Genomic DNA, 71,443 nt, shown 5'->3' with positions numbered 1-71,443 from the left:
TAAATCTTACCCCATGGCCTCTCCCCACCCATCCAGCCTGTCAAGGTCCCTCTGCAGGGCCCTCCTACCCTGTAACAGATCAACACCTGCCCCAGCGTGGTGTCATCTGCAAACTTACTGACTCAATCCCCTCATCCAGATCATCAATAAAGATATTGAACAGGATGGGGCCCAGCACTAATCCCTGGGGGACACCACTGGTGCCTGGCTGCCAACTGGATGTGGCACCATTGACCACCACTCTCTGGGCTCAGCCCTCCAGCCAGTTCTTGACCCATTTCAGAGTGAATCTGTCCAAGTTCTTTATTAACTTTCTTGATGCTCTAGCAATTATTCCAAATAATAATCCTTATTTAAGTGGCAGGAGTGTAATTTAATTTACCTGAGACCAAAGTTCAGCTTTCACTTTTTCAATGGATTCTTGCACGTCTGCTGCCTCCTTTTCCTTTTGTTTTTGTTGAATGTCTGCTCCAATCTCTGCACAATCAACATGAGCAGATCACACACAGAAAACAACCAGAGTGCACAAACCTCTGCCTTTCTCCTGATTCTTGCTTGATTCTGCAGCTGAATTCAAAATCAAAAGGCTAAAACCCCACACGCTCTCATTTCACATATAGGAAACCACAATTATTACTGCTTGTGCATTTCTGGAATTCTGTTGCTGCTAGGACTACATTAGCACCCTGAAACAGGGGTGAGATAAGCCTCAATCAAAGGTCAGCAGTCAGAATCAGGTAGGATTCAGGATAAAACATCCGAAATGAGAGGGTGGCCCTTGCAAATACTCAGTCAAGCATAGTTCTTCCCAAACTACTTGAGTCTCAGAAAACATTTGCTAACGGTCTTACAGCTAATTCTCTTTCACACTTCATTATGTCCAAATCTGAATGCCTTCATGCACCACAGGATGGCACACCTCTTCTCTGCCCTGGTGAGGCTGCATCTGGAATATTGTGTCCAGTTCTGGGCCACACAGTTTAAGGACCTCAGGGAACTGCTTGGAAGAGTCCAGAGCCACAAAAATGATGAAGGGTGTGGAACATCTTCCTGATGAGGAGAGACTGAGGGAGCTGGGGCTCTGTAGTTTGGAGGAGACCAAGGGGTGACCTCATTAATGTTTATAATGATATAAAGGGCAAGTGCCAAGAGGATGGAGTCAGGCTCTTCTGGGTAATGCCCAATGACAGGGCATAGAAGTTGAGGCATAGGAAGTTCAATGGAAACATGAAGAAGAATTATTTCCCTGTGAAGGTGACAGAACACTGGAACAGACTGCCCAGGGGGATTGTGGAGTCTCCCTCTCTGGAGATATCCAAAACCCACTTGGATGTGTTCCTGTGTGATCTGGTGTAGGTGATCCTGCTCTGGCAGGGGGGTTGGTTTGGATGATCTTTCAAGGTCCCTTCCAGCCCCCAACATTCTGTGATTCTGTGATGGCTGACCCTGCCCCACTCCCATTACACTGGATTTATTAATATTCAGCAGGTAGTTCTTTCTCACCAAGATGCAAATGCCTTTGTGACTGTCAAGAACAGAGATTGCAAGGTAAGGATTTCAGAGATTTGACTTACCCAGTATATCACGGTGAGTGTAATAGCGCGTTCTGAAAGGCTTATACTCCCGAATCCGATCAAAAGTAGCCTTGGAAGGTGGTGGTGGTATTATTTTTGAACATACAGCACAACAAACAAAGGAGTCCAGATCAGGACTCCTAATCATTATGGTATTTTAGTATTTTTCTGTCATACAGTTACTAAAACGTCAGAACTCTGTTCCTGACAAATCTCTTGCTTGCACATAAAATGCTTATTGTTGCTACAGAAAACACGCAGAGAGAAAAATCATTGACCACTGCTTTTTACCAAGTTAGATCAAGCTTTTGCCTTTGGATTAGGATTCACACATGCTGACAACTCAGTAATGGGATGCTATAAGTGGATGATGAGGGCAGGTTGTGTGAAGTGACCTTTCCCAGCCTTACCACAGCTCCCTGTATAGCAACGGTTACTGGGCAGGGCTGGCTTTGCTCACAAAGAACTTTCCCTGCTAAGGCTTTAAGCACTGCCACAGTAGGCTTTGGCTTTTTAATGGTTTGGCTTGGGTTTGCTGTTGAATGTCAACAATTCCTCTTCAAATTATGTAGTCTAAGGAGATTTTAGGAGCATTACAATAGCTACTGTTTCAGACATCTGAATCATAGCATTTTGTTGCTGTTCTTGGTAAAGAGGTGAAAGCCAGCACAGACAAGTGAAAAACTGGCAAAAACCTGAAAAGAAGCTGGGAAATCACTTTGACTCAGTTTCTGTCAAGCCAGCTATCGTCCATTGCAGATGGTTATTACTGTACTGAAGATGAAATTGAGAGAAGTGGAACAAAAGAAATTGTATTGGCGCCGTTTGTTCACCTTCTAGGTGCAGAAGGGGAGCCATGCTTGCAGAGTTGAACCAACAAGTTCTGTTACCAATTGAAGTTTTGTTAGAGTGGTTGTTTTGTTCCCAGTTTGCTCAAGGTGCAGGCTGGCAGAGAACATCCTCATGTGCTACGGAAATGCTGCAATGCCCATCCCTCCTCAAGACACAGTCAGAGTGGCACCAATCAGCATGCTGCTGAGGGTCACCTCCAACCCACATGCAAGGCTGTTTGGCAAGACTGGGCTTGTCCATGGGCATATGTTCTTTTCTCTCTGCAAGAACCAGATGATTCTAGACATTCCATTCCTTGAGTTCATTAACCTACAATGATTTTATATAATATACTTTGCAATATAGAGAAATTTAATTTTTGATTGCAGTTTGAATAAAATAGTCCTGCTGTCCAGTCAAGACCACCCTACAAGCTCTGTCTAACCTGGAGTTAAACACCTTGATTGGCAAGTTGATACCAGTGTGTCCACTATCTGATGCCAAACAGGAAAGGTAAGAGCTGAGTTCTTCCTGCTTTTTTTGGCAGAAGCACTCACTTCACTTCTGTTCTCTTCTATCAAGTTACTGATCTATTTTTTTTAATTTATTTCTAAGGGTGTATGAGTACCCAAAGATGATTTTGGCCAGTTATTTCAGATTCTTTATTAAACAGAACCCTTCAATGACTGCTTTATCAGAACTTTCTTGCCTTAAAATTATTTTACCTGCACCACTGTCAATTATGAAGTTTCCATGGATTAAGGCACCACCCTTTTATTTTCACACACAATACATTATGCCTTCTGTTCAAAAAATAAAAGAGAAACCTCTTTCATCACTTACTCAAAGAGAGAAGCAAGCTGAACAATGCAAATTTCTAAGGCACAGCCTTGACTGCACATCTGAGGTAATTTCATGTCTTCTGGCACACTGTGGAGATTGCAGACAATTCTTAAAATCACTTTTATGTTTGTATGTATTTTAATTGTAGTTTATTCATACAGGACAATCATTCTGTAAAGGAACTTAAATTGCATTAAACAGCAAAAAGAGACATTTACCCATTACTTCAATGGATGGTGAAAAAATTAGTAGTTGCCCTGAAAAGTTCTGTCACTGATTTGCTGATCTCTTTATGTTCTCAGTCCCACTTGGAAGTTTTCCGTCTCATGTACCTGGACCCCTCACCGTCGACTGCTTCATAGAGGTCTTTTTTATTCTCTGCTGTTGCATGCAGATAACCAAGGTAGGCCACACAGAGGCTAATTGCTATGAGTCCAAATGCCATCACAGGTTTGTTCTGACAATAAAAAAGACAAATTAGTATGTGTTTCCAGTCACGACATTTTTCATTCAGCACAAACATTACGTTCTTCTATCTTAGCTTAGAAAGTTAAAATGGCAAACTAATGTGATGTCTGCAAAAACCACCACTGCTTTATGCAGACTGATCCACGTGACTTTGACAAGCAGCAAGAGAGGAGACTTGATTTTCTGATAACAAAAGAAATTCCCTTTGAAAAAGAAGACTCTTTCTGGAAACAGAACACCACATTGCCCAGGGCTCTACCACTGGTTGCAAATGCTGCTTGAGTATGAACAAACAGGCCAAACCCAATCAATAAAGGCAAGTACTACAAACTTCTAACAGAATCAGTCTGGATATACTACTGGGACACTGCACTTTGCTCCTGCCAAGCAACCCTGATTATATTCCTCTAAACCAGATCATGTATTACAAACACAAATTCTACTATGCACAACATTTCATCCAGTCTTCCTGGGTTCTGCAAGTGTAAATAAAACCCAAGTATAATCAACTTCATTATCAAAGTAAGAAAAAACCAAAATGCTGAAAAGCTATCAAAAATCTTACATTTTATGATTTACTTATAAATATTAAAGAGGCCTCCTATGACTTAACCTGTCAAATTACATGGGTAATATGTCTATAAAGAGTCTTTCTGAAAGCAATGTGGTTAGGTACAAAAGAATCAGACAATATAACAGTGAAATAAAAGCTGGAATAAACAATGTAATGTTTTGGGCTCTTAACAGAGTAGAAAGAAATAAAAATATTTTTAGTTACATTACTGAGTAGCTTGCATAACAAGAGATGGTTACATAATGCACACAGAATTGTAATGACTATTTTAAAGCAATTGTGTCTCTCCAGGCATATTTAGTTTCTCTCAGAATGAGCCTCTTACAGGTTTAATGAAAAGCTCTGGGTTCACAGCTCGGAAGAGCATGGTTGTTTGAACACTCTTCAGTCCTGGTGTTCTATCTCTGGGTGTTTCATTTTCATTTGGAGCTTTGGTGGAAGACATTTTAATTAACGGTGAATATTTCCTAAAAACAAAATGAAAAATGTCGTATGAATAAAATTACAAGCTGAAAGAATTACAATCACTGAGTTCACAATCAGCTTGTCTTTACAGCATTAATATTTCTGTATATGTTGTATATATTAACAATTCCCTTTGGTGTTCAACTGGGTTTTGCTTAAGAAAACTGATTTTCGATCACATTAATTTTGTGCATCCTAAAATTAAGTTCTGGAGATGCACATCTTTAGAGAGCAAATGTAGATCTTTTTATAATGGGCCTGAAGTTTTTCACTTGCCTTTGGCTAATGCTTTAGCTACCTGTGTGCTGAGTAGCAGTTTTCAGACCACTGGTTAAAAAGACTACGTCAAGGAACGTTTTCACCTTTCTTTTAAACCCCAGTGCCGTGGTCACCCTATCCACCCACCCCAGCAGCCCCAGGTCTCACCTTCACACAGAGGGGCTGAGCACCTTCAAGATGCTACCTGAGCACAGGTGGACAAAGTACGTCCTTGGTTAACGCTGATTACTGAAGGGCAGAGGCAGTGCTAGAGATCCCTCGTGCCCCATAGCTCACCCGAGCGGGGCACAACCAGGGATCCATGGGCAAGATTCACAAACTCAACCCAGCAATCGCCCCGAAGCCTTCTCCAGCAAGGCCCCAGGCACAGCAAGGAGGTCAGGACAGCTTGGAGGTCAGCCAAAGGGGATGGGCACAGAGTGACACTGCGAGAGCCAACCGCCCAGGAGCTCAACTTGACTGCCCCGCACCGGCGCCCGAGCGGCATAAACCGCGAGGGCAGCGACGGAAAGGACGGAAACCCCCATCCCGGACGGCGAGCGGTCTCCTGACGCCGCTACCAGCTTTAAACCGGGGACGAAGCAGGCAGTTTCCAACAAGAAAAGCCCGGCGGGGCTGTCGGGGATACAACGAGCACGGCCGCGCTCTAGCAACGCCTCAGGAGACGGAGCGCGACGGAGCGCGGCAATGCGCGCCGTCCCGCTACTCACCCCTCAGAGCCAGCACCGCCTCCCTTCGAGAGGGTCGCGGCAGGGCAGGGCGGGCCTGAGCTCAGGCTCGCCTGAGCCTGCGCGGGCCGCGGCCTGCACGCGTGCGCACCCTGCTGGGCGGAGGTCGCCGGCAAGGGCCCAGGCTCCGCCCCAGTCCGCCCTCCCCTCAGGCGGTTGACAGGCGGCGGAGGCGGAGTAGTGGTGTGTTTGCTTTGGGTCGGGGCTGTGGACTTTATCCTGATGCTCCGCATGGTAAGCGGGAGGTATGGGAAGACGCTGGCCCCGGAGCAGGCGTTGGCCAGCGGCTGTTTGCCCCCGGTACCGGCCAGGCGCTGGTAGTCAGCCGTAAACACCCCGAGAGCTGTACATGATACGTCCAGTCGGTGCGAACCTTGGTAGTCAGGCTAGCAGCAATTGCGTGTTAAATGAGGGAAATGGCAACAAGCAGTTGATGTGTTGATCCCAAGTGGCACTGTTATCCCAAAAGCAGAGTCATTTACCCGGTCTCTGATTTATGCAGAGCCAGGAGCTAGTCAGGTCAAGGGAGGTGATTCTCCCTTCTACACCGCTCTGGTGAGACCCCACCTGGAGTACTCCATCCAGTTCTGGAGCCCCTGTTACAAGAAAGATCTGGACGTGCTGGAAGGTGTCCAGAGAAGGGCCATGAGCATGATCAGAGGGCTGGAGCAACTCTCCTGTGAGTACAGGCTGAGAGAGTTGGGGCTGTTCAGTCTGGAGAAGCCTTCCAGGAGACCTTACTGTGGCCTTCAAGTATCTGTAGGGAGCCTACAAGAAAGCTGGGGAGGGACTACCTGGTGTCAGGTAGTGATAGGACTAGGGGGGGTGGGATGGATCCAAGCTAGAGAAGGGGAAATTCAGATTAGACATTAGAAAGAAGTTCTTCACTGTAAGGGTGGTGAAACACTGGAACAGGTTGCCCAGGGAGGTGGTGGAAGCCTCATCCCTGGAGGTGTTTAAGGCCAGGCTGGATGTGGCTCTGGGCAACCTGATCTAGTGTGAGGTGTCCCTGCCCATGGCAGGGGGGGGTTGGACCTAGATGATCCTTGAGGTCCCTTCCAACCCTGACAATTCTATGATTCTGTGTTCCACAAACTAGCTCAACCTAATTACAAAATTTTGTGTACAAGTCTGGTTAACACACCTCTTCTACCTATGCTTCTTCACCTTCAGTTAACAATATCTACAAAATCGACAGCACATGCTCTAAGAGGGGTGGTCTTGTAGGCAAGGAGCTTCTCAGCTCAGGGGGTGTGTGGTTTGGTATTGTAATGATACGTTAATGAGTAAAGTTCACTCATTAGGAACATAAATTGCGACAGCTTTACATCTTCAGGGTTTGCTGATAAAGGTTTCTTCTGTTGACAAGTTTCTGTTTCTTAGATCTTGATGTCCTTGGTGTCTTCTTAATAGCCTTTTGCTTTACTGCAATGGGAATTTCCAGCACAAGCATCATCAATCTTTCAGCTCCTCTTCAGGGATGTAGTCCCCAGCAAGGCATACATTGTTTATTCAAAGTAACCAGCTTTATACTGTAAAGCTCCCCAGTCCTCCTTAGAATATCAGTGCAGTATAGCTAACCCTAAGTTGAACAGTGTCAGTATAACCTAGGCATTTATTCAAACAGCTTCACCTGGATAACACCAGATTGGGAAGGGGTATTTTACCTGGAGATGCATCTCTGGACGTGCAGCCATTTGAGCACAACAATACAATGCAATTGAGGCATCTGATTTCTGGTATTTAGATCAGAACTTCATGTTTCAGGTGTCTGGAAACTCCTGGTTATATAAATGCTGCTTTGCAGTGGTATTGTGTCTTCTATTACTTGTAAACCATAAAATTAATAAAATTACCCAGTCCAGAGGAAACAAAACCCATGTAATCACGTCTGCCTGCTAATCCTTCCCTTACCACTCCTACTGCCTTTGATGCCACTGGGCAGTTTCAGCCATGCTAGAAAGAAGGGTTGAAATGTAAGTTTTTTGAAAAAAACAATACCTGGAGGTTAGGCAGAGATCCAAATTGGTGCTCCCCTGGGTAACAAGTGGGCAGAACTGAGATGGGGTGGTGAATATTACAGAGATTTCGCTATAGCCACCTGGTGGATTAGTACCTACATGGCTCTGTGGTGCCCAGAGCAGGACAAGAGATATGGGACACAAATTTGAACATAGGAAGTTCCATCTAAACATGAGGAGGAACTTCTTTATGTTGAGGGTGTTGGAGCACTGGAACAGGTTGCCCAAAGAGGTCTCTATCTCTGCAGTTGTTCAAAGCCAGCTTGGATGCTGTCCTGTGCAACCTGCTCTAGGTGAGCTTGCTCTGGCAGGGGAATTGGACTAGATGGTTTTCAGAGGTCCCTCCCATCCACTATCATTCTGTGATTCTGGATTCACACTTCTCAATGTCTAGAGGACATGTTAGAGCATCTGATTAGTGTGGCCATGGAGGAAGAGGGGGAGAAGCATAAATGTGGAGGCACCCAGACTCTCGGAGCCCCTTCCTCCTTGTTTTCCTTTGCGGTAATCAAACTGCGTTTATTCATTTTTTGACAGATGGCAGAGTAATAGGATATTGCAGGTTAACTCATTCCTTCTAAATCCAGATGGAGTACCTAAAGATTTTTATTATTATTATTTTTTCCTGTGTGTAAATATCATGGGGAAAATAGCAGGGAAATAAGTTTGGGTGTCAAGAGAGAACCAAGTGGTATGTCTGTGTTTTGTGTCAACATTTAACTGACAACATACCATCTGCTAATCTGGTAGGTATTGTTTTGGAAGCATATGACACACAGCTGATTTTGTTTGGAAACCGTTGAGTAGAAGTCATGTCAGAGTGAAGGTTGCTGCTCTCGTTTGTTTTTCTGTTTCTGTAATTGAAAGAAGCTGATAGAAGGTTTTTGCCTGAGCCTTGGTTTGAGGGAAGGGGGGAGGGGGAGTTTACAGTACTGTAGGAGATGTTCTGTCTACAGCTCCCAAGTACCTGACACTACTGTACATGGGAATGGAAAACATTTACATCACCACACTGAGAAGCTCAGTCACTTATCAGCAAGTGCACTGCTTCCCAGCAGTTATTGTCATTAACTAACCCCATCCTCGAAGATAAAACTTATGACTCAAAGCCAGCCAGGGTCATAATGATATTTTTCGAGGTCATGGCAGGAGGAGGTTTTGCCAGAACACATTTGCCTGATAACAGTGACAAGTATTGTTAGACTGCTGCTAGTTCTTTAGCACTTTTCATCTTTCCTATAAAGGATAACTAAGTCCCAGGCATCATCAACAGAGGAAGAAATCATACATAGTGCAAAGAACACCATCAGCTGGAGAGAAAATAATTCTCCATCTGAAAAGTTGTGGGATAAGGCTTTATGCATAGAAAGAGAAGAAGCAGAGAGAGATGCAGAAGTGGGGCTGGGTTTTGATGTGAGTGGTGGTAGTCAGTGTACGTTGAGCAGGTGCCAAGTATCCAGATTAACTCTGCAGTGAAAAAAAAAAAGCTTGGACTGCTTACTGTTCCTAATTTTGCTTTATAGCTGTGGGAAAGCTTCTTGTTTTATCTTTAATATGAACCTTATGTTGCTATCATCTGACCCAACAGGATGCTGAAATGCTCCAACCATCAAGGCTTGCGAAGTTGTCTGGCATCTTTTTATAGAAGAGACTCTATAAAGCGTAGAACTGTAAACATCTGTGGTATTTCTGAGTCACCCATCCTCTTCAACATCTTGAGTATCTCCCCTGAAAAGTAACCACACAAACCCCCTTTCCTTTTCCAATCCAAAGGCTGTTGCTGAGATTTATATTCCTTTTAAGTAGATTCCTTTGGGATTTTGCATTCAGCATTGTGCTTTATGCTGAGGTCATTCAGAATTTAATAGCAGTTTCTGCTTTTCTTGAGACTTGCATGCCCTTATCGTTTCAGCTGCAACAGAGCCTCTGTGGGGAGCAGAGCAAATCTGGTGCAGTGTCCCACATGATGGCCAAGCCTAGTGCAGGCTGGGGAGTAGCAGCCTGTCTCTGTGTCTTTGCTGATTCCCCTCACAGCTCCTGCTAATTTTGAGTACCTACACAAGAACAGAGCTTCACATTGTCTTCAAAATAAAGATAGAATGTCTCAAGCTACTGATAAGCTTATCCCTACTCAGAGACACAGTTACACAACTGCTGTGGACAGAATTGTTTTTTTTTTTTTTTGCATCAGTATAGGGGCTTCAGCACTGGTACAATTTGTAGTGAGAGGGGCAACTTGCATCAGGTTTTTGTTAGGGTGTGTAGTGTATCTTACATTCTTCTTTTGCCTAATTTTTACAATATTTTATACACTGTGAGTTTCCTGAAATTTTAATTAGAGCTCACAATTGGGAGGGTTGGGTTTTTGTTTTGTTTTGTTTTGTTATTTTGTTCTGAACAAGTCTGGGGGAGAAGGGAAAGCAAAAATTAGGAACTACAAGTAATTCCTTCACCTTACTGACAGCTAGTCATGAAGGGAACAATTGCTGCACTGAGGCATGTGAAACAGCATTGCCATATTGAGGGCATAAATGCAGAAAAAGAAACAAACAGCTCTGCAGCTAGACAGAGGCAGCACTGAGGGCTGCTTTCTGTGTAGCTGTTGCTCAGCTCATGTCAGTCTCAAGAGTCCTTATGTTGCTTCTCAGCCACTATCACTCGTTTGTATCACTCCCACTGAAAGAAAGCAGAGTTTTCAGGCAGCAGCAGGCAGTGGTTGGGACCCTACCACTGACAATCCAAAACCGTTTTAAGGCAATATGCATTTTAAAGCCAACGATCTGTGGGAGTAAACCTTCTGTGTTTCATAATATTATGCCTTCCATAACACTTGTTAGGCAGCTGTGTCTCTGAGAGACAAACAAATCACCCAGCCATGGGCTCAAGCAAAGATTAAAGTGATTGTTGCTCTTGAAATACTGACCAAGCTCAATGTGGAAGGAGAAAGGCACTTTGTTTGGTTCTGCTTTCATTAATGAGTGAGCAAATTATTACTGACTGGGAGCAGAATAATACCAAACCCAAAATGTCCTCTCTGGAAAGAAAAAGCTGGTTTATACTAAAAAGAAAGAGCAGAGAAACATGTGCAGCGCTGAATTTGCTCACTGCAACATACACAGCCAGGTGCATCCTAGAGTGGGGTTTAAAGACAAACCTGAGCTAATCTAAGATTGCACCTCCAAAAAGGAGGGGGCAAGGGGAGACTTGTTTTCACTTGTGGTTGCTGTAGCTTTCCTTGCACAAGGATTCAGAATTACTCAGCCTTGGAATACATCAATATTGCTCCCTGGTCCAGTTGAAAGCTAACATTGCTAGAAAAGGAAAAAAAGAACAAAGTTTATTTTCCAATTGGATAGGTGAGACAGTCCGAAGTAAGCAGGGGAATGCAGTTGGAATGGCATCTGAACTGGGGGCACAGACCAGCCTCTACCTGCAACATCAGTGTTCCCCAATCAGCTTAAGCTGTGGTAAGTTAAAATCCTGCAGGTAGTGCCCTCACTGATCTGGGCACCCTTCAGATCTCAGGCAGTGAACATAGCTCCTAGGAATACTCTGGAGGGTAGACCTCTCACAGGTTCAACAAAGTGAGCTCTGTAGTAAGGGGCATGAACACCCTGAAATGTGGAGCTCTTCAGATTCTCTGCACCTTTCAGTTGTCTTTCAATATCTAAATAACACCACATGCTGAAACACAGTACACTGGCAGTGTCTAATGTTTACATACTAGGTTAGATAGGGATATAACTGTGGGTGTCATAAAGATCCCTAAACAGCTTTGACATTTAAGTGATAGGATTGTAACCAGGCAGTTCCAATTAATGAAAAACGAGCTGTTGGGGCTTGTCTCTGTAGGATAAGTACAGCTGCTCAGATGCCTTTAATGCTATAATAAAGTTTAGACTTAAAATTAAATTTTGGCTTTCTCAGTACCAGAGGTAATCACAAAATTCCTACAGTCATTCTGGCCTTGAATTGCTGATGTGAAATGAATTTTATTCAGCCAGCTGTGGCTTTTGCCAGGCATTCAGCAGTAGTATTGGGAGGAAGGCCCTCACTTGGAGGAATCTCCCTCCAGCAGGTGGCTGGGAGGCTACCTGCTGTCCAGCTCCAAGCTCTGGCACCCTCAGTCATCCTTCAGAGGCATCAGCTTCTCTGGGGTCAGTATCAAGGTCCTGATTGAGGCACATGTCTTAGGCTATGGGACACCTTCTTCTCTGTAAAACTGCTGAACATTCACATATAATTCCCAGATAAAAGCCATAGTAAATTTCAGCTGAATAAGCTATACTGTGAAGAATTAATTCCAGAGGCAAGGAGTTCAGTCTTGTGGGCTATAAATCAGTGGTATAGCCACATCCCAGGTAAAAAGGACCACTAAAGCAATGATGGTTGACAAAGATGCATAAGGCAGGATATAAATACTTATTCCATTGCTTAGTTATTGAAAATAAAGATGTGGGCTTTCTGGTGGGCAGTGGCTCAGCTGCTTTGTCCAATGTAGGAACTGATTAGCATATACAATAACCAAACTACGGTTTAATAGCAAAAAAAAAAAAGCCTTCAGTTACTTGGGAAAACCATTCTAATTTAAAATTCTATCTGAAAGATCTACCTGAATGTTTCTGTAATGTATTGTCAGGAGCAATGTGTGTCTAAAAGAATATTGGTCCTCAGTGGACAATTGACTTGCCCAGGGGAGCCCAAAATACAAATCTGATGTAAAACGTCAAAGAGCAAACAAGGTGAGAGTTAAAGCTCTTAGGTGAGTTTCAGATGGTTACCATAATTCCATATACTGTTCAAATTTATGATATGAACAAAGTAATAATTTAAAAAAAAATTGTAGAAGCCATACTATGAAGGGCTACTAAAAGTCAATAAGTATTTCTTGCAGGTCCTTCGTGCTGTTTAGATATTGCAGTAAAGTTAACATCAAAGAGAGCATAAATTGGATGAGATTAAGGTTAGTAATGAAGCAGCATCTGAATGGGAGAGCTAGCCAGATGATAGAGTCACAGAATGGTCCAGGCTGGAAGGGACCTCCAAAGGTCATCTAGTCCAACCACCTTCCCCCCACTCTCACAGTCAGCAGGGACATCCTCAACTAGATCAGGCTGCCCTGAGCCCTGTCAAGCCTCACCTTGAATATCTCCAGGGATAGGGCCTTAACCACCTTCCTGGACAACCTGTTCCAGTGTTCCACCACCCTCATAGTAAAGAATTTGTTCCTAATATCCAATCGAAATCTGCTCTTCTCCAGTTTGAAGACATTTGCCCTCATCCTGTCACTGCAGGCCTTTGTAAACAGTCTCTCTGCCTCCTTCTTGTATGCCCCCTTCAGGTACTGGGAGACTGCTATTAGGTCTCCCCAGAGCCTCCTCTTCTCCAGGCTGAACACCCCCAGCTCCCTCAGCCTGTCCTCATAGCAGAGGTGCTCCAACCCCATGATCATTTTCATGGCTCTCCTCTGGACCCTCTCCATCAGGTCCATGTCCTTCCTATATTGAGGGCTCCAGACCTGCACACAGTACTCCAGGTGAGGTCTCAGCAGAGCAAAGTGGCAGAATCACCTCTCTGGATCTGCTGGCAATGCATCTTTTGATGCAGCCCAGGATGTGATTTGCCTTCTGGGCTGGAAGCTCACACTGCCTGCCTGTGTCTCCAGATCATTCTTGTAGGAATGACATATCTTTGTGGGGAGTCTTGCATGTGTTTCTGCAAGACTGAAATGCTCAAGTGACTTCTTGGCTTGCAAGTGCACAGGCTACACCTCTCCCACAGAAGGTCAGATCATTTTCTGCTGCTTTGGACACTCCAGCATGCATGTCTTCAGGGTCTGCCATCACTACTGTAAAAGCACAAAGTGCACAGATTAGAGCAGATGTGTGCTCAAAAGATGCAGATAAAACCTGTGAGTTTAAACAAATGCTGCAATTTCCTCATATCTTTCTGATGATACAAGACACATTATGGTTCAGGTTTGAACAGTGTGCCAGGAGAGATGATCAGGTTTCACTCATTCAGTTTATATTCCCTAGGAGACCAGCAGTTTCCATTTTCAAGGCTTAAAGCAGGGAGATGGATCACTGATTGTTAATGCCACTAGAAAGCTGGGGTCCAGCGGTAATCATTTACTGTGACAGGTAAGTTAGAGTTTCTTGTTATAAAATACAGTTGTACAGAATGAGAACTTGTTTTGCTAATCTCAGACAGGCTTGAAATAACCTCATGAATATGTCCCATCAGTCAGCATAAAGCAGATAAAATAATCTTTTCATTGCACTATTGTCATACTTTCTAACTACTAAGGAGTTACAAACTGTGACATGGCCACTGGTGATGACTTTGTAAATATCTGAGGGCTGGGTGTCAGGAATGAAGGGATGGCCTCTGCTCACTTGAGCCCTGTGATAGGACAAGGGGCAATGGATGGAAACTACAGCACAGGAGGTTCCACCTCAACATGAGGAGGAACTTTACTGTAAGGGTCAGGGAGCACTGGAACAGGCTCCCCAGAGAGGTTGTGGAGTCTCCCTCTCTGGAGCCTTTCAAGATCTGTCTATATGTGTTCCTGTGTGACCTGCACTAGATTCCATGCTCCTGCTCTGGCAGGGGGGTTGGACTTAATGATCTCCAGAGCTCCCTTCCAATCCCTAACATCCTGTGATCCTGTTCAAGTGGTAATCTTTTGACTTTTATTTTTTTTTTTAATGAATTAATTCTAAAGTTAAACAGTAGCCTGAACAGAGCAGAAATATTTATTAATGATGAAGATTATTGCTGCAGAGGGAGTTTTTTTACATCAGGAGAGCATAGGATAGAGGGGTTACCTGTTTGGTCACCTCTTTGGCACAAGGCTGATGAGAAATGCAGCAGTTGTGCAGGTGAAATATAAGCACCATGACTTAGGGAAAAAAAAATGCAGTCATTTTGGCTGCTTCTGAGTTTATTTTTTTTTAATCAGTTTACCAAAGGAACAAAGAAAGCAGTGAACTGTGTCTGCCCTCTCTCAAAACCCATTCATTGCTCTGGAGGAGAGACCACAGCAATTAGCAGCTGGCAAAGCATCGCGCTCAGCAGCTGCTGGGTTATTAAGTGGTGTTTGTGGTTTCCCCAAATACAAAACAAGGCAGGATTTTTCCACCACAGGCTCTAGAAAATAATGCCAAGTGTGCTTAAGGCTACAAAGCTTACTAAAGATGCAGCTCTGTAGTGAGATTTTCAGAGAAGTGAGTGTTTGGCAGCTAAGATCCTGAAGACTAGAAAGGAAGATTTGTCTCAAGCCGCTGCAGAAGCTTATGCGAAAGTCATAGAATGGTCTGGGCTGGAAGGGACCTCCAAAGGTCACATAGTCCAACCCCCCCTGCAGTATGCAGGGATGTCCTCAACTAGATTAGGTTGCCCAGAGCTCTGTTGCACCTCACCTTGAAATTTCCAAGGATGGAGCCCCAGCCACCTCCCTGGGCAACCTGTTCCAGTGTTCCACCACCCTTATGGTAAAGAAGTTGTTCCTAACATCCAATCTAAATCTGCTCTTCTCTAGTTTGAAGCCATTACCCTTCCTTCTATCACTGCAGGCCTTTGTAAACAGTCTCTCTCCATCCTTCTTGTAGGCCCCCTTCAGGTACTGGAAGGTCACTATTTGGTCTTGACGAAGCCTTCTCCAGACTGAACAACCCCAGCTCCCTCAGCCTGTCTTCATAGGAAAGATATTCCTGCCCCCCATCATTTTTGTCAGGTGTGAAAGCCAAACCAACCAGCTCCAGACTAGTGCTAAGTGACCAGCTGAGCCCTGTTCTGTCTAGTTTTTTCCTTCACAGAATCACAGAATTAACCAGGTTGGAAAAGACCTTGGAGATCATCAAGTCCAACCAATCACCCAACACCATCTAATCAACTAAACCATGGCACTAAGTGCCTCATCCACTCTTATTTTAAACACTTCCAGGGACAGTGACTCCACCACCTCCCTGGGCAGCCCATCCCAATGGCCAATCTCTCTTTCTGTGAAGAATTTCTTCCTAATATCCAGCCCAAACCTCCCCTGCACAGCTTGAGACTATGTCCTCTCCTTCTGTCCTGTAGTCAGTTGGCAAATAAATGCCTAGACTGAAGTTTTTTACACATCATATGTGTGGTGTGAGTACTATGTGTTTGTGGAATTCTACTTTTAATAGCTGCCTAAATTTAGCCCTTATGTGGTGCTAAATTGTAGAGCAGGAGCTCTGTCACCCAATGACTCCTCCCCAGCAGAGAAGAGGAATTGGGAAAAGGAGAGGAGACCTACAGGTTGACATGAAAACAGATTTAATGAAATAGCCATGGTATGGGATACACCTGTGAGCCAGCTCCAGTCAGCTGTCCTGGCTGACTCAGAACTGATGACGGCCTGCAGCCCATGGCTGGACCTGGGATTCTGTCCAAGCAAAACCAGCACAATAGCACAGTACCCAAAGTTCATCTCCCACTGCACCAAAGGGATTATTTCTTGCTTTGAGGGGTTAAAAATGGACATGAAACAGTGAGAGGTTAGAATCAGTAAGTTAAGGAAGATGAGAGCAAGAGACAGGACTATGAGAGACTTTTTAATTAGCTTTGCCTCTGACATGCTGAGGGATACTGGATAAACCCATACCACCTCTCTGGTGGACATATCCTCCACAAAGAATGTGCTTTCTCTGTCTATATTGTTGATGTTTTGAGGAGAGGACTCTATTTCTTACTACATGATAATGAAGGGATTGTACTAATGAAGTTCAATATAAAGTGTCTATAGATAACTTCTTGCTGATCTGTGAGAGGAGAGCAAGCCTGTTACTGGTCTGGTTACATCTGCCATTCAGGGGGCTCTCCTTCCACTGGAAGCATCTGAAGGATGAAAAAGGTGGGAAACCTTTGGCACACACTAGCCTGAGGGCCATGGACTTCTGCTGCACTGCTAATAGCAGCAGTCTTGGCAGAAGTGGCCAGCATGCAGACCAGGAGGGCTATGTTTGCTCGGTTGCCAGTCCTTTTCTGGCTGGGTTCTGAAGAGCCTTCAAAAGCAACGAGTATCAAAACTGTGTTACTGTTACAGCTTTACTTATTTTATGCTACTTTTTTATGCTAAGAGATGAGCTGTCTTAACAAGATAAGGTTAATCTTTTATGACCTCTCCTTTTTCTCTTTTTGGCTTTTTCATAAGGACCTGGAAATCACCTTACACTGGCACTCTCAGCACTGAACAAGAAACAAAGGCATTGCAAGGTTAGTAGCAGTAGCTAGTAACTAACTACTTGTAGCAGTAGTTTTTCAGCTGCTGTCACAGATGTACAACACTTTGGTGCATGTACAGAGTGGTGGGATGACTTCCAATGGAGCTAGACTGTACCTTGGTGTTTCCAGGTTTCCTGCTCCATCTTCTTGTGTGCTGGAGCACTGGAACAGATGCACCATGCTGGGGCTAGTGGAACTTCCATCAATTTAAGAGCAGACTGGACTGTCAGGAACACTATATGCACAATAAAACCTTCTTAGGGCCAAAGAATGAAGCAAGTCAGTGCTTCTCAGCCTGTGGACCTTACAACTCTGGCAGTCAGTAAGGAAGCAGTGAGTAGTCAGTGAAACAAGCACAAAAACTCAGCAACCATAAAACAAGGATGCACACTTCCTTATATCAGCAAACAAAGAAAACAAGGGGAAAATGCAGGTACTAAATGAACATCTGAAGCTTCATTATTTGTTTGGTTGTTTATGGAAACCCTTGTGCCAATGTTGTTTCTCCCCCCCCCCCCCTTTCTTCATCACAGAGATGATCCTTCATGGTTAAAAAAAACACTGCAATGACATTTTAATTAAATGGTACAAAAAGGGAAGGGAAGGGAAGGGAAGGGAAGGGAAGGGAAGGGAAGGGAGGAAGGGAAGGGAAGGGAAGGGAAGGGAAGGGAAGGGAAGGGAAGGGAAGGGGAAGGGAAGGGAAGGGAGGAAGGGAAGGGAAGGGAAGGGAAGGGAAGGGAAGGGAAGGGAAGGGAAGGGAAGGGAAAGGAAGGGAAGGAAAGGGAAGAGAAAAAGGTAAATTGCAGGTGCAGCAAAATGCTCTCGTAAGTAATGTTTATATTAGAAAAACAAAGCGTTTTTCCATCTCTCAGCCTGTGAGGATAGTTCAGCTTGCTGAATACAGAATTCATAGATCTGCTGTTCCCAGGTTCATGTTTTTTCTGTACTTCTTACTGTTCCTTCTCCATTTCCCATAATACTGTGCTGCTGCCTTGTAATTTGCCTGCTCACTGAGCTCCAAGTACCCTGCCCTCTTTACCCCCCTAACACTTTGGATGCTTTCCCCACTTCATCTCTACTTAGTCTGTTCTTACTTTTTCTCCCATTTGCCTCTGCATAAAGATACCTTTTCTTCTTTTAAATAATTAAGTTGGCAGAGCTGATCCAAATCCAGATGAACTAATTCTCTGAGCACTCTGCTTTTGAATGGGTGCATTACTGAATGCACATTAGCCAACCTTCTGTAGACCTTACTGAACAACAGAAATGATTATTTGATGAATATATTCAACAACAATAACATTATTCAAACACTCTACTTAATAAATGACATTCAGCACACTCAGAAGTTAATGGTGCATTCAGGTTGCTCTTTGCTCAGCATAGAACAGGTGCAGCCTTTAAGAGGGGAAACCAAGTCACTGATATGCCTGAGGGAAATGAGGTGTGGAAGTTCTTCTGGTCATTTGCGTCTCTAGTGAGCAGGACAAAGTGTATGTTGGTGGTGGCAACTGTACACAATGATGTACACAAGAAGCAAGAGAGATGACCTGCTCCATTTCCTTCCCTGGCTCGTAGCAGAAGCAGCCCAGACACTTGTTTTCATGCTTATCCCTGTTACTTCAGCCAGCAATGAGTACAACAAATCAACGTATCTCCAACCTTCAGCTTTTGTCCAAGTTGAGAGGTGTATGCCTCTGTGTGTGTATGGAGCAGGGGGGGTTAAAGTAAATCCCTGCTCTTCACTTCTTGCTCCATTCAACTTCGTCTTGAGCACTTGGAACAAATAAGTCTTTCTTTTAGTGCCTAAGGCTCTCTAGTGCCTCCTTTGTAATTTCCAATAAAGGCTAAATCTTTTTGTGATCTTTATGTCCACAGTGACAAATAGATCCCCTTTTGACCCTTTTGTTGCTTTTTTAAACCTTTGAGTCATTTCATTGTTAGTCTGAACAGCTGGGCATTACCTTGATGCAAATTGACACAATCTAAGTTCTCCACAATCAATTTCTTTAGCTGTGCCTGTGCTGTCCCATAAAGTCAATTTTCTCCTGTTTGTCTGTTGAGAAACTCCTTATCTTTGAAGTCCATTTTATTTTTTTCTATTCTATATGTCCTTTGAATTGCTCCAATGAATTAATTATATTTTCAAAGGATGCAAAAACATCAGTTAACATCCACAAGCTACAGCAAAAGTGGTGCATAAAGGAAACATAACCTTTTAAGGCCACATTTGCAGCCCTTTTGTACAGAGGAGCTGTGCTGATTACAACCCAGCTAACACCATGAAACAGGCTCTGTAGCCCTTTAGGCCTGCAGCTGAAGGTTGTCCTATACAACCATTTCTCAGCATCAAATGAAGGCTTCAAGCAGAAAAATATCACCAAAGCTCTGCAATACTTCTGGCTGCAGAAGCACTGCTGGCCACAAGACCTGTCCTGCAGGTCTTTAATAAACTCCAGATTCTCATCAACAGAGCACACAGACCAGGGACCAACATACAAAAATTTTAAAGTGAAATCTGATTTGATTGTGCTCAATATTTTCCTAACTGACAGAGCTAAATTGAGTGTACCTCGGTGGTAGAGTGCTAGCCTGAACTGACCAGAGTCTGCCTGATGCTCAGGAGAACAATAGGCACATTCACTTGCAGACCTAATTGACCAAATCTATTTTAACAGCAAATAATTTTTGAGTGATATCTTCAGAAGGTACAAATTATCAGAACTAAGAGCAGGTTGTTGTTGTTTCCCTTTTTTAAGTTCTTAATAGTTTTAAATGGGTTCAGTTACTGCTTATAGTTCACCTGGAATGACCATCTTGTTTTTCTTCACCCAAGAGAAAGGATCTATCTGATCTTGTGTTTCTTCAATACAGCATTTCCTTCTTTCCTTGAGGAGAAAAATGAGCTGGGGATTCCTACGTGATCTGCTGAGTGGAGTGAATAAATATTCAACAGGTATTGGAAGAATCTGGGTAGCAGTTGTGTTCATATTCCGACTACTGGTTTACATTGTGGCTGCAGAAAACATCTGGAAATATGAACATGATGAATTTGAATGCAATGTCAAGCAGCCTGGGTGTGAAAATGTCTGCTTTGACCATTTCTTCCCCATCTCCCACATCAGACTTTGGGCTTTGCAATTGATCATGGTCTCCACCCCTTCACTCTTGGTTATTTTTCATGTTGCTTACCGAGAGAACAGAGAGAAACACCACAACCAGAAATTTTATAAAAGCCCAGGAAAGATAGATGGAGGATTGCTCTGCACTTACCTTATCAGCCTTACTTTAAAAACAGGATTTGAAGTGGTTTTTCTTGTTCTGTTTTATAAACTGTACAATGGATTCAAAGTGCCACCTCTTGTGAAATGTGACGTAAGACCATGTCCCAACACCGTAGACTGCTACATTTCCAAACCCACAGAGAAGATGATTTTCCTCTGTTTTCTGGTGGCAACTTCATGCCTGTGCATTGTATTGAATCTAAGTGAATTGAGTTACCTCATTTTCAAATACTCCATACAATGTTATCTGAAAAGGTACATCCAGAAACACGAAGGCTCAAAAAGTGATTGCCACAACAGAGCAGCAGCTGCAGGACAGCCCCACAACAGCTCCCTGTCCTTGCCTCTGAATATAGAAGGCAGATGTGAAAGAAGTTCTCCACTGACTTGAAAGAAGATGAGAGACCATTTTGCTCTTACACAAGCTGCAGTTGATGCATTGCTTTTCCAATCAGTACCTTACAGAACTGCAAGGATAGTTATATAGGAAATCCTTTTTCTCTATTAGTCCTCCCTTGCCTGAGTGGATAAATTCAGTCACATTATGTAAGTCACACAGAGAATCATCCAAATATTTTCATGTTGAAGCAAGACAAGTGTGAAAATTCCAGTAAGTTTTTTAATATAAACACAGATACTCATGATAAATCATGCTGAAACAATTGCTCAAACGCAATTGCTTTGGTACAAGCAAAAAGAGGCTTTTTATATGCAGAGTTGGCAAAACCTGGGATTAAGACACTGAACAGTAGAAGGATGTACAGCATTTGTCAGGTAGGTAGAGAGCTGATAACTGTTGAAACAGCCAGTAAAGCACTGGCACACAGTGGCTCCTGGTGTCTTGAAGTGAACTGGATGGCCACAATCCCATTCCACTAGACTACAAAAAAACAAACCAAACCACAGAAACAAGCAACCCAACCAAAACAAAAAACCAAAAAACACTCCAACCCCCCCAACACCCTCACAACAAACCAAAAAACCCAAACCAAAGCACAAAAAACCCCAAACCCCACAAAAACCAAACAACCCAACCCAACAACCCAAAACCACCCAAAACCCCCACCCCCCCAACATAATAAAAAAACAAACCACAAAAAATCAAACCAACCAATCCCACAAAACCAAACAACCCAACCAAAATAAACCAAAACCACCCCAAACCCCTACAACATCCCCCAACATAACAAACCAAACCAAACCAACCCCACTAAAACAAACAACCCAACCAAAACAAAACAAACCCACCCAAAACCCCCACACCTCCCCTCAACAAAACAAAACCCCCAAACCAAACCACAATAAACCCCACAAACCAACCAACCCAACAAACCACTCACAAACAAACAAACACCCCACCCAACCCCCCCTCCCCCCCCCCAAGCAAACAAACACACAAGCAAAAAGGAACAGACAGACACATATAATTCAGCCCATGGTGATAAAGACAGACCTGGGTTTTTTGGCTATTTGTGTAGCACCTCCTTTTGGAGATACTTAAGCCCTTTACATTTTTCAGCTATTTATCATCAGAAAGCATCCTGTAAGCAAAGGTATACCTGCTCAAACTTGTGCAGGCAGCATAGAACAGAGTTAACTCCTGGTCACTGTCACCAAGCAGCTCCCAAGTCATTAGACTGCTTCTGCTCTGTGGCTGAGGCATTTGAAGGAAAAGATTATTACTGATTTCCTAGGATCTGAGTAGAGAAATGCAGACTGCATGAGGAGCCCTAGTTTTCAGTGGCATGGAATCTGATCCATCTACAGCAAGACTGAAAATACTGCTGATCCTTCACTAGATTTCTCTGACACAGAAGAACATATGAAATCCAAAAGTACAAATAGCCTCCAGCTATGAAGTCACCTATTCTCTCCCCTCCAATTCCAGTATCTATATTAAACACCACACAGCTCTGCTCTTTGCATGTTGCTGGGGCTAACAGGAAAGGGACACAAATTAGCTAAGAGGTCTTCTGTTGAACCTAGACATCTGAGAAAACAGAAAGTAGTGCCTCAAAACAAATGCCAGAGTAGTGTTCTCTTTCCATTGCTGGGATAAAAGACCTTTGGACATCCAGAGGTACTGAGCCTGATCACAGAACCACAGAATCACAGAATCAACAAAGTTGGAAAAGACCTCAAGGATCATCAAAGTCCAACCTGTCACCCAAGACCTCATGACTATTAAACCATGGCACCAAGTGCCACATCCAATCCCCTCCTGAACACCTCCTACACCTTTGAAAGAAAAACATTACCTGCAATAAGTGGAGGTGCCTGGATGCTGAAACAATTTCATTGTTCACACTGGGATGAAGGGGGGGAAATGGCAGCAAAAGCATGTAAGAAGTGTGTCACTCTAAAAAACCTCACCTTTGGTTACAAAGCATTACTTTTATGAGAGCTGGGAGAGTGGCTACAGAATTAACTTTAAGAACTAATGAATAAAATGTGTGGGTTTGCCTGTGATTTGTTGAGTTTCTGTTCGTTGGTTTGGTTTTGTTCTCCTATAAGTAACCTGCTTTTATAAAATGAGAAAATACATTTACTGCTGCTGAACTTGCCGAGGACAGCAGTCCCTCAGATACTGTGGTAAAGGCTGCATATGCCCAGAATTATGTCCCAAAGATTGTCAAAACACATCCTTACATGTTTTGCTCAAACTCCCCCTTCCCCTTTGTAGTAGTTTTAGGCTGTGCCTAGGAAAATTCTCCACAGATCTTGAACAGAAAGTAGTAGAATGTAAATAAATTACCACTGGATGTAAAAGGAAAAATAATCATGGAATCACAGAATTAACCGGGTTGGAAATGACTTTTGAGATCATCACGTGCAACCACCAACCCAGCACCATCTCATCAACTGAACCATGCCATTAAGTGCCTCAGCCAGTCTTATTTTAAACACTTCCAGGAATGGTTACTCCACCATCTCTGGGCAGGTCCCTGGGCAGCCCATTCCAATGGCCAATCTCTCTGTGAAGAACTTCTAAGATCAAGCCCAAACTTCCCCTTACACAGGGGACTGTGTCCTCTTGTTCTGTTGCTGGTTGCCTGGGAGAAGAGACCAACCCCCATATGGCTACAACCTCCCTTCAGGTAGTTGCAGAGAGCAACAAGGTCTCCACTGAGCCTCCTCTTCTCCAGGCTAAACACCCCCAGCTCCCTCAGCCTCTCCTCACAGGGCTGTGCTCCAGACCCCTTCCCAGCTTTGTTGCCCTTCTTTGGACATGTCTGAGCAACTCAACCTAATGATAAGGTCTAAATAATCCGATCGGGCAGATAACTAACTAGTTTTGTAAACTAATTTTCTCTCTTTTCACTTTCTTCACTCTGGCAGATACTAACTGGTGCTTCTGCTAGTTTGCTCACCTTGACTGCATTCTTTCTTGTCGATAAGTACTAATAAGCTCTCTCTCTGCTTATCTCCTTTCTTCTCTTGTCCCATGTACAGGGGGGAAGGGGAAGGGAGAGAAGAGGTGGAAGCTGTTGGAAACCCCCTGGTTTTGTCCAGGGGGGTTCTTGTGCTGTTTATAAATTGTAAATATATGTAACTACTGTATATTTTGTACATATTCATTGCATTTCATATTTTTAGATTGTAGTTTTGCTTGTAAATACAGCTTCATTTGTTTTCAACTGAGCTGAGCTAAGGTGGTCTGGCAATTTTATGTTGGGGGTAATTTCAACCCACCACACCCCTCTCTTCTGGAGTGGGTACTTAGCCCAGAGCTGAGAAAACAAAGGGCCAGGCATCAACCAGCCTGGGTAAACAAGCCAACCTGCCTCGTTGGGGGGAACGAGAGGAAGTGCCCACCTTCTGGGATACTTGTGCTGTACTTGTGCTTCCTCCCAGTATGGGCATATGCTGACCATGTGCTTTGCCATTGGCTAATGATGTGTTGACCAAGTTGGACTATTGGCTAAATCCAAGCCTCGAGCAAATCATAACTATTACCCAAATGGTGAACAACTTGCTCTTTTGCTATTGTGCTTGCTCCTTGCCCAGGCTCTGCCCTCATGCACGTGTCCTGCCTTTGTCTGCAGTCCGGAGAGAAGCCTTGGTACCCGGGAAGTGCCCTCGAGCCTCAGTTTGCCCAGAAACCAGCAGAGAGTCCTGCGCATAAACTGCACTAATACTACAGCCAGCTTAGCGTCGTGTCTGCAGGTAGGAAGAACTTGCCTAACTGTGCACTGCAGTGACAGAGCCCCGTTGGCAAAGCCTTGCCAGCTGAGGAGAACTTGCCTGAATGCCTAACTGTGCACTGAAGGGACAGAGCCCCATTGGCAAAGCCTTGCCAGCCGGGAAGAACACGCCTGAATCCCTTTTGGCAGTTCTAACTGTCTGCTGCAAGCACGAAGCTGCAGACCTGCTAGCCAAAACCGCCCTTTGTGCACCTGCTCGCAGAGCAAGAACCATGCCCAGCCGTTCCCGTGCTGGCTGCTAAGTCACGGGAGAAGGAGCAGCCCCTTCCTCCACGCCCGAGAGCCCAAGTGCCAGGGCAACCCAGCTGCCACAGCCCCGAGAAACGGGAAAAGCAGCCGCCGAGAGGAATGGGCGACGCTCGCTCATTTCCGAGCTGAGCCGGGGGAAAGCCGCCCCGAACCGCCGCCCCTGACACGCACTCCAGCCGCTTCGGGAGGGGAACTGCTCCCCCACAGCATGCTGCAGACTCTGCAGCACTGCTAGCACTGGGATTTGCCCGTGAGCCTGTTCCAGGTGAACCAGCCTCCGGCACACCCCCGCACAGCCCATGCTGCACTCCCGCTGCTGCGGAGGGGACTGCCCCTGGGAGCCAGCCACGGCCCCGCCGACCCCCCTGGGCCTTGGCAGCAACCAGCATAGAGAACAGCTTAGCAATGCGCCTTCACCAGCGAAACTATCTTTTTCAGTGTTCACATGTTTAATACCAGTTTTGGTTCTGTTTAAAATCCCCACGCTTTAGCCCACATGGTATTGTAACCTGTGGATTGTTGAGCAGCATCTCAGAATGCCCGGAGTTATAATTCACGAGTGAAAATTGGTTTAAGTCTCTTAGAAAGGTTCCTTTAATTGTATGTGCTCTGACACATAGCCTCAGTGGTGTATTCAGCAGCCACGTGCCTGCCGAGTTGTCCCCAGGTGGACAAACAGAAAATTGCACCTTGGTTCTTAGGCAATGAGTGTTTTGTATTTTTCTAATTTGGTTCAAAATTGTTAAAACTCTACAGTTTATGGAGAATATATCCAAGACTGTACACTAGAAACTACATATCTATATCTAGATCTATAGATAGAAATATACACACTGTTATTAATAATTCTTATATTAATAATATTAATATTTCATAATTCATATTAATAACCAGGACAGATACTAGCTTGACAGCTTGTGGCCAGTTAAAAGTTCAGGGCCTTCACGGAGACAATGTGCTTTGCACAATTCAGGATGATTTCTGTTACCTCTCCACACACACACAGAGCGCAGCTCATGACAGAAATGCAGTTAGAACCTCTTCTGCAGCTACTGGACAAACCCCACCAAGGAATGCATGAAGCAAAACCTTTGCCCACCAGCCCTGTGTCACAGTTTCACAGAATCACAGAACGTTAAAGGCTGGAAGTGACCTTGAAAGATCATCCAGTCCAACCCCCCTGCCAGAGCAGGATCACCTATACCAGGTCACACAGGAACACATCCAGGTGGGTTTTGAATATCTCCAGAGAGGGAGACTCCACCACCCACCTGGGCAGCCTGTTCCAGTGTTCTGTCACCCTCATGGGGAAAAAATTTTTCCTCATGCCTCAACTTTCACTCAATGCCTCTTGTCTGTCATTGGACAGTTCAGTACCTGAGAATGAACTCCAAAATTATCCTGGCTCTTCTGCACCCTAATGCATCATCAACAACATTGAAATTAAAAAATGCTTCCAGCTTCAGTCTTTTCATTATTGAGGACAGATTTTAATGAAAATTAATGAAAAGGTATTTTTTTTAAAAGCACGGTTTATTAGAGAGAATATGAAAAGAAACAAACATAGTTTAGCCAATACAGATTTCTGATTAAATTTGTGCATTAGCTGCCCTCTAATTAAAAAAAAATATTTTAAAGTCAGGGCTTGAAGGATTTTAGAGCATCCTCTAAAGCTCTGTGGCTTGTCTTGAGCTTCCTGCTCAGACCAAAAGTTTTCCTGTGAAACAAGAACTTTAATTCTTTGGAATGTGTACTCAAGGTTTTATTTCTATCTTCAGCAGCCATGAAATGATAAATAAAATTCTAAAATCAGCAGGTTTCAAGCTTTGGAGAATAATTCAGTTTTGACACAGCCACTGCCTCACTCTGAAAAACTATTATGGACCAACTCTGTGTAACCCACAAGCTGCCAAGTGGCTTTTGCATCACATGTTGCAAACTTAAAGTGTGTGACAAAGCCACCAAGGAAAAGGAAATGAGCATCACACCAGGCAGCTCTGTCACATTTTACTCAACCTGAGAGAACAGGAAAACTCATGCACTTCCTAAACCCTTGCTCTCAGCCAGCATTAACAGGAAAACTCATGCACTTCCTAAACCCTTGCTATCAGCCAGCATTAACAGGAAAACTCATGCACTTCCTAAACCCTTGCTCTCACTCAGCATTTGGTTTGTCACTGACTCTCCTTCCACAGCCCTTTCCCTACCTTTATAATCCTTTGTGCTCCATTTGGAGTTTCACTCATCCATCCGTTCCTGAAGTAATTTGCTCTTACATTTTTGGTTCCAATGAGTTTATAAGCTCAGTTCCTGAACTAAAGGCTTAAAGGCTTTTCTTGTGTATTCAACTTCCAAGTCACTCAAACAGCCAAACTTTACAAATTCCAGTGCAGGTGCTACATTTTTTACCTTTTGAAATGGTAAAAAGCAGAGTCTCCTCAAGCACCAGTAATTGGTACAAAACTGACCTGAGCCCAGGCTGTAATGGAGAAATAACATGATCACTCCATGCAAGCTCATACAAAAATATTTACCTCAGCCATATTTCAAAACATCTCTGCCAACACGAAAAGTTCCAAGTCCTACTCAGATCCTCATTTGCTTTCAAAGCCAAATAACCTCCTTGCCTCGTGATGGACAACGTTTGAAAAACAAAAGTCAAAGAAAAAAGCAGGGCACAGGCAGAAGCTGTTGACCCAGCTCCTCTTTCAGTGAGCTCCTCTAGGCCTGCTGGCCTAATCCTCGAGGTAACATGCCCATGCAGGTGGGAGCCTCAGCCTGTTCTTTGGCACTGAAAATAATGACAAGAATACAGCCAATACCTTTCCTCCCCTGAGCCAATGACTGTTTTCAGTGTTTCTTTTACAAGCATTGCTCTCTCACTATGCAACAGCCATAGACAGGACATGCCAGAACACTCTAGGACCAACAGTCTTCCCATCTGCTGAGAACCACACTAAAACATATGAACATACTACTTTTTTACACTGAATTAGTGCTCAGACAATATAAGATTTCTTTATAAACAGTTGACTACCAGAGAAGCTGACTGCTAGTTTTAAAGATGTCTTTCACTCACAAACCAGTCTGTACTCTGCTTTGACTCCTTGTTTGGTTGCTTCCCATCAGCAATTGCTGGTTTAGTCAGCACATTCCTGATGGTGACAAGGGTTTTTTTTTAGCGTGCCTTTGATCAAATGCACTGCAGTTCATGGGTGACATGCCTGGAAGTCAGAGTAGGAGGCAGAAAAAGGGAGAAGACAAAGAGGGACTAGGTGGTGGGGTGGGAGCTGGCAGCATTGGCCTGCAGGTGTCAAGGCACCCTGCAAGCTGAGGCAGTGCTGGCAGAGCTGACATCTGGCAGAGCCCATAACCCTCCTGGCAGCCCCCAGGGCAGGAGTACAGCTCCAGGTTACGGAGGAAAACTGCTGCAGCTACAGCAGGAGGTTTTACACATCACATTCAAGGTAAAATATCTAAATGAAAATACCAATTTTTATTTCCTTATGAGCTTTTGTAGGAGACTTTACCAAAGCACAGTGCCTTCTGCAGTCCATGATATCTTAAATTTGACTCTACTTTTGGTCCCACACTTTAAACCAGACTTTTTTTTTTTTTTTTTAAAGATTACAAAATAACATACTAGCTTACCTGTTGGACAGGCTGCCAGTACCTACCTAAGAGGGAGGATGCCACAGAGGGCAATGACTACACCTACTTTAATTAACTGCGATAAGACGACATTAAAAATTTAATTCTTAAAAATTCAGACCTTATATTCAGATGCAAACCAGAAATTACTTCCTGGGTATTTATGGCACTGACTGTTGTGGTTTTTTTTTCCCCCTCTTTAAATAGCATCCTGTGTAGCTAAAGAGTCGTATGCTATTCTCAGTCTAAAAACTGCAGATGATGCAGTAGCTATCATTGGGAATGTCAATGATGAAACTATTTAACTTGCACAACACAAAATTCTTCTACAAATAGACAGTTGTGAGGTCTGATGACAGTGACTGCAATGCCTAGGTACATTGGAAAAGAAGAGATTTGAGATGAGCTTTGTGGATAAGGATCAACATAGGTTCTCCACCCTCTTCTCTGCAGAAGATCCTCTCTGCAATCACTGCAGCTGGCATCCAACAGTAACTCCATCCAGGGAGAATGCAGCCTCTGGTAAGTAGAATGCAGTATCCTGTGCTTTATGATGATTACAATGCTGTCTCCTAGTTCAAATGCAGGGATTTGGTTTGGCTTTACCATTCAGACTGCACCTCTGACTTGCTACCTTGGCCGAAGTACCAGTTTAGTCACTTGGGAGGAATCAACAGCAAGAGGAGCAAATAGGCTCTGTTGAAATGGTTGCATGGGCACCCTGGTAAGGTATGCAGTTAGCACCAGACAGCAAACCAAGGGCTATGCCCAAGCTGAAATGCTGCTGCCTTATCCACTTTTCCATACATAATCCTCACTCTCACAAGTCATTTCATTTCGCTGTAGGAATTGTGCCCTCTGCATGGATATTCAAGTAAACTGTCACAGAATCCAGATAAATAGCTTAAGAACAATCAAGTGTAGCATTTAATGCAAAGTTTTACATGGCAAGACAAGTTTATAGAAAAGAAAAAAATAATCAAGCCAATCTCTCCTACGATGAAACCTATTTTATAGTACTGAAAGTAGCTCACATCCAGTAATTAGAATAATCCAAGAAAAATTTTTGGTACCACACATTTCAGCTGGTTTGTCCCATCTGAGTCAAGTACATAAGCACACATGAAACCCAACACTGATGATTCCTGGATACTGCCAGCTCCCACCAACGCATTCACACTTTTGGTTACTCAAGCAAACCAGACACCTGTCGGTTCAGTTAGCAGCATACAGAGAATTGCTCCAATCCTGGGCACTACAGCTGGCACTGCTTCTGAGGCTTGTTCCAGTGTGGAAAAGAGAGGTGGTGAGAGTGCTGCCAGGTAGAGTCAACAAGAGGCAGAAGAGCGCGGAGGGAGCCTATGCCATCAATAGAGCACAACCACCGAGTTTATCTGTATGATCACAATCTCACTTTCTTTTCAGAAAGTGCCTTGTTTTATTCAGTTTGTAATGGTATGGCATAAGGACTCACATATTTTATAGATAGATACCAAACTGGTATTATCAAAATAAACCATCTGTTTTATAAACCCACTATTTACAAACACGGTTTCTGAAGTTTGGTTGCTTTTTTTTTTGTTTTGCTTTGCCTTTTTTTTTTAAGAAAAATTAAAACTATACACCAATCTAAGTTACAGAAACAAAAATAACCTTTATAAGATCACATGTATAAAACAAGAAATGAAATGTGATTTTATTTAAGGCAATACTGGGCTACTTCACAAATCACCACCTCAAATATATACAACTGCTCCACACTACTAATTTTCTATCACATTCACAATGGGTTTCTTTAATACCAAATATTGTTTTAAATCTCCAACGTAGCAAACTATTTTTATTCACATTTCCATTTTTATTATGGAATCATAAACGCTTTGTATCCAATTAAAAGCAATGAAAAATGTAGCTATAAGAAAAACTATTGTATTTATGGAGTTAACTACATGTGAGTATCATCCATAGAGCCTGGATGTTCCAATTTACAAAACCGAGCGCGTGTCAGTATGTTTTAAGTCTATGAAATGTGATCCTATCCAGCTCCTCTCCTGTAAATAAATGCTTTATGCAAAATAAAATGGGTATGGCAGACTTAGCTAGGTTTACTTCAAAAGTTCTTAATTTAAAATGATTTAAAGGACAGCTTTAAAAACTTGCTTGCTTAGTTACAAATTAAAATTCCGAATATAAATGTGTCATTTAATAGTTTAGACTTACAGACTTGCTGGTGGCAGCAAATGATTTACAATAATAAATATATACAAAAAAACAAAACGAAACAAAACCCAACATCCCTCCCCCCCAGAAGAAACAAAACAAAACCAAAGCAAACGTATCTACAAATAAAGAGAACCGTTATACATGAGCAGTGACCTGGTGAAAGATACCAATCACAGACAACTCACAAAGATTTAGTTCATGGGAAGGACAGTGTCCGATAGAAAGTTGAGGTTTTTGATCAAGTATTTACAAAACTGAAGCAATTACTCTGTTCTTCAAGTCCCATAGGGATAAAAACAAATAAGACATTTACATGACTTGTGTCATGTTTTTTGCTAGGTTAAATCACTTCAAAATAAAAAGAGCTCCACAGATACTAGCATGCTTGATGGCTTCCTAGTCAAAATAAACTTTATTAAAGGTCATAGTTAAACACATTAGGTATTCAGTATTTTTTCTCCCTTTCCTTGGTACCCACAACAGTAACTTTTGCAGCCGTAACCTCTGGATTATCTTCCCAGCGTCCTTCGAGCTTTCTCAGACTGACGATAGGTTTCATTTCCTGAAGTTGCTTCAACACACGCTCGGTGCAGTCTTTAAAAGTCTTGTCTAAAACGATCTTTACGTTGTCAGCACACGGAAGCTGCGATGGGTTGGCAAACGGGACAAGGGTTTCCGTTTCGGAACATGACCAAGTGACGTTATTACTTGCTACGGGGGTCTTCTCGCTGGGTTTTCGGGAGTTTGCATGGGATCCTTTTTTTGTTCCGCTACTGTGGTAGTCTCTTTCATTGTTTTTCTTTTGCTTCACAGCAGACTCTTCAAGGAACTTGAGGAATGACACTTCAAAACCCATCGGCTTAAATGAGCTCCAGTCGAAAGCCGCAGGCTGCTCTTCGGCTGTTTGAATGGCGACAGCAGTCTCTTCCTCCCTGTGCACACTACTCACCTCAGCAGGCAGTGCTTCCTCTGTTTTTTCAGCTCTCCTCCTCTTATTCTGAGATACATTTTTTTCTTTGTTTGCTCTTTTTAAGTTGTTTGGTTTTTGCTTTTCTAAGGGGCAGGAGCTGGTCTCCTGTAAGTCACTATTTACACTGGAAGAAACTTTTGCTTGATTTTCAGCACTTGAGCAATCCTCATTTATGAGTTTAGTTATAAATAGTTCTGTCAGTTCGTCCACTTCATCCTTCTCACCTTTCTCAGTTTCCTTTTGTGGTAACGTAGGTGTGCTTGTGTCATTATTGCTCACAGTCAAACTTGGTTCAGGCTCTTTCATGTCACTTTTTTTATCAGTCTCCTCTTGCTCACAAGAGGCTTCCTGTACTTCTGGGACAGAGTGCTTTTTAGATACAATAAGAAGATTCCTGTGTTGGGAAGTGAATGCTTTGGACAGCTTGTGACATTTGTAATGCCTTATAATGTTGCTTTCGCTGGTAACTACAGAGGAACATCCCTTGATCATACAGGGATACTGAATGATGAACCTGCTGGTACATTCCGATAAGGCGTCGTTCCTAGCCTTTATGGCATACACGTGCTTGCCACATTTCAGGGAGTAAGCCTTGTTTTCTGGAACTTGCATTGCTTTTGAGTTTTTGGTTTCCAAGTTCACATTTTTCTTTCTCTTTGTTTTCATTGACAGTCTGTTACCTTCTTTTCCCGATCTGTTTCTCAGCCCTCTCTGTTTGGATTTCAGTGGTTTCTCCTGATTTGCTTTGCTTGAAATGTTTTCCTGACCGGGTGTCAGTCGCCTGGGTCTTATTAGATGATCTTTATGTTTGTCATTATGTTTGTTAAAAATATGCCTCAAGAGGTTAGACCTAGTAGCGTAAATCCGGTCACAGCCTTCGCAGTCACACCTGAACACACCATCATCTTCTCCTTTGTTTGGCTTTACCTTAATGCTGTGATCTGTCTCGAGATGTATGACGTAGCTAAGATACGTTGTAAATGAAGACTTGCATTGAGACTGATCACAAAAAAACCTTCCCACCTCTGGAGCTGATTTCATGTTTCCAATCTGCTCTGCAGTCATGTTATGGAGCTTCATATAATGCTGTAGCAAGCTGGTAACTTCCTGGAAGATGCGAGAGCAGTCATTCACCTCACACCTGAACTCTCTGACAGTGGGTTTGGTTTCTGCCTCTTCTTGTTCTTCTTTGCCTGGCTCATTCTCCTCCTCCACTTCAGCAGAGAAGGCAGGGAGGTCTGATTTGTGCACAGCTTGGTAATGAAGGATTAGGTTTTGTTGTATTGTAAAAGCCGCAAAGCAGCCCTGATGGACACACCGATAGGGTCTGTAAGGGCTGTACCTAGTGGGAAACTCCAGAGATTTTGTTATGGGCTTCCTACGTTTTCTCTCCTCTTTTTCCTTCCTGTATTTCCTAACCTTGTGTACTTGGGATTCTTCCTCTGCGCTGCCAAGAGAAGCTGCATTATGTTGCTCTGGTGGAACAAAAACCACCTGCGGAGGTTTTTCCAGTCTTTCAGGAATATTATTTTCGGGTAAAATTTTCTCCAAGACTTTTACAGGCTCTACAGCTTCTTTTACCTGAGCTTCACTGACCAATGGAACTGTAGTTTTGTTTTCTATTATTAGTGTCTGCAAAGGTTTTATTTCGACAGGTTGTGGGGCTATGTTTATAATTTCATTTTGAGGTCTTCTGCCGTAAGGTCTTTTAATTTTTAATTTCACCATCTCCTCTGTTGTAAAATGGTGTACGAGCTGACAGTGAGCTCGGAGATTAGAGTTTCTTGTGAATGTTTTTGGACAGGTAGTTACAACACATTTGAAGGGAGCAAACTTCAGCTGATGTTTCTTAATTTCTAGTATCATTTCTGCAGTGTACTGATGAACCTTGCCATAGTGTTTAAACAATGCATCTTTTGTCATAGCACTATAGTTGCAGCCTGGATTCTGACATACGAAAGGCTTATTAACTTTATCGCTAAACTGAATGTTATTTGCCTCTGAAGACATTTGGGTGAGGAGTTTATTTTCAGTTGATACAACAGGGATTGCTGGTGCTAGCCTAACTGTGGGAGGGTAATGAGAAATAGTCTCAGAAACCTGAATGGGTGAATCACTTTCTAGTTTCAATTTTTGCAGGCCCTCCAAAATTTCCAACATTTGAGTGTCATCCTTTTGAGATGTTTCAGACTGAGCAGAGCTACTCTTTGCAGCAGTGACACTCCCTGCGTGCACAGCAAATGGTGTGGGAGTGGGTAGTTTTACACTGTGGGTAGAATTTCCCAAGGAAGCCTGAGCATTATTTACTTGCAAGGTCTGTCCTGAAGCAGCGATGGTATCCTGAATTTCAGTTTTCACTTCACGTATCTGTGAATTCATAGCAGTTTTAATAATTTCCAGAGTTTTTTCAAAGTTCTGCATAACATTGTCTTCTGAAATCTGTTCCTCCAAATTTGCTTGCACACAAGAAGTTACAGGCATCATTTGGGAATCCCCATTTTCAGTTTTTACTGTTAAAGGGGGTAGCATAGTATGAGCCTCCAGATTTGTTTTGAAGTTCTCTTTGATACTGGCCATAAATAACTGATTGTCAACATTATTGAGTTTCTGTGTAAGATTTTCCACCACCGCTTGGGAGCCACAATTTCCCAGCAAGTTGGCCTGAAAACTTTCTCCCTGTATTTGCATGTTTCCCTCAGTGCTTTTCATTACAAGTCCCACCACTGGTGCATTATTTACTGCTATTTTTTGTGGTGTGTTGGGGGCAAGCAAGGGCGTAGTTGCTTTTCTCTTCCTCTTTGAAGCACTGGTTCCCTTCTTATTCAAGTCACTCGATCCTGAATTTTGGGGACTACTTATAACTGAAACTCGTGGACTGCTCCCTGCAAAGTTTTGTGCAGCTGCTACAGCATTAGAAAATGAGCTCGGACACAGGCCATTTTCAATAGTCTTTAGCATTAAGTCCTCTGCTGCAAAAACAGGCAAACTTTTGCATTCGTTTATCGGAGGAATTTTGGCATTGAGGATCCTGTTTTGGTCTGTTAGCAGGGCAGTGGGGTTACAGACTGTCTGCAGGAGAGGGGATGTGGTTGAGTTGGGGAGAAGAGCTGCATTTATCTGAGCTGCACCAGTGACGCGACCTGTAACTACATGTGGAAGTACTTCTGTGTTATCAAAGGTACCGGGGATCCCTGCGGTTTCCAAGGCTTGCTTTATAATTTGATTTCCTTCCTCATTCCCACTGCTATTAAAGTTAGTCATGCTGACCCGTGGAAACATAGTCTGCAGTAAGGCTGTGGAACGATTTTCAGCTGCAAGTAACTGGAGGAATGATGGATCTTTAAAATACATCTCTGGATTGAAAGCAGACTCCTGGGGTTGATGCAAGTTTAACGAGTTTGAGGAAAGAATCATACTGGCAAGCAAAGATTGTCCATTAGCCTGCAAAGCTTCTGGAGAAATTTCTGATCCATCAAGAGGCTTACAGTAAGACCTCTTAGATAAGTGACCACCAAGGGATCTAGGATTAGTAAAAACTCTGAAACACCTGCTACAGATAAATTTGCCATCCCTAATTATTGCTGGCCACTTTGCCCGCTTGTTATGCTTTGGTTTCCTTTCTTTCCCATTTGGGCCCCGGCAATGATCTTTTTTCATGTTTTCTGAAGCTGGATGTTGAGAACTAGTTTCATTGAAGTTATTTTCAGTACTCAATCGTGAGGGAAATATTTGATCAACAGTTTCCTCTTTTGGGAAAGCAGAACTAGTGTTTCCTTCTAATTGTGATGAAAAGTTATTTGTGTTATTTTCCACTTGTGAGAAGACTGAATTTGGGGGATTCTCTGCTGACGAAGGAAAGAGAGACAGTGGGCCATTTTCTGCGGGCAAGGGAAGAAAAGGATCTGAATTGCCATCAATATTCAGAGGCATAACTGTTTTTGCCAGGTCATCCAACTGGGAAGGTAAGGTTGTGCCAGACAGATTTTCCATCTGTGAACATAAAACACTCTCAGGCTCACTTTTAATACGAGTAGACAAACTTGGATTTATGACACTTTCTACTACAGGCAACATAGGATTGGCCACATTTTCTAGGTGGGTTGGGAAGAGTGTACTCGAGACATGTTGCACTTGACTGGAACAGGCAGGATTCAAATTAGGTTTGTTCTGTGCGGTAAAAGCAGCAGCGCTGGGGTTGCCCACTTGGGACAACGCGAGGTAGACGATCTTCCCATCGTTGGGCACGTGCTGCAGGCTGCTGGATTTTCGGGGCTTCTTGTTCTTACGCTGCAATTTAAAAGCAGCGTAGTGGTCAGGGTGTGCTGCCTTCATGTGTTTGCCAATGCTCTGTGAAGAGTTGTACGTTCGAGTACACCCCTCGACCTGACAGTTAAACTTCTGAATCGGGGCTGCTGGTGGCACAGCTGGGACTAAAGAGTTACTGATGTTAGGCTGCGAAGGGACAAATGTAATACTTTCTAATGTTTTTAAAGGCAGGTTATATAGATTAGCTGCAGCCTTAATACTGTCTTCAATTTCAAGTTTGGAAATGGGTACACTGTTTCGATATCCTGCCTGATTCTGCAGGTTGAATGGATTTACAATGCTCACTTGTCTTTCTAAGCTTTTTGATTCAAGGGCTTCTGGTTTTAGTGTGTCTGAGGTCACAGAAACATTCTGAGTATTCTGACTGAGATGGTCTTCTTCCCTTCTGTCTTGGAAAACTGGAAGACAAGAGTCAACCGATGAGCACAACAGCTGGGCTCCAGGTTTAGTAGTATCTACCTGAATGTCAGTAGCAGGTAGTTTACCTCTTTTTGCAATGTTATCTAGGATCTTTTGGTTAACTGCAGTCACCTTAATGCTGCTTGCTGGAACAGCCACTTCTGTCTTCACTGAATCTGAAGGAGACTGCTCTGAACCAGCACTAGTCAAGGAATCACTTTGCTCCAGTACACTCGCTGATATGTTTACACTTTCATTCCCTACAGGTTCTGCTTTGATTTGATTCCAGACAATATTTTCTCCTTCAGTAAAACTGCTTTGGTCGTCAGCCAGAGGAGATGTCAATTCCTCTTTAACAGCGACTCCATCACGATTTTCAGCATCTTTAGAAGGTTGACTAAGATCAGGCTCATCAGTCTGGCTCTCAGGCTGTTGCACTTCTTCAGGCTGCTTGTTGTGGTCCTCAATGTGCTTTTCCAGTTCATTCTGACACCGGTACACCTTTCCACAACCTGTGACTTTGCAGGTATAGGTATTATAGTGTTGTGCTTCGTGATCATAGAGCAAATAGGCTTCGGAAAACACTCTGCCACATTTAGGGAACATACACTTTGCTCTGAAGACCTGATGCTCTTTCCGATGCGTCAGCAGCTCAGCGTAACTGTTAAACCCAGCCTTACACTTCATCTGTATGCAGATATAAGGCTTGCTGCCACAGTGCATTTGTAAATGATCATTCAGGTGAGTAACACTTACAAAATGTCGTCTACAGTACTGGCATATCACTTTTTTGCTTTGCATTTCAAGGAAGCGTTTAGCTTCTTCATTGTCTTTATGCCCCTTTGCATGTGCTATTAGATTTTTAAAATACTTAAAGCCTTTTTTACAAAATGTTACAGGGCAGGTGAATTCATTGATAGGGAGTGGCTTTTGGACTGGCACTATCTCTGGTATGTAAGGTTTATCTTTGTCATCATTTTCATCATCTGAGCCATCGTTATCATTAAACACAATGAAGTCTGTTGAATAGAGACTGTTCTTCTTAATGGGTCGCTGCTCCAGTTTGGATACAGAATCGGTTCTCTGATTCTCGTTGGCAGTTACTATTTTAGGAGGTCTTCCCAATCTTCTCAGTGGTTTCATAGCAGCCAGTCTCTCTTTGCTGGATTTTTTAACATGCAAAGTTACATGGGGAACAAAACTTTCTTTAGAATTAAAATTTTGGGCACAAATAGGGCAACTGTAAATTCCATCTTTGTAATGTTTTTGTGCATGTCTGACTATTCTATGACCTAAGAATTCTTTGTCGCATAACACGCAATACTGCATATAAGCTTGCCAGTTCCTAAACCTAGCTGATATGAACCCCCTCTCTCTGAGCTTTTTAATTTCTCTCTTTTTCTGTTTTTCATCATTGATACCCCTAAGAAGGCTTGTAGCTTCATCAAATGTGCCAGCAAGCCCATTCATAGAAGTTTCTTTAGTCTCATCTTCGCAATCATCAACCTTCTCATACACTTCGCTATCATTTAGTTCGTCTATCGATGACACGATGGATGCCTCCTCTCCCATAAGTGCCAGACACTGACGCTTGAGAGTTTTCCAGTCCCAGAATTCTGGATCAAAAGGCCACTGAGTTTTCAGTACAAGTAAGAGTTCACAGCGTAAAGAATTTGGTATTGGAAGATTCTCTTCATCATACTTCTGGTCAGGCTGATTATACAGCATTTCAACAGCATAATATGCATCCACAGTGGGTTCGAGAAGAAATTCACTCAGCTGACAAGCACGTTTAACCTCCAAATCATCTGGAAGTAAGCAGGAGATAGTCTTGCAAATTGATATTTTGACATCTGTGTTTTCACTGGATTCCAAGCGCAATGCTTTCACACACAGTTCAATGCAGGTTGCAAGTCCAGCACCATCAATCTGTAAAGGAAGACTAATTTTAGTAGGTCAGCTCATCGTAACCCTTTCTACAGTTGTAAATTGAATATATCATTGTACAACCTTAAGTCTCCAAAAAAATGCACCTGGAAGTTATACTAATTCTTTTTTACTTTAAGAAGCACAGTGGTTTGTCCTTAGATGCTATTCAGCAAGTTGCATAACTTTGTTTTTTTTCAATAGCACGAAAAACAGGTGAGAATTTACCTATAAATAAACCACAAGTTAATTCTATCTAGTTGGAGGACCTTAGGACTGTATGTTAGAGGATTATGTTAGAGCAATACTGAGCCTTTTCCATTAAATAAAGTCTGACAGTTGTGTAACAGTTATTTGAGATGAGCTTCTGTGGAGCATTAACATTGGGTAGAATTCAAATGCTTACAAAAGTGCTCCAGCTGAAGAGAAGCGTGTGATCTTCAAAAAGATAATTTGGAAATCACTTAAAGTATAAAGGTTTATTTTGATTTTTAAAGATTATGCCAATTAGGTCAACTGACCTCAACTGCATATACAGCTCCATTCCAACTGCAAGGAGTAAGCATAGCTAAATGTTCCATCATTTAAATGTTCCAAAGCCCATGTGATATTTTCTCATTCATGCCCTCAGGCAAAGTAAATTACATTTATGGCCACTTTACAGTCCCTTTATGCTTGCCAAGGATGCACAGAGAGGCTGTGCTGTACGTGAGAATAAAGTCCAGTGAATTTATGAATGCACAAGTCTACTGCCCACATGGTCTCCAATTTGTGGCATCAATGACATGATCCACAGCTCACTAGAAAAAAAATTCATATGGCCTGGAGCAGACAAAGCTCTTAATATTAGAACACTCTGTGAAAGCTATTCCCCACCCCTCCAAATTTCAGTAGTCTCTAAGCTCAGAGGCCCAAGCCAAAACACTGTACAAGGAAAAAAATAAATAGTTTTAGAATATACCAATTACAGATGTCTCCCAACTAAAATCTTTCAGAAGAGCTCAATTTAGTGTGAACAGTGCGACTATTAATGAGAGGGAACTAGGACAATTACATGAGGCTAGCTGAGATAGATGATTACAACATTGGATCTGAGACCACAAGACGCAGGTATTTAATTTCAGAAAACAATTTTTTTTTCTTTAAAGCTTTGTCATTTTATTATATATTAATATGCAGCCTTCATTTCCTTTCCTCATAAGCTCTTCCTGTCCATTTTCTGTAACGCTTGTAATACAGAAAATGTTAAAAAGGGCTGCTAGGACCAACTAACAGAAAATACCTCATAGAGGTAGTGGCTGTAACTTCACCTTTTGTTTTTTCCTTCATCTTAGTTATAGCATCCAGGAACTCTGTTTATCCTTCTCCCCCTCCCCCCCCTTTTTTTTTTTTCCTCAAAGGAACAGGAAAGTTGTTAATGATTCAAAATGAATCAATTTACAGCTTACTTGCAGAAGGAATCTCCTGCAGCCTTTCCTAAAGCAAATTAGGATTACCCCAAAGATGATGTTACACAAAGAGATGGGATGTCTAAGTAACTCTCATAAATTTTCTGATTGCAGTTCCATTAAAAGTGTCCAAAATACTCTTTCAGGAGTATCCTTACCTCTGAATTAATTACTTTAATCAGGAAGAAAATGTGATAAACAGTCTTAGTTAACACAGAAAGTTGCCGACATCTCTCTAGATACACTTGAATAGAAGGCTCTACCCTTTGCTGCAGTTTACTCCAGAAAAGAGTCAGTTCCCTAGAACAAGAGAACAAGATTTCAGGGCCAGCAATGCAAACACTAATCTGATCACAAGAAATGCAAGGTTGAGAACAGTTTCTATTTTGTCTTTGAGGAATGAAAAAAAAAAATCTGTATTTATTCAGAGTTATCTTACAGAGAAAAGCTTTTATTAATATACCCACACTAATAGTATGTAATTTTCAAAATTATTACAATGACTCAATTCCAGAAGGACAGCTCAGAACAAAAGCAGTATTACCACAATTTACATGCTACATAATTTAAAGACTCTTGATCTGGCCTTGCAAAAGTCTTGTGAAATAGTTTACTCTTCACAGACTGGAAATCTACACTTCTGAATTCTTAGTAATTGCTAACAGCTACAGGAGGATGACTTTGCTCTGTGGTAGACACATTTTTTTTCAGCTGCTGTTTTAAGAGGTGAATCTGTGATTCAGTGAGAAATTAAGACCCCAAAGCCCAACAGTATTACTTTATCTACATTAACTCACTAGTTCATTCCTCCCTTAGGTGCAATAGCCAGGAGTATTTAGTACCTTGTGAAATGGTGTAAACCCCAAAACTTTAGCAGAATCTGTCAAAGCAAAATCTTACATTAGCAGATATTCTCCTGCTGCTGCACGTAAAAGGGAGACGTACAAAGCAAATTCTTCAGGAATTGTGCAGGTTTGAAAGTACAAACCCTAGCAGTTGTAAATTTAGACCCTAACAGCTCAAATACAAGCCAACAAACTTCTTGGCTTCAACAGAAATGAAAGCAAGTCATAAACAAGATTCTTCACCTAGCTTATTGTACTTGCTATAGCAGTGAAGAGCTCCTCCTTTACTAGAAGCTTGTTAGAGACAGAAATACCGAGTTATCAAATAAGGACAGAAAGGAAGAGTGCTTACACACTAAATGTTTATGTAATGCTGACTAGCTGCCTCCAGATAATAAATTCCTTTTTTCTATTGCATAAGATTATTGGCAAGAAATATTATTAACCAGCTACTGGTATTTGTAAATGCCTAATCATACAAAGAGCCTTCAAATACTGCTAATGGAAGCTAATCTTTTCAAGAATCTTTTTTCCCCCCTCCATTTTTAGCTTTTCAAGAGCCTTACCTCCTTCCTGTTTAGCTTACAGATTTTATCAGCTAAATAAAGTCAACTTACATCTTACGTATCAGTAGTATCTTCCCCAAACTAACTTTTGTTCCATTAGACAGAAAACAGTGTTCAAACTCACCAGGCACAGTACATCTCTCCTTGCTGCAGCTGGCGAGATAAAAATGCTGCACATAAAATTAGAGCAGTTTTTTCATCTCCGTCAGATTCCAGGTTACAGATCATTTCTAGAGCATCTTTGCAATCTACTTCTGCTATCTAGAAGAGAGGAAAAGAAAGCAAGACCAAGGCTAAGAGAGTGGATTCATTTTCAGACATACAGTTACATGATCTTTGGTAAAGAAAAATATAAAAGGCATTAATTTGGAACGTAGGTTCTGTCAGACAGTGATAAGCTTAAAAGCAAATCAGAGCATTGCTAGGTAACATCAAAACTAATAATGCCAGTGGAAAAATTGTTTTATTGCAGTGACTATAACTTGGTTTTCAGATACAAGACTTATTTGTATCTACTGTCCTAGTCACCTAAAAATGTTGATGTACAACATTATTCATCTATGTTACATACATGTAGTAATTGTAATGAGCAGATTTACAGCTTTAAATTGCAGCCTAACAGAAAAAAGAAAAAGATTATGACCTGAAACTCTAACCCAGTTTATTAGTTACTGATGTTAATATTGCTTTAATGCAAGAACTGGGCAATCAATGAATCTGAAGTTCAACATGAATGTTCCAGTATTTTTAAAAAACTAAAGCTAAAAAGAAAAGGGAAGCTGTACAGTAAGAAGCAGGTCAACTGAAAACTTTTCTACAAGAACATTATGTCTCTGCAATGTAACTTATTTGGTCAAGCAATGATGGAAGCCTCAGTTTTGTAGCAAAACAAAAGAAAAAAAAAGTCACCCAGTAGTACTAGACTGTTGTATCAGGACTGAATCAGGGCACTTGTTAGAAGAACTCCTGTCTAATTTGATTATCAGCAGACTGGTTTGACTGCATCAATTAGCACATCTGGCAGGTCACACCAGAATAATTATTCTTTGACATGGGCAGCTGAAGAATAACTTGGCCATTGTATGGAGTACTGTGTCCAGTTCTGGGCCCCTCAGTTGAAGAAAGATGTTGAGTTGCTCCAACATGTCCAGAGAAGGGCAACAAGGCTGGTGAGGGGTCTGGAGCACAGCCCTGTGAGGAGAGGCTGAGGGAGCTGGGGATGTTTAGCCTGGAGAAGAGGAGGCTCAGGGGAGACCTTATTGCTCTCTACAACTACCTGAAGGGAGGTTGTAGCCAGGTGGGGGTTGGTCTCTTCTCCCAGGCAACCAGTGACAGAACAAGAGGACACAGTCTCAAGCTGTGCAGGGGGAAGTTTAGGCTTGATTTTAGAAAGAAGTTCTTCACAGAAAGAGAGATTGGCTGTTGGAATGTGCTGCCCAGGGAGATGGTGGGGTCAACATCCCTGGGGGTGTTTAAGAAAAGCCTGGATGACGCACTTAGTGCCATGGTCTAGTTGGTTAGTTAGGGTTGGACAATTGGTTGGACTTGATGATCTTGGAGATCTCTTCCAAGCTGGTTGATTCTGTGATCAGCATTGTTGGAAGTCTCTCTTAAAAAAATCACAAGACCACCCAAAGCAAGAAACAGAAGCACCCACCCAAACACCCAGCTAGGTCACTGCTTTGGGTAAGGTGGCAGCACAGCTTGGCTGGGCACCATGGTATCCAGCTATCAGTCAGGCAATCAAACTACAATTTTGAAGACAATAGCAACTAATTTTTTTCACTGAATGGACACTTAAAAATATATTAACAACCCTTTATTCAGTATCATTTGTGGTTTAATAATCTCAAAGTCATCATCTAAAGAAAACTGCATTCCTCAAGACCTCAGAGAGGATGGATTAACTTACATATGCTTTGCTCAGCATCCCATCTCAGACAGGGACCACCAGTTAAAAGCTCAGGGAAGAATAAGGAAAACTGAACTTACAATAAATGGAAGTTTTGTTTTTTTCTGAAATGTTTTTCCAGCCTCTCAGAGTTCCTACAGGACCCAGCTTCCAGTACAGGTCTGTACAAGTCCAGCCATCAAGTCCATCAGTCTAGCATTTCACATACTGCAGATCTGAATTCTTCACATTATTGAAGCAAACTATTAAGACCCATCCAAGCAGAAAACATGCTCAAATGCTACGTTCTGCCTATTCTGAATGGACATAAAAATTCCCATATCACTGAAGAGTGAGCTGTACTTTGTTTACTGTTTTTTCCCCCCATTTTCTTACTGCTCTTGCACTATGAAACAACTCAGTTCGGAAGTCCTCCTTGACATTTTAATAGCCTATCTGCCTTCTCTTGACAACACAGGAGCTTTCCAGAATGGTTAGTAACATTGCAAACTGTGCTGCAGCTGAAGCTGCAAAGCTAAGCCACCCAAGCAAACCAAGCTTTGGAAGTATCCGAATTAGGTTCTCTGTGTTTAACCCTGTCTAAACCTCTCTGTGTTAGGGCATTCTAAAAAGCGTGGATGACCCATTCCTTTTGTCCACAGGATTCACAGTTCATTCACTAAGCAAGCCCATTCTGCTTTGGGAGCACAGTGGGGCTAGGTAATGAAGGAAGTATGTTTGCAAGGTTGCAGATCCCAAGTTTTATTCAGAGTCTTCAGAAATAACCAGGAGATCGCACAGCCCTGAGCCTGTTTTGGCAAGGCCTACAGCAGCCAGAGCGGGGAGATCTGATCTGATCCTACTGAGCATCAGAAGAGTATGCACAGTGAGAAGCTGTCATCTTAGAATTTAGTCTGCATCTAAGCAGGAAATTTTTCAAACTCTAATCACTGCATAGTTTTTATCCCTTAAAGATCGATTTCAACATGCTTAATATTTGTTATTAACATAAAAAGATGACAAGAGACAAAAAAACAGCAGCCAAGAAACCTGACAATTCCAGTCAGTTTTTCTTTAAGGAAGAAAACAGCACAGACAAAACTCTGGGGTGGGGTGAGAAATAAAGATGTCACCTGAATGAATGCAAAAAAGCAAAGCTGTCATCTCTTCTTTGACTTTTACATTGAAATAAGAAGGATTTTATATTTCAAATCAGATCAAATATCTGATTTCACCTTTAATTTCATCCAAGTATTTGGGTGAAAATAGGTTGCATTTATTCTCTGATCTGAAAGCAGCATCTAAAGGGCCCCACTGTGGACTAGGTACTACACAAACAGCTAGAGTTAAAATAGTAAGAATGAGAAAACCATTATTTTCACTTTACTAAGAAGATCTGAGGCAGAATTTAAAGATACTTCAAGCAAAATGAAACAAAGTTGTGGCAGAACCAGAAAATGTCTACTGCTGACCTAATATTGTATTTCCATAAGTGTTTTGAGTCATTACTACTCAGTTTAAAAAAGTGACTTAGATGAAAAAACAACATACCAAAAACATTTTAGTTGATTGTTTTAAAAGAAAAACCTCTTCTACAGAAACACAACCTATAATCAGCGACGTTATTAACATTAATCAACCTAAGAAAATGTACTTCTTCATTTTTTACTTACTTCTTCCATTAGCTTTTCATTTGGTGATCCTGAGCAAAGACAGACCAGGTAGGTTTGCTTGAAATTGCCTTTTGCACTGATTTCTGGATGATCAGAGCACAGTTTTGCCAGGGCAGTAGCTTGCGTTAATTGCTTTGTTTTCATTAGGTGCTTAATACGCATATCCAGCAGGACAGGGCCTTCAAACACTAAGAATTCATTCACTTCAAAGAAAAACAAGCCAAAAGATTACATACATGTTTCACAGCAGGTTACAGAGTTAACAGATGGCATTTACTCATTCATGGTTAACCCCCACAATTTATACAAAAAAAAAAAAAAAAGGTGCAAAAGGTATGAAACACGACCAGAAAAAGCATCTTTGAGACCTGCATTTTTTATTACAAGAACTCCCTGCAAGAGCCTTTACCAACTTGCAGCTTTTAACTCTTTCTAACTTCCTGGCAAAATAGCTGCACACAAAACAGATTTAGAGAGCATATAAATAGTAAAATACTGAGATAACATTTCGTTCTATTTCTGCAGAAAGACAGCTATCACAAAGCCACTACTCTCTCATCCTTTCTTATAAATCTGTGCCTTTGAAAGACCTTACTGTGAAAGGATAAATGTGACAAATGTAGAAGTATTTGGATTCCTTTCTATCGGTGTTCCTATCGTGCATCCACAGAGTGCACTCACACACCTTTGAAAGTTTTCCAGTCAACTGAGTTTCCTAGAAAAAGAAGCTTCCTCTGTATACATTTGAGTGTGTATAGTTTAAAACTCAGAGGAATGGCTGCATTTTATTCCACTGTATTTTGTGGTTGTGCTGCTACTAGAGATAAAACTCTACTTGTCTCAACTAAGAACCCAACTCAATATGCGTCAGTGGAAGGCAGAAAAATCCTACAAAAACTGGTAGCAGTTTCATGTTCCTACTCTTACATATACACATCTCAGGTCTCATCTGGATTTTCATGATCAGAGTTGCTTCAGCTTTGAAGCATATGGTTTAGTACTACCTCCCAAAATACATAAAGTCATTTATTAAAACTAGATAGAGAGACAAATCAATTTTGTTTAATCCTTTAGACTACATCTTAATTTCATGACACATTTTCACATCTTTCAAAAACAATGGAATTCTCTACAATTTTTTCTTTTTTTTCAGTGGGTAGATTCAGATTGGATGTCAGGAAGAAGCTCTTCACCATGAAGGTGGTGAGACACTGGAACAGGTTTCCCAGGCAGGTGGTAGAAACCCCATCCCTGGAAGTTTTTAAGGCCAGGCTGGATGGGGCTCTGGGCAACCTGATCTGGTGTGAGGTGTCCCTGCCCATGGCAGGCAGGGTAGAAATAGATGATCCTTGAGGTCCCTTCCAACCCTGACAATTCTATGATTCTATGAAAAACAACAGATTCAGTGTTAAGGTAAAATCTTGATCTTTTCTAAATGAGATTTTTTTTTCCCAGCCTTTGAGTATTATAACTGCCTCCTCCTGAAACCTTCTGGGTGTGTGCAGTGCTCCCTTCCTGACACTTCTTGGTAGAAACATTCAGTATATTCCTCTTAATTTACTTGCTTTGAATTTCACTCGAGTCATGTTGCCCACTCACATAATTCTTCATTTTCTTGACTTTCAAAAACCTGGTTGTTCTAGGTGAAACAAATAATTTTTGTGTCTGCAAAATTAATGACCTCTCTAGTATTTGAGGTATGAACATAATAAACACAAGCTTTACTGAAAGAAAAACAATCACCACATTTTATTCTTTGCTTCCTCCCATTCTGGTTAGTTTCTGATTCACGACCATCTTTCATTTTATCTCATGATTCCTCCTAAGTACTAATACAGGATATTACTAAAAGCCCATCTCATAAATTAGGTCAACTGTTTTCATTTTTGTCATTTCAGTACAGTTTCAAGGCAGAAGATACTGACTGCCTTTTGCAGAAATCAGGCCAGTTAGACCCCATCATTATTTTTCCACTCATTTTCAGATGTATGCTTGAATTATCCTTTCAACCAACTTCTTAGCTGTTTGTTCAGGATCCTCATACACTATTACACAAGTTCAGCCATGGCTCACTAATGTGTGAGAACATTCTTTCTTCCTCTCTCCATGTTGATGAAGATATGGCAGCCTCTACTCCACTGTGGTGGGACCCCACCTGGAGTACTGCATCCAGTTCTGGAGCCCCTATTACAGGAAGGATCTGGACGTGCTGGAACGTGTCCAAAAAAGGGCCATGAGGATGATCAGAGGGCTGGAGCTCCTCTCCTATGGAGACAAACTGAGAGAGTTGGGGCTGTTCTGTCTGGAGAGAAGGCTCCCAGGAGACCTTCTTGTGGCCTTCCAGTATCTGAAGAGGGCTACAAGAAAGCTGGGGAGGGACTTTTTAGGGTATCAGGTAGTGACAGGAGTAGGAGGAATGGAACAAACCTGGAAGTGGATAGATTCAGATTGGAAGTTAGGAAGTTCTTTAGCATGAGGGTGGTGAGACACTGGAACAGGTTGCCCAGGGAGGTGGTGGAAGACCCATCCCTGGAGGTTTTTAAGGCCAGGCTGGATGTGGCTCTGAGCAACCTGCCCATGGCCAGGGGGTTGGAAATAGATGATCCTTGTGGTCCCTTCCAACCCTGATGATTCAATAATATATGAAGGAGCAATGGAAAGTAGAGCGTGCTAACAGATAAAGGGCATTTTTTTGTTTGTTAGAGGACATCTGCTATTTAAACAACAAAGTAAATGTTCCTTTAATGGCATTACTGATACCTTACAAAACTTGTTCCTGCTCTTGTCAACCCAGCAATGAACCAGTGACTAATTACAATCAATAGCTTTAGCCTTGCTCTTCCTCCTACCGGGTACCGGTAATCCTTTCACCTATGGTGTTTACTTCCAAGCTAGTCTGCCTGGAATAACATCGGAGCATTTTGCCTTATTTTCTGTAACAAGATACAGGAAGACCTTAGACTTTAAGCTATACTGGTAAGCCAAGATGTTTCACTCTGATTATTATAATTACTGCATTTAATATTTTAAGGACTGTGTTCTATCTGCTCGTCCTCAGTAATCCCTTTCCTTTAAGTGTTTACTGCTGTAGGCAGCCCACCTTGCATAACCATCAGAACACTTCCTGTTATCTTTTCAACAAGCTACAGGAACACCTTGCCATTAAACCTACATGCTAGCTCTTAAGGCTTTATTCTAACTCAAGTGATTATAATCATTACAGTTAACATTGGGAAGCTCATTCAAAACACAAGTTTTAATTACATTTATTTTGTAACTGAACTGTGTGTGACATTTTAAGATAAAAAATGGTGCCGAGGTTGTATGGCGGAGAAAAGCCTTAAGGATAAAATTTTGGGGGGGTTATTTTAACATTTTATAAATACAATTTATAGCACAATGTGTCTTTCAAAAGTTAGTGTAGACAAATAGTTTACCATAACAAATCTAGCTTCACAAAAATACACTTTTCCAGCCCAAGTCAGTTAATCTCTATGAGCACAAAAGCTGATGTATTTAATGAGAACGATCCAGTTTGTTGACAGCACGATTCTTGGAAAAGTTATTAAATGCTGGTTTGTGCAATGCTCCCCCAACCATTACAATTCACAAACTCATGTTTGTGCAAGGCATATGCAGAATTAATGTAAAATTACGGCTCTAACAGGAAAGAAAAAGAAAAAAAAAGCAGATGACATCGAACAAATAGCACTAACCCTGGCAAAGGAACTTGCAGATACTGGAATCTAACCTTTCAGACAGAGTTTCTCTGTTATTGCCTTGAATCCCACAGCTGGAGTCTCATGTCATGCTACCAAGTGATTCCATATGAAGCCCACAAGAACTATTATTAGCTTTGATTACAGATAATGCTTATACCATACATGAATCAAAAAAAAGAGGAAAGCTAATCCAGAGATTAGTAGCACACAAGAGCATGAACGAGCCGCAACCACACTTCCGTAGTAATAAGTTCTCTATGGTGGACAGTCCACATGTATGTTGTGTTTTGGCTGACTGGAGGACTTGTAGAGAACAAAGCAAAGAATTTTGGCCTTAAAGCACTCATAATCCTTCTACTTTACCCTTTGCCAATTCTTGGCTAGGTATAGATTAGTCTACCACAGACCCTGGCGTCTTCCCAACCTCACTCTGGCCAAGGAGGAAGAAGGCAAGAGGTGAATGTACATGTGGACTATCCATCTCAAAGAACTTCAGTTACTACTCAGTAACCTCTGTAGTCATCTTCAAGTGTTAGTCCACATGTGCGTTCACACCGTGGGTGGCTCTGAACTGTACTCGATGTTTTCATATTTACCTGGAGCTGGGTCTCAGAATCCTTCATGCAAACAACATCTCAGCACAATTCTGCTGAATGCAGCATCAATCCTGGATGCTTCTACGATGGCATATTGTCTGGTGAAAGGGTAAAAGAAGTTCCAGGTGGCTGCTTTGAATATACCCAGGATGCAAACACTTTTAAGTGACCTGCTGGTATCATTTGACTTCGGGCAGCAGATGCTCTGATTACTGAGAACAGTCCCTTGCTGGCTGTTTAAATTCTAACCTGCCTGTTATTCACCTTGATAATCTGTGAATAGTGATGGTTGTATCTTTTCAGTGGGACATGCTTCAGAAGTCTGCCTGCTACATTTGAACTTACAAAAAAATAAGGCACTTAATTCCTGGCATCCAGGTTTAAAAAGCAGCAGCATCCTGGCTTTCTGTAGGGTTATTTCAGATCCTTCTCTCTCTAGACAGTTCCTCCATTCATTCTCAGTATCAGATGAGGAGTTATCAGTGACAGTTTTGAAGGATTTCACCAGCAGCACAAGAAAATGGCAACCTCAAGGATGGAAAAACAGGTTCATGCTGAGGAACACAAGCCAAGCTGAGAGAAACTGAAGATAGAAGTGCAGTAGTAAAGTGTTTTAACATTGTATAGGCTATCACATAACCCAAAACACTTGGGCACACTTCAACTTTCAGCCTCTGGTACCCTAAGCAATAAGGCCAAACAGATTAGCAACTTCAACAAACATCAATTCTGGTTATTATGAATTCAGATCAGCTTCAATTCAAGATTCACATCAGCACTGATCTCAAATTAAGCTGTCTGGTAGTCCAGGAGGCAGCCAGTAAAACAAAAGACACATTATCTTACTAAGGTTTCCTTCCATAACCAATTAATCAAACAATCTCCAAATACAAGTGCTTCTTGGTAATGACAAGCAATTTCAAGAAAAAACAATAACGCAGTCATGCAGCTGAAATTTCAAGTAGTCAGTAGTAGATCCAATCAATGTGCAAATGTAATGCAATGTCTGATAGCAATGTGAAAACATTGAGAAGTCCTAAAGCAGGTGCCCCATGTACCTTCAGACTAGTCAGTGATCATAGCTAATACTGCCATCATGAATTAACGATGTGGAAAAGATATTTTATTTCCACATGTCTAGGATATTTTCCCAGATTTCTTTCTGTTTTGGTACTGAGACTACATCACAGAATCACAGAATGTTAGGGGCTGGAAGGGACCTCCCAAGCTCATCCAGTCCAACCCCCCTGCCAGAGCAGGATCCCCTAGAGTAGATCACACAGGAATACATCCAGGTGAGTTTTGAATATCTCCAGAGAGGGAGACTCCACAACCCCCCTGGGCAGCCTGTTCCAGTGTTCTGTCACTCTCACAGTGAAAATTTTTTTCCTCATGTTTCCATGGATCTTCCTATGCCTCAACTTTCAACTTGCCCCTTGTCCTGTCATTGGGCATCACTGAGGGAAGCCTGACTCCATCCTCTTGGCACTCACCCTTTACATACTTATAAACATTAATGAGGTCTCCTCCTCTCCAAGCTGCAGAGCCCCAGCTCCCTCAGTCTCTCCTCATAAGGAAGATGTTCCACTCCCTTAATCACTTTTGTGGCTCTGTGTTGGACTCTTTCAAGCAGTTCCCTGTCCTTCTTGAACTGAGATGTTCCCACTATCTGAGGTTGATGGAAACTGCTGAGCAGTGCTCCACATCAAGGAACATTACCAGTGTGTGCTCCTAAGGGATCTCCAAATTACTTTGACAAGGTACTTTGCTATCCTCGTGACCCAAAGGGATCATGTAATATTGGGTGATCTCTCAAGTCTAAAATGTCCACAATGCTACACAGACAAAACTCAAAATCTGATAGACATTTTTTAAATGCACAGGAGACAGGTTTAGATGGGAAAAGAAAATTCACATAAACAAGGAGTTTACAGTGCTCTGAGCACACTTCTAAGAGATAACACTGCTCAGGAACCAGGATTTGAAATCAAGAAGTTGCAGGCCTGGTCACATAATTGTGGGTCCTGTTGGGTAAAGACACAGGCAAAATACAGAAGAAAGAACCAAGATAGGCAGAACTGGGGGAAGGATCTCTCTTCTCAGCACTGACTGCTCTGAGGGAGGGGAGGATTGCCCATTTTTCACATGAATGTAGATTGATTTATGACACTGAAGTATCAAACAGGTACAGGAAACTCAAGAGTTATTCTCAGGAAATCTCTCACATAGCAGCCACAAGTAGTGCTAGCAGCTCCAGACAGCCACTTAGGGAGCCCCCACAACGGACTTCCAAAGACTCTCCTGACAATTCAGTCTCTGCAAATAAATTCTTTCTGGAATCACAAGGGGGGAAAAAATCTAATTATATATATTCCTCAGCTCATTAGGAATCCAAATTCCTATTTCAAGGCTAGTCCTCCACACAACAGACTAGCATTGTGAGAACAAGCATGGCCCCAAATGACAATGCTCATGTTCCACTTGCATGGGGAGAGAGAGAACTTTTCTTCAGAAAAAACTTAGGTGGGGTATCAACATACAACAGTTTCCAAGAGGAAATTCTGTTTTATTTGGTGACATCTGTGGCACAGAAACTGGGAACTTAAGCCTGGTTTCCCAATATTTGTGGCCAGAGATGGGGCAAAAATCCAGGGTAATGCCAATGTTTGTCACCCAAGCAGGTGACTGATCAAGTGGCCAGAGAGTATTTCCAGTGTAAAAAGATTTCATATGTGCACATGAACACATGCATGCATATAGCTCCTGCAGTGCAGTTAAAGATAGATTTTACTACTTCTTACCACAGTACATAGAATGTGAACATCTTGTAGTAATGCACTAACACCCACCAGCAAAGAAATCAGTGACAGGCATGCCCTTCTCGGTGCTTCAAACAACTTGGTATCCATCCTCTATTATTTTTGCTCTCCTTAGTGCTTTAATCTTTCCAGACATGCACTCATCAGAGAGCAGCTCTGCCCAAGGCAGTCAGGAGTAACACGCTTTATGACACAGCACTTGGAGAACAGCCTCTAACACCTTAGGAAGTAAATACTTCTTGCTTGTTTTTTTGGGTGGAACCCATGCAACAGTCCATTCCCAAAATTAGGAGAGGATACCCCAGTTCAAGACAAGTCTGCATTTGTTTGACTGTAACCAGAACAAACCAGCTATGCTGTGTAGTCAGAGAACATGAACTTGTCTCTCACAAGTGAGTACAGTTTGGAAACAGAGGAATTCAAAGCAATCTGTGAGACAAAACAGACATTACCTAATTTTGCTTCCTACAGGAGATGGAAAGAGTCAAACTGGCCTTCAGGAGTCAACAACAGAAGCATTCAAGAAGAGATAATCACTGACCCAAAATCCAGCAGATATCCAGTTATGTCAAGGATTCTGAATAGGTTATAATTGTTCTGAACAGGTCATAACTCAGATTACCAAGACCGAAATAAAACATGAAGAAATAACTGCAACAAATACAGGCAACAAAAGCTTAAGAGGATGATATTATAAAAAAGACTTCCATACAACTAGTTGTTTCATCTCCAACAGACAAATGCTTACAATAGTCATTACTCAAAGGCTGAGCTGATCAAATGTGCCAAATGGTATCATCTCGGTGTAACAAGCTGGCTACTTAAACACATGGGAACTTCTGAAATAGCAAAAAGGCAACATGAAGAACAAAACTAAAATCCTCTAGGACAAGTTTACAAATATTCCTAAGACTGTTATTCTGGAGTCAAGGCTGAGAGTTGTGCACCACAAGAGGGTAAGTGGTTGCACAGTGGGAGTGCTGGAGTAAGGGACAAGAAAGCCAGTTCTCTGGGCAGTGGAGTTTGGTATTACTAAAATATCCTTCAAATTGGCAAGAAGGTGGCACAAAACAATACACTGTTACAGAGGATGACAATAGCTATAAACCAGCTTGTCAACTGAGGAACAAAAATATGGTATGTAGTATGACAATCTTGCCACTGATGCAGCATGTAGTAACTTTAATAGAAGTTAAGTCCAAAGCAGAAGCATCCTTGAGTAATGTTCAGGAGCTAAAGGAACCCTGAAACATCTGTAAAAAACTTGGTATGAAAACACTGACAAAACAAATAGTCATCAAAAATGGATTCATGAGGGAGTTCTTATAAAACCCCTCAAACATAAGGCAAGGAAAATATTAATTAAACCTCTCAGAAACATCTTACTGTTAAAGAGGAGTGGGAGGTAGCTGATACAAAGCTGACAAAAGAGTACTCTGGGGCACTCTGAGGACTGCATACTAATACAAAAATCTGTATTAGAAACACAATAAACAATTAACAGAAGTAGCAAAATCCAAATCTTGTGGAAGAATAAGCACAACTTTCATTAAATTCCATTATGTATTTACTAGACTTATCTGAGGGAGCTGTGATAATATGAAAAAAGGAGATAAAAATAATTTTCTAAAGGTATTTTAAAAGGTCCCTCAAAATAGCTACAGATGCCAACCTATCTTGGTAGCAAAAAGAAGATCCTTATGCAGATAAACTCTCAGTCAAAAAAGAAAAAAAGAAAAACCCCCAGTGTGTTCCCTGAGGTTCCTGAAGAAGGACCTCTACTATCCAGCATTCTCCTAAGTATTTTTCCTAACAGAGGTAGAACACAAGGTGACAAAACATCCTGATAAAAGCAGGGTGGCAAACCCATACCAAAATTAAAAGGCTGAAGAGGACTGCACTCTGTACCATGGCATAACAGACAAAGTTAAAATGTTGATTGCAACCTCCAAAGTGATATTCACAGGGAAAAAAATGCAACCAAACTGTACAAACAGAAAATTGGGCTGTGTGTTAGGAGGAAATCCTAATATTGATGTAAATACTTCTCCTCAAGAAAGCAATTGGGATTAAACCAGACCGTTTCAAGGAAACATTGGTTCAGTGCTCAGTCAGGAAGCAAGATCAATGTTAATAAATATTACCAAAGGAATGCAAAACAGCAATACATCTGCAGGCTGACTGCTAAATAAACCTTTGCCCCCCTGTATGAGGGATGGGACAGTAGAGCTAGAAGACAGGATGGAACAGAGACTAGAGGACAGAAGATGGGATATGACAGCAGTCCAATGAATTATGTCTCATGATGCATTCATTAAAAGACACAAGCATAGTTTACTTTTTAATAGAGAATACCATAGGAGATAAGGAGGCATCAGGCTAAAAGGAAGCAGACAGTAAGAGGAACTACTTTACTTGATCTGAGAACTGTATAGCTCTGCCACAGATGCTTAGGTGTGAGGGCTCACTCAGATTGTAAAACCAATTAGGCAATCAAAAACCCAGCTAAGACTTATTAACACAAGCATACCACTTCTGAATCACAGATCATAAACTATGGAAATCACCTATCAGAAAAATACCATTATAAGTCTCTGCTGATCATTTACTCTTCCCTATGCAACTGCTCTTAGCCATTCTCATAACTCTGGTCTAAATGAGCTTCTGTAATGCAATTCATAATTGAGTAAACTCCATTCTTATTGTTATATCAGTACTGAACTTACCCCACTGCCCATATGTAATCTCCCTTTCGCATAGTTTACAAAGAAAATGTCTCAGGAGATCTCCAGGTATGATTATGTCTTATGAAAAATATCAACATTAAATTATTGGTATATTCCTAGGAATATACTGTCTTAATAATTCAGACAGTGCTACAAGGGTATTTATTCATATAGCTTATAAAGTGTCACACAAACTATTTTCAACAGATGACTTCAATATTATAGCAATATGTCAATGTATTACTTATCTTAATCACAGTTTTAATTTTTACCTTTTTCTGGATCTAACTGTTCCTGGGAAAGAATACTGCACAGCACTGGGTTCTTCCAGACTCCCTTCTCTTGTGTAAGTGTAGTTAAAATACGCAGTTCATGGCTGCCATTTTCCATCAAGTTTTTATGAGCCACCTGGAGAACATATTTTACAAAACAAAGTATTGTTAAAAAAATTTTACATTTGTGGGTTTGTTTAAACTTTATGTCTTACATTAAAAAAAAGACAAAAACCCTTACCAGATAAAGATTTAAATATATAACAATCTTAATATTCAGCCTATATAGGTTTTAATTCTGCCTCTGTCACTTAAGACTTAAGCTGGGAAACCAAAATGATTGAATGCCCCAAACTTGCCCTCATTTACAGGGCTGCTTCTTAAATTTCTGAAACTAGGTTTTGAAATCAGCCTCCCTTTTGAAAACAGATGAGCAAATTCTCTTGCCCACATATTGGTCTGCCATCAGCTGCCTGAACTCTTGAAAGTCTTTTCAAACTCTTCAGCAGTTCAATTTTTATGCACTGGGAAGAGTGGAAAAAACCACTTTTGTAAAGGTGAAAGATTTAAGATGTAAGATATCACTGTGTGGTTCCATGCAAATACAATGAGGGCAGGCTGCATTATTAAAAATCAATTAAAATAGTTTCTACTCCTTTTAAATACTAGAATAAATTCTGGAAGCAGGTCTATGTTGGGGAGCAAATGAAATACCTGAAAAAATCTATGGCTTAAGTAGCAATGTACAATGAACACTGGTCCTTGAAGAAAGGACTCAGCTCTCTGTTCACTTTTCATTTACTTTTCCACCTGCTCTGAAGGCTGTGGAACCTCCCAGCACAGAACACTTGTTCAGAATTGATTTACATCGGGCAGTTGCTAGTAAAAATTCACTCTGAAAGTCAGCCTTGCACCTTCCTATGTCATTTAAGCTGAGATTTTTTGAGGTAATTGTATTTGGTCTTTTTGTCCATTATTCCTTTCTTCTCTTTAACCCCCAGTTTTTGGTTGGTTTTGTTTTTAACTATAGGCAGGACCTCCCACTATATTATTTCTGATAAATGCTGTGGAGCAGAACCTCTTTCAACACCTTCCTTTAAAGCAGAGCTCTAACCCTTAACCAGCTAGTGCCCTGTGGGAGATCTAACAATCCTGCAGTATCAACAGATCTTTCATTCATAATAAATCTCAAATGTCCAACCACAAATAGTAAAGAATGACTTATTTCATTTCTAACAGTGTTAACAGACAAATGCCTTTTAAAACATGAACTTTCTTTTAAGTATCTGAAAACATCTTTCTCTCCACAGCTGCTACATGAACTATGACAGACAAATGATATGAGTGACAGCAGTTATTACAGAGTAGATAGGATTTCCAGCTGAAGGCCTTGATCTTTATCAGCCACCAGGAAACACGTGTTCAAGCATGCTACATACTTAATATTCCTAGGTTTCCAAACCATTAAGCCTTTATTTCATAACTCTAACTCACCTGTACAAAAGCCTGAAATTCTTCCCATTTATTTTCAGGTAAATCAAGAGGCAGACACAGCAGAAGTTCAATACAGCTTCTAGAAGACAAATGGGAACGTTATTGAGGCAATTTTTGCCTTTAAAATGTCTAGCTAAGAGCTCTACTCTAAAATCCAAATAGTCCTCTGACATGCCAAAAAAAAAAAAATCATGAAAGTTTGCTTTCTGTGAACATATAAAGAAAAGGTCAGGGATACTTGCAGAAACTGTAAAAGCAAACTCTGTAAAAGACAGATTATTTTTTTTTTTAAATATGGATTTATCCCTGCAGTACAACCCTGTAGCAGTCTGTGTAAACTGATGCACTATGAGGTTGCATGCAGATCAACAGTAGTGAAGTGTTTAAGCCAAGAATGTTGTTTTGTCCTAAATTAGGAGCCCTTCCCAAGACTGCCCCATTTCCATCCACCAAAGATACGGCCAATGCTTCTTGTGAGAGGATGAGGAAGGAAGGAGCATCCCAACCCAGTTAGAATTTCTACAGATCGTGAACTGGACTGGGAAAGCATTTAGGCAGTGAAAAGTTAATACCACAGAGGTTGGCTTTAGTAACTGGAAGATCATACTCACAGTGCTAAACGTTCAAGCACGAAGGCTACGTTTTCACACTCGGAGGTAAGGTAAGGGCGCGCTTTAACGTAACTTCGGATAGCCACTGTATACACCTCCAACAGGGGCAGGGGGTCTTCTGATGTTTTCCACTTCTCTGCATATTCCAGCAAAGTCTGTTTAGGAAAAGCAAGGAAAAAAAAAAAAAAAACAACCCCAAAATTCAGGAACAAATGTTAAGTTTTTAGTTTTACACTCCTCACTAGTTGATTATCCTTCTTAATGATTGTTTCTGTCTCCTTAGTATGAATTACAACTTCTCAAGGCATGCCTTGCCTTTTTCCCTTAAAATAGATTGTTTCATTATCAACTGGAACTTAAACTCCACACTCTGATTATATAAAATTGTTGACACTTCCTTGTTACAGTATCACCACAATTTTACATTAATACATTCCAAATATAGAAGCCTGAAGAGAGTATTTGGGAAAATACATAATTTTCCCTAGGAATTCATAATTGAGGAACTGAAAACTCTTCCTTTTAAAGACATTCACCTCTAAAATTCTACAATTCACCTTCTAAAGCAAGTAAATTTGAAAGTATTAGTCCTTATTTTAACTTCTCTACTTTGAGGAACAGTTTTACGTTTCCTCTCTTGCCACCCTGCTGATACAGGCATCTTCAGGATATTGCTTTTTACAAGGTCCTGAAAGGAACATCAACTATGCATTTTAAAGACATTATTTGTACACCAAAAACTCAATCAAAAAGTTGTTTTCCTACTTGCCACATGATTCTGAAATAAAACTCATGAGAATGATGGAATAACCACCACCACCATCCCCCACAGTACAAAAGACTTCTGATTATTTCAGTCAGGGCCAGGGAACTCAGACATACATTACAGTGGAATCACACAATAACAGAATTGTTGACGCTGGAAAAGAGCTCTGAGATCAAGTCCAGCCTATGACCTAACACCATGACATCAGCTAAACCATGCCACCAAGTGCCACATCCAATCTTTTCTTAAAGACCTCCAGTGATGGCAACTCCACCACTTCCCTGGGCAGTCCATCCCAGAGCCTAATCAGCCTTTCTGTGAGGAAGTGCTTCCTAATATCCAACCTAAACCTCCCCTGGTGCAGCTTCATACCATGCCCTCTTGTCCTGTCACCAGTTGCCTGGGAGAAGAGCCAGACACCCACCTGACTACAACTTCCTTTTAGGTAGTTGTAGAGAGTGATAAGGTCCCCCCTGCATCTCCTCTTCTCCAGGCTGAACAACCCCAGCTCCCTCAGCCTTTCCTCATACAACTACTTGGAGTAGCCACTAAGGTTCTTGTGTCAATATCCACACCATGTGCCCCCTGGATCTCTGCTTTCAGGCCTGGTGTGGCTTAATGGATTGCAAACTAATTCATATGCTATGGCAGGTTGCAGCCTGTGACATTAAGATGATCAATTTTACTGTTTGCTTCTTGGGGGCCAAAGAGGCAGAAAGTTCAGAGTAACAGATAGCAATTCTGTTTGTCTGACATCCTGCTCAAAGTAGTGGCTATTAGATTAAGTTGTTTGGAGTAACATCCGATGGAGCCACGAGTATCCTGAAAGACATCCACAACCTCTGTGAGCACTCTGTCTCTGAATCTGATTGCCACTGTTTGTCCGCAGGCTCTCAATAAAAGGATTAATCTCCCTCAAGCTGCTGGCCCCATTCTTGCTAGCACAGCTGAGGATGTAGCTGGAGCTCTGCCACAAGGGCACATTGCTGGCTGTTGAGGACAGCCGGGTTGGTGCCCGCAGAGCGGCCTCCCTTCTCTGGTGGTGGACGGGGCTGCACTCTCCCACATGCAGGGCTTTGTGCTTGCCTAAGCTAAACTACATGTCAGCCCATTCTCCCAAGCTGGATGTCCCTCTCAGTAGTCTCCTTTACTACCCATGTATCAATTGCTCCCACCAACTCACTAATCAACTGCAAACATGCTGAGGATGTACTCCAGCCCCTCATCCAGTTCATTAATAAAGAGGGTTTGCTCCTATCTCTAGCTTTGATAGAATGCCACAAGTTGCCTGCTGCCATCTGGACTTTGTACTACTAAGCACAAGTCTTTGAGATCCACAGTTCAGCCATGTTGTTTTATTTCCTGGATAAGTGGACTATTACATGGATTTTTTTATAAGGATATTATGAGAGACGAAGTCCAAGGCCTTGCTGATGCCAGTCAGAAAACACATCTGCCACTCAGATGTGTTCTGCAACTGCAGAACTAGCTGTTTTATCACAGAAGGAAATCAGGTTTGTCACTATGAAAGCATTTTACACAGTTCATACTGTCAAGCCCATTTAGCAAAAGTCACAGTTCCCCTTTTTATTAAGTTGTAAAACAGCTTTGACAATATTGGTTCCATTCTGACAAGGAATATCAGAGCCCTCTGGAAACTAAAGCTCTTCTTCTACAGAATCCCCCCCACATACCTGAACAAAAGTGGTCTCAACTCATTTCAACATATAAATACTAAACCTGTTTGGGGTTTCTTTAATATGCAAATATAACCATCTTAATGAACTTGCTATGTCTGAGACAGAATGCAACTCACATGATAAGAAGACTTTGAGTAAGTTCTCTGACTTTTAGAAAGGAAGAAAACTGAACATTAATTCTTCAGGAAAGGTAAGTCAATCACATTAAAATACAAGAAAAAGCAAAACTAAGTTTATTCCTGTCTGAACTCTATGAATTTGAGTATAAGTTCAATTCAGCATTGCCCTGTCCATGTTACAGATCTGTACTGAGTTAGCCACTGGTACTATTAAGAACATGGTTTAAAAAATCATTGTTGGCAGTGTCCAAAATAAAACATCTCAATAAGAAATGTCAAATATTCTAAACTGAATTAGAAAATTGTTAAATGTGGTTATCAGTAGCCACAATACCATCACCAGGTTATAGCACCACCAAAACATAGCCAAAGCAATCCCAACCAATGATATAACAGGTGAGAGATACGTAGGTTTGGCAAAAATCTGTTGCATTAGAACATATTTTGGTTTTAAGGAGGTCTTAATACACATTCACCTTAAAAGAAGTTACACACTCTACCTCTCTGCTGCAGCAGAAGATGCTTCTGTGGCATCTAGTGCTCCCTACTGGAACCTTCAACTCAGCTGGAAAATTGTCTGTTTTACTGTTAACACCCAACATGATGCCCTCCTAACAGCAGCAAAAAAGGCACCACAGATAATGGCAAAGAAATCAAGCAAGACTAAAATGGAGCAGAAGCATGAAAGCAGCAATAAAAGAGGACTGGATAAACAAGCTAACATCTATTTTGGTGCCACTTGGCAACTTTGATTAATGCACTAGGAAAATCAGAACAAACAAGTCAGCTTCAAAGAATCTTGAAAGAAATGCCAGTAAAAAGTTTCCCTCTGCCCAAATAGTCACATAACCACATGTACTATGATTTCAGTTATTGATTTGTCATTAGCTTAAGGATGCTAGTGGTAAAACAGCAAAGCTGAATCAAAAATGGCTTATGAAAGTATACTTTACATCCTTCACTCTTTGTTTTTTTTTTTTTCCTTATAGAATAAACTTTTCCTTCTTTTAAGTGCTTGGGTATGACTTGTATTTTTGCATGGGAGAAAACAATGCACAACTGCTTTTTGTTAAATGAGTATTACAGCTTAACTGATTTTACACGTGCTTAGAACAAACAATTCTCCCCATAAAGGCAAAATGTAAAACCAAGCTGCTGGTGATATTGAATACAAGAGGGACAAACGTGGTAATAAAACATTCAGCATCACTACTGTTCATATGTACTCCTAAATATGCTGGGAAAATTATTTGCATTAGCTTAGAATGCTACCTAGCACAAACAGGGAGTCAGCTTTGTAATCAGAGAGGAATAGGTCAAGCTAACTTTGTCATCATTAATTAATTGATTAATTTGAAACAATATATCTTCCCCTTCAGATTAAACATATATAAAAAACCAAAATGAAAGAAAGAGACCAAACCAAAACACAACACAAAAAATCTAAACAAACAAAAAACCCCCACCAAGTGGCAGCTAACTTAACAGACCAAGGAAGTAACACATTGCTTAAACTACCATTCTGTTTTATTCAGCTGATTGTCCAAACCTGCTAGAGCTGGACTGGCCAACATAAATCTGTCAAATAGCTTCTACCAGTAAGGTAAGTTTCTATTTAGGAAGCTGATACCCAAGTCATGAATCCTGTTTAATACTAGAAACACTAGGTTTACTTGTTAAAGACTATGTAAATCAAACTCTTGAATGTGACCCATCTACTAGTTTACTAGTGTACTCTTATGAAGATCGTAGCAAGCAACAAAATAAATGCAACCTTTAGCAAGTGAAGGACATTTTGAAGTCAGCTACCAAGCCAAGACAACATATCCTCAAAGTCTCTAAGTGTTGTGTAGAAGAGAGAAGAAAGGGGTGAGCAAGGAGAAGGAAGTGGGGAGAAGTACCTAAGCACTTTGTCATCTGAGAAGTGTGAGTGAAGAGTTAAAGAGGATGCTCAGCAGCTGTTGACAAAACAACACCTGGAATCTAAAGAAACCAACACCCTTAGTGGAGAGACACTGATTAATAAAGCAAGCCATGACAAGTGACCGTGGAGAGCTGTAATAACCAGATTAGAACAAACTTCCAGCTAGGCAATATCACCATTTGAACTACACATGGGAGAGACACTGAAGATCACAGGCTTATTACAAGAAAACCCAGCTGGAATTCTCCCAAATAATTAGGAACTTTACAGAAACCACCATGTAGTCATTAATTACAGAAAATAGGATTGGGGAAGAACTACAAAGGCACTTGGAGAACCTGTTCTGGTTGGAGAACCTGAACTTGGCCAACCAACACTACTCCAAATACATTACTTGACAAATTCTCAGCATCCATCATCCATCGTGCTGGTGAACTGTTACTACTGATACTATCCTTTAAAAACAGCAGGTACAAATGCAAACACATTGTATAAGTCAAGCAAAGAAGTTTGCACTATAACATAGTGGCATTAATTTCATCTCTAAGTAGTGCTATTTTTATCTCATATATACAGATCAGCCAAGCCATTACACAAACTGTATTAAGCATTTGAACCCACCACACCCTTCAAAAGTATTCATCAGTATGACAGATTTCCTTGTCTGGATGTCCCTAGACTGTGGTACAGCACTCCCACTGTATGAAGAAAATAAAATTCATTCTGCTTTGCTTAATGAATCATTGTTGTGCTCTGCTTACAACCATAAAAAGAATTTTACCCCTAGCCCTGGGCCTCATTAAGTTATTTATCCTCCTAGACAGGACAAGCTTGTTAATCAAGCCAAGTACTTTATTCAGAGCACAGAAAAAGTTTTGCTCCTCTGTGAATCTGAAACAGACATTTTATTTCATAAGCAGCTCATATAGTAACAAATGCTGAAAAAAAATGAATAATCTCAATTGGTATGATAGAAATCAATAAGTATTCTATCTGTGATTTAAACTGTGGAAAATATTTAGCCAGTGGTAATATTCAGACAACACATTTTGTGTTTTTCAGTCTTCATCAGAACCTTGCATGAATGCTGCTGTAGCAATGCACCCACCAGAGGATGCTTTTCTACTTTCCAAACTTATATTGAGCAACCTTCTCTGCTAGAACCAGCCCTACAATACCAAAGCCCTGTTAAAACACTCCACACATAAAAGTTTCACACGTACAGTTCACATCTACATGCTTCTTTTGCTCTGAGGATCAGATTCTAACCCCTGCAGGTATCTGGATAATTAAATATGTAATAACGTGCCTGGGGCTGCCATTTCCATTCCCTGCTAAGCCTGAGGCAGGGAAAGTGACAGAGTGGTCACACAGGTAAGCTGCATCTCTCAAGCCACTCTAGTAACTTCTTCTTTTCTTAATCAAAATTACTGTGAAAAAATGAAAGAGCTACACTGGCTAACATATATGTTGAATATTCTTGGCTAGTTTATTAGGTGAATGAAGTTCAAAACTCAGCTTTGTGGCATATGAAAATTTTGTACAGCAAAATATATATTCCATTGTGTATAAAAGAAGTTTAACTTCAGCAGTACTGGAATAAGGCAAACCAAATAGGGAATACTTTACATAATTTGAAGAAATGTGAACTCTTTTTTGGTGGAGGGAGGAGAAGATTTGAGATATTTGTTGGTGGTGAGGACAATAAGATTAAAGCATTTATAATAGCATGAGAGAATATACATTTATAACCTCTCTCCTGGACTCCTATTTGGTGTGTTCTGGAGTCATGACACTTAGTATGCACAGGAATTATTACCGAACTGTTACATGAATGCAAACAAGACATCATGAGAGCAGCTACACCAATCCTCCTCCTTTCTCAGATAAGACTGTTATGTTTTCCCTCAGTGTGGCAGAAAGTAATTTAAATCCACAAAAAAAAAAAAAAAAAGAAAAGGAAAGAAAAACCAAACAGGGAAGACTCTATTTATTATGTGTGTAAACCCATAGACACTAACCACAGAATGACAGCTAACATCTATACACTTAAACACAAAACTCATCTGTAATTTTTAAATAAAAAAAACCCCTGTCATTTTTCCACCTGTCAATGTGACCATCAGGTAGTTCAATACAGGAATAGATCTTCTAGGTTTAATAAGCACTGGCTCTACAGAAGTTAAAAAGGGTTTAGAACATTTACATCACACTACTGACAACTGTAAGAAAATAACAGAAATTATTAGTTTAAAATGTGACTATTTAGTATTTAATTTGTGATGTCTTAACACATCATACTTGAAAAAAAAAAATATTTGGTGGATTGTCTAAATCAAAAGTGACCCAGATGCTTGGCATCCTGACACATTTTCAACTTCATTTAAATGTACTATCACAGCACTTACATTTTACAAGACATGCTTTGATTTAAAAATTAGCAGCTTGGGAAAATATGATTTACAAATTAGCAGCTTGTGAAAATGTTTATTTTGTCACTGCTTGTATTTTCTTGAAAGCCTAGACTTGAAATAGGGGCTTATGATTACATAAACCACAGAATATCTCAGAAAGGTATTTATCAATACACTGGTATCAGTTAATAGAACAGAGTTAATTTTGTGTTGAAAATGACATCAATAGTCTCCTGTACATATAAGTGCACATAAAAGTATGCAAAACCAGCTCCCAATACACTGATTCTGGGGAGAAATTTGACCTTAGAGCCTGATCCACAGCCGTACAACCCACGGATGTCCTGTCTTTCATTTGCAAGAAAACTATTTCTAGCTCTTGGATTTTTTTCCCCCTGATGTTAGCTGCTTATAATGACAGATGCTCAATTCTTCAAATGGCATAAAACCCATTAGCAGTAACTTATGATCAAGATCCTTGATGTAGTACTGTGAATTCAATGACTCCACTGCCCTTGTGTGGTTATGAGGTGTCACCATGATTTGAAAACAGAAAACCTGACAAGTACCTTGAAGAAGCCACACAGTATATAGATCATTTACATTAGTAGTTCTAGTTTCTTTCATAGGCAATCATTACAGCCTTTATTGCTTACAGTTTCTAACCCCCTGGGGAAAAAAATCCCCACAAAATAAAGCCAAGGCCATTGCCAGCTCACACAACACAAGATACACAGGGAAGATACGACCCCAACTCACTCCCCTGTCCTTATCTCCTTCAATTTAAGGGTATGGCAACATCTTCATTCATTTATTGTTCCACATGCAAGCAACTCCGTGGTGGAAAGCATTTGCACAGATTTACAGAAACCAAGAAGGAACAGCTTTCTCGATTTCTTTCTGCAGTGCAAGTTTCCAATATGCTTTAAAGAACAAGGACTGAAAGTTACGAGGATTTTAGCCAGTGCTTCCAATAAGGAAAATATACCACTCCTGTGGGTTGCAATTAGCCAAAATACTGAATTACACTTTCACCTATTAAAAAAGTCTAAATCAAACTCCTATAGGGTGTAGTAGGGTTTTCTTTCCTTTTTCAGTGTTACTGGCAGTTTAAAGTTGTGATTCTGTGCTTACTAGTAGCTTCACTTGTATTCTGCACAACCATTTTCCTGATGTTTGATCTTTATCATCTTTTAACTAACGTTTAGAGAGTAAAGGCTATTAGAACCTTAAGAAAATAATCCATGACTAGAGCTAATCCTTAATCAGTAAAGAAACAAGATTTAATTCCTCTCAGCTCCTCACTTATGTTCACTATGTAGACTCAAGTTCTTGAGCCACAAGAAAGCAAAGAAAGCAGAATGATTTCTTTTCAGGAAAATGTTGTCTTAAGACTCTAACTACTGCATGAAATCAATAGAACAACGTGAGCAGATTTTTCGGATTTGATCATGAGCCAGCAATGTGCTCTTGGGGCCAAGAGGGTGTGGTTAGTAGGTTGAGAGAGTTCTCCTCCCTCTCTACTCTGCTCTGGTGAGGCCACATCTGGAATACTGTGTCCAGTTCTGGGCCTCTCAGTTCAAGAGGGACCTCAGGGAACTGCTTAAAAGAGACCAACACAGAGCCACAAAAATGATTAAGGGAGTGGAACATCATCTTATGAGGAGAGACTGAGGGAACTGAGGCTCTTGAGCTTGGAGAAGAAGAGATGAGGAGTGACTTCATTCATATTTATAAAGATGTAAAAGGTGAGTGCCAAGAGGATGGAGCCAGGTTCTTCTTGGTGATGCCCAATGACAGGACAAGGGGCAATGGGTTGAAGCTGAGCCATAGGAAGTTCCACTGAAACATGAGGAAGAATTATTTCCCTGTGAAGGTGACAGAACCCTGGAACAGGCTGCCCAGGGGGACTGTGGAGTCTCCCTCTCTGGAGATATTCAAGACCCGTCACTGGATGAGTTCCTGTGTGACCTAGTCTAGGTGATCCTCCTCTGGCAGGGAGGTTGGACCAGATGATCTCTTGAGGTCCTTTCCAGCCCCTGACATTCTGTGATTCTGTCATTCTGTGAATGACACTAAATCAAGCAGTGACTTTCATGCTAACTGCCTTCAATATTCCCTAATTTTATCACCCATATGCTTGTTGTGGCTCAGACCCTGCCAGTAGCTGCTCACACAACTGCAACCCCCACCCCACAGTGGGATGGGAAATAAAATTGGGATAAAAAGGCCAAACCCTGTGGGCTGATAAGGAGAGTTAAAACAGCACAAAAAGAGAAAATCAGTTAGGAATACTAGTAATATTAATGAAGTATATAAAGCAAAGGACAGAAAACACAGCACTGACCACAATGACCTGGCCACCCGATCCTGCCCCACCATGCCACTTCACAGTCATCTTCTCAGAGCACCCACACTTGCCTCTGTTTGCCCTGGCTGGCTGTTCCCTTAGAAACATGCAACTCAGATCCACTTTGTTTAATGCATTTGTCAAAATGAGCAACCAGAACTTCTACTGAAACCGTATGGAAGTTAAGAACCAGCTGCATATGTTTCATATACATTCAATTAATGGCTTAGAAATTGAATATGACTGGTAATTAAACTACCATGAATTTAATCAGCCATAAATCTCAGAATTCTCCACTTTGGTTTCTTAAGAGGCTTCTGAGATAATTTTCTAATCCACTGTTCTTCAGCATCCTCAGTACATTACTAACCAGCTCAGCTAAGGACAAGTGTCAGCTGCTTTTTCTTTTGAAGAAACTGCACCCTACCACCTGGAGCAACTCACTCTGGCATCATTTGCGAAGCATGAAGACACTGATACGAGCCCCAAAGAGTTATTCTCCTTGCACTAGCCAGGCCCCTTCTCTGGCTCTGTACAGTCTGAACCTGCTTTATTTCTCACTTTTCAAATCAGTGTTGTACAGATACTGTTACAACAAATAAAACTGATCTGTGCCATTTTCCCCCTCTCTAGAAGACTGTAAACTAGGGAAATAAAAAAGCATGGGAAAAGGTATAGCCACGATTTCTTTCTGTATCTGAATGCCTAAAGCTTGTCTAAGACTTTGAGTTTAGACTGCTATGGGAAAAATCTCAAATAATTACTCTTGCCAATGAGTTAGTTCAAAAACATTGACTGCCAAAATCTTTATTTTTCCTTTTCTAAAAAGTACTTGAAAAGATGTTACTTGTCGACGCCCTATGTTAGTTTTCAGACACTGAGAAAAGCAGGCAATTGTCTTGATTTAGTTTGGAATGCCAGAGAAACACACATCATACAGAACTAAGTAAATGGTCAATCAGCATCCTGACAGACAGTTGTGTGGGGTTTTTTTATTTGAAGGAATAAATCACCTTACTGTGGCAATACTATTATCTGATTACAAGACAAGGAGACAGGCAAACTGATATGATTTAAATAGATGTTCTTTGGAAACATCTGTCTTTTATATTAGATCCTGTTATGAACTCAGATTCATTGCAAAACATCATCTTTTAAAACCACAACAAAAGTGAAACGGAGCAGAATTTGTAGTACCACATACTGCTTCTTCCACATAAGTAGTGCTCAAGTGCTACTCATCATCTGTGATGTTCTTTTTCCATGTGAACTAGGGAAATGCAAGGCTGTATGTATTTATTTCCTTCAGGTCATGAAATACATTGCCTGTGATCACCTAATGAACAGTGCAAAGTGTAGGAACTTTAATGCTCTGACCTTTTTCCCAACATACAGAACCATATTTCAAGGACATAGCACACAATGATATCTAAGATACCTCCTGCCTGTCAATGTGTTACTAAAGCATGCCACAACGAGCCAGGTGAACTAGGCAAAGCCAGACAGTGCAGCTGTGAGGCTAAAAAAAAGTTTATTTTGTCTTCCCACGTTAACTGATTGCTGCTGAACACGAAGAACACTGACAATGCAGCCACTCTGACCTGTGAAGAAAACAGATGATGCCTCTCAATTTTGTAGTACTAGTGCAATCCTTTCTTTTGTATTACAAAACTGAAATGCAGTCTTGAAAGTAAGCTGTAGGACTCTTAACAAAACTCCATCTGAACTTAAAATGGAAACATCAGCCACTGTATCCTGATACCCAGTACACTGCATATTTCTTCATTCTTGAACTCTCATCTTTCTGCTTCTGACACTTCAAAAGTAATTTTACTGAAGTTCAGACAAGTGAGATTTACTGTATCCTTGTAAATCTGTATTAAATTTTGTGGCCTTTTTAATTTATCTGCATACCTTGCAGATAATCACTAACTGAAGATAAAGATTTAGAAGTCTGACTACTAGGCTTACATCATTTCTCTCTGCTGTACTCCTTCTTCAGCAAAGGAACTGTCTACTGTTAGAGATAGGGAGGAATTTCTTTACAGTGAGAGTGGTGAAATACTGCAACAAGTTGTCCAGAGATGTGGTTAAGACCCCATCCCTGGAGCCATTCAAGGTCAAACTTAATGGGGCCTCGAGCAACCTGATCTAGTTGTAGATGTCCCTGCTCACTGCAGGGGGTTGGAGAAGATGACCTTCGAGGGTCCCTTCCAACACAATACATTCTGTGATTCTGTATTCAGTTACAAAAATAACCCAACTGTAAGATTAAAGACCCTTCCCAACACTAGCTCCAAGAGCCAGTTGGTTATGATTATAAGTCAGTTTTCACTTCAAGAATGAAAACATATCTACTTTATCCTGAAAAAGTATTTTCCATGCATATGCTTCACAGTGTTGACCTTTCAGGTATGGCAGTCATGAGCTGGAACTAATGCTTTGTTTAACTGTTACTCAAAAGAAAACAGAAACATTTGAAATTGCTGTTAACAGTCCACCCCCAGGGGAGTTAAGAACAGCATGAAATATTTGTTAAACTGGTAAAGTTCCTGCACTATCTGTGGCTCTGCAAGAGGTATTGTTCATCAGTACTGGAACATGCACACAGGCAACACTATGCTCAAACTTGAAAAGCCTCCACCAGTTACTCCAACACAGTAAAAAGCTCATTGAAATCTCTTGCATTCAGGATCAGTATCTTAAAGGAGAAACACTGAGGCATCTCAGATGTGCAGCACTCCAGAACAGAAGTAAGCAAGGCAGCTGTGCAGAAATGCAGTTCTTCTAGGTGCATTCACACTAAGGATGCACACATCGTGGTACTAGTGACAACAAAATATTTTGAGATCTCAGTGTAATTTTGGCAGTTAGCTCACCAGATACAGAAGCTTCAAAAACTCTCTTATGAACATACAGGTTTACAGGATTGCTTTGAGATATGAAGTGAACACAGATTAATGCAATGGTGCTTTGTTAATACTGATTCACTAGTGAAGTATCTACAGGAGGATCTAACCCACAGATCAGTGGGTTAGACTATTTCAAAGTGTGATATGAAAATAAAGCTATTATGCATAAACCAATTCCTCAGATCAGGAACAGACAATATGAGAAATAAAATGCCTTTATTGAAGGAGTCAAAACCCACTGCATGTTCATTGTATAAAGCACTGCTTTCTGGGAAGAAAAATAACAAGGTGAGGTGCTCACTATTCTTCTTAGGGTGGGCAAGAAGCAATTTCTCGACTTGGAGATGCAACAACCTGATGAACAGCAACAGAGCATTGGGCACTGGAGAGTAGTGAAGTCCTACAAATTGCAAGATAGCTTAGTTCATGGCAAAGTCTGAGATGAGGCTGCTGGGGGTGTTCAGCCTGGAGAACAGAAGGCTCCAGGGAGACCTAACAGTGACCTTCCAGTAGCTGAAGAGGGCCTATGAGAAGGATGGAGACTATTTACAAAGGCCTGTAGTGACAAGATGAGGTGCAATGGTTTCAAACTAGAGAAGAGTAAATTTAGATTGGATGTTAGGAAAAGTTCTTTACCATGAGGGTGGTGGAGCTCTGGAACAAGTTGCCCAGGGAGGTGGTTGAGGCCCTATCCTTGGAGATACTCAAGGTGAGGCTCAGCATGGCTCTGCACAACCTAATCTAGTTGAGGATGTCCCTGCTTACTGCAGGGGATGTTGGACTAGATGACCTTTGGAGGTCCTTCCCAACCCAAACCATTCTATGAAAGTCCTTGAATCTGAACAGATGAAGCACAAGGAACATGATGACTTGATCTGTATTCTTCATCAAATAGCCATAGTATACATGTGGTATACAGTTGTGATGTTAATGATGTCTTCTGACTTGGGGGAATAAAAAAGATTAGTAAAATAAAAAGTGTGTGGGTTTTGTTATTGTTGTTTTCTTTTCTTTTTTTTTTTTTTGGTGTGTTGGTTTGTTGTTGTGTTTTTTTCCTCTGGAAAACACAGATAGTATTCTGGGCTGGAGGTTAAACATCAATTTCTTAAATGAAGTTATTGTTTGAGGGCTGTTTTTTCAGAGTAAAACTCTATGAGCCTCAAGCATAATCTCACTGGCTGATGCAATCATTAAAGAACTGAGCATGCAATTAACATAGTACTGTTCAAATTCCTGGAAAGCTGGTAACAGCCTGTTTTTAAGGTGTAATTTATGACAGTTTACAAACTAAGCTGAACTTTTGGCCTTGACTGTGACTTGAGCCCCACGCCAGCATCAGAATCAAATGAAAAGTCATTCCTGGAACTGAATTGGTAAAATAAAGACAAACATCTGAGTGAACAGATACGTCCTTTCACAGTGGAGTACTAGGCCTGGTTTGCAATGTTGAAATCATCCCTGCCCCAAGAACCCACTGTAAATTAGAAGATGACTAAGATGATAGCAGGCACAACTGACAAGCAAAACAAGATGCACTTGGCAGTCATGTCCTCAAAGCCCAATAGCATCCAAAAAGCTGGTTCAGGAAGTGTTTCCAGGCCAACAGAACTTAAGCAAACACAGCAATATTGCATGTGACACCACTCTTCTGTACCATGAGGAAAAGTGCACTAAGTGGTTGAGAATAACTTTGTAACATGTTTGCTTTTTTAATGAAGTAACAGGGATACTAAACATATATTAGATATCCCAGTTGAAGACATCTCTGGAGTCAAGAGGCTTTGGTACTAATACACCAGTACCAGATGATCTCTGTGAAGTCCCACAGCAAAGATATATTCTAAAGGGACACTAGAATAATTTCTCTTTTTTTGGTGATGTGCTTTCTCTCCTTGTTGTTCAGTGTTTCACCAGATGATGGAGAACAAGCCTTTCATCACATAAAAAGCAGCAGTCTTCTGATAACTGCTGCAACTCTTTTAAAAAACAGCTTTTAAGGTTCCCATGGAAGGTACTTTAATTGGAAGAGGCTAGAGCCAGCTAAGGAGTAGCTGGGATACAGCCAGCACTTACATCCACATTGTGTGAGCAGACTACCCAACTGAGATGTCAATTGAATAGGCTATTGAAATAAAAACTCGAATAGTTCTTGAACTAGTTCTGTATCTTAAAATCCCTCACTAACACAATGCCTAACTTAAACCAAGTGTACCTCATATTGCCCATGAGAAAGCACTAGAAACAACTATTTTGAGAGATGATTTTTAAAGCATTTAGAAGAGTTAACATTCACATAGCATAAACCCCATCATAACTCCTGTTCA

The 71,443-nt window shown here is 41.3% G+C and overlaps 4 protein-coding genes across 6 annotated transcripts in view; 1 reads left to right on the top strand and 3 right to left on the bottom strand.

The window, feature by feature from the left end:
* Positions 1–1,722, bottom strand: part of C2H6orf163 (chromosome 2 C6orf163 homolog) — an 8,020-nt gene extending 6,298 nt beyond the window's left edge. Inside the window, exons 1-2 of the mRNA XM_054393247.1 lie at positions 1,575–1,722; positions 383–477 (exon numbers count right to left, since the gene is read on the bottom strand). Of these exons, the coding sequence (XP_054249222.1) occupies positions 383–477; positions 1,575–1,722 (243 nt within the window). The remainder of the gene's footprint in view (positions 1–382; positions 478–1,574) is intronic.
* Positions 1,723–3,286: 1,564 nt separating this feature from the next.
* On the bottom strand, positions 3,287–5,777 carry SMIM8 (small integral membrane protein 8). 2 transcript variants are annotated; one of them, XM_054398619.1, is made up of 3 exons: positions 5,745–5,777; positions 4,616–4,757; positions 3,287–3,705 (listed from the first exon to the last, which is right to left on the bottom strand). In XM_054398619.1, the coding sequence occupies exons 2-3, from the start codon at positions 4,733–4,735 to the stop codon at positions 3,547–3,549; spliced, it is 279 nt and encodes a 92-aa protein (XP_054254594.1). In that variant the 5' UTR covers positions 4,736–4,757; positions 5,745–5,777; the 3' UTR covers positions 3,287–3,546. The 2 variants fall into 2 exon arrangements, with proteins under 2 accessions (XP_054254594.1, XP_054254589.1); XM_054398614.1 differs by lacking the exon at positions 5,745–5,777 and adding an exon at positions 5,182–5,392.
* Positions 5,778–19,939: 14,162 nt separating this feature from the next.
* Positions 19,940–29,829, top strand: GJB7 (gap junction protein beta 7). Of its 2 annotated transcripts, XM_054396267.1 has the most exons (3): positions 19,940–20,623; positions 28,944–28,963; positions 29,766–29,829. In XM_054396267.1, exons 1-3 carry the CDS (start codon positions 19,940–19,942, stop codon positions 29,827–29,829), a joined length of 768 nt encoding a protein of 255 aa, XP_054252242.1. The 2 variants fall into 2 exon arrangements, with proteins under 2 accessions (XP_054252242.1, XP_054252234.1); XM_054396259.1 differs by lacking the exons at positions 28,944–28,963; positions 29,766–29,829 and having other exon boundaries at positions 19,940–20,713.
* A 1,258-nt stretch (positions 29,830–31,087) lies between these two features.
* Positions 31,088–54,962, bottom strand: ZNF292 (zinc finger protein 292). Its single transcript, XM_054393399.1, has 5 exons — positions 54,830–54,962; positions 44,695–44,897; positions 41,255–41,391; positions 39,878–40,019; positions 31,088–38,274 (listed from the first exon to the last, which is right to left on the bottom strand). The coding sequence occupies exons 1-5, from the start codon at positions 54,945–54,947 to the stop codon at positions 31,096–31,098; spliced, it is 7,779 nt and encodes a 2,592-aa protein (XP_054249374.1). The 5' UTR covers positions 54,948–54,962; the 3' UTR covers positions 31,088–31,095.
* Between the last annotated feature and the right edge of the window lie 16,481 nt (positions 54,963–71,443).

This window comes from Indicator indicator, chromosome 2, assembly GCF_027791375.1.
Source record: "Indicator indicator isolate 239-I01 chromosome 2, UM_Iind_1.1, whole genome shotgun sequence".
In the NCBI taxonomy this organism is placed as follows: domain Eukaryota; kingdom Metazoa; phylum Chordata; class Aves; order Piciformes; family Indicatoridae; genus Indicator; species Indicator indicator.
The sequence above is the reverse complement of the archived record's forward strand: the minus strand, read 5'-3'. Positions and strand labels throughout refer to the sequence as shown.

Bases quoted from the DNA above. Each gene is read 5' to 3' on its own strand.
- GJB7 (XM_054396259.1), top strand. From the start codon at position 19,940: ATGAGCTGGGGATTCCTACGTGATCTGCTGAGTGGAGTGAATAAATAT.
- ZNF292 (XM_054393399.1), bottom strand. From the start codon at position 54,947: ATGGAAAATGGCAGCCATGAACTGCGTATTTTAACTACACTTACACAA. The intron at 41,392-44,694 runs GTAAGTAAAAAA...CCTCTCTTCTAG, and splicing joins ATGAAAAGCTAATGGAAGAA to ATAGCAGAAGTAGATTGCAA. The intron at 38,275-39,877 runs GTAAGGATACTC...CTTCCTTTACAG, and splicing joins TTAAAGTAATTAATTCAGAG to ATTGATGGTGCTGGACTTGC.
- SMIM8 (XM_054398619.1), bottom strand. From the start codon at position 4,735: ATGTCTTCCACCAAAGCTCCAAATGAAAATGAAACACCCAGAGATAGA. The intron at 3,706-4,615 runs GTAAGAGGCTCA...TTTTATTGTCAG, and splicing joins CAGAGCTTTTCATTAAACCT to AACAAACCTGTGATGGCATT.